Genomic DNA, 72,089 nt, shown 5'->3' on the forward strand with positions numbered 1-72,089 from the left:
GTCTAAGCACAATAGATAGAGAAGTGTCAAAAGAAAAGGTGTAGGGAAAAAAATATTTGTTGAATTATGGGTTGTATAATGTAGGTGCTTCTGTGATGACTTGTTTGATATGGGAAAAAGTGTCCTTTTCCCTTCCGTACCATCTATATACTGCATCCTTCTTTATCATTTCCTACATTGGTTTAACAATCAAGCGTAATCGAGAATGAACTTACAAAGTTACAGAGGAAATTAATTTTCCCCACAAAGGATTGCATAGCTTTTTTATTCATTGGGAAGGGAATCTGCATGATTTCTTTGACCCTCTCCAGGTCCACTTTAATCCCACTCTTAGAAATTATGTGGCCCAAGAGGTTACCCTCGGACACTACAAAGATACTCTTCTTGGGATTAAGATATATCCCGTACTTGCGACATCGCTCAAAAAATTTCTTCAAGTGGCGTATGTGATCGGATCTTTGTTTGGAAAACAATGTAACATCATCAAGATAGACCACTACGCTCTGTCCAATCAATCCCCGTAATGTGATTTCCATGGCATGTTGAAATGTAGCACTAGCGTTAATCAACCCAAATGGCATTCGCTTGAATGTGAACGTGTCCCACTTCATACGGAAGGTTGTTTTAACCCTGTCAGACTCTGAAACCAGAACTTGGTTGTATCCTGAATATTCATCTAAGACAAAAAACATTTATGACCCTAGTATTTTTTTCAATATCTGCTCCAAAGATGGCACGACGTAATTATATTTGTCTGAGGCGTGGTTAAGATTTCATAAATCAATGCACAAGCATATTTCCTCGAACTTCTTTCTTACCAGGACCAAGTTTGATACCCAGGTGGAGTATTGCACTTTGTATATGATCTGAGCATACAAAAATTTCCTTAACTCCTTCTGAATGAGCGGTTCAAGTGTCACATGTACCTTCCGTAGCTTTTGTTGAACTTGCGTGGCCCCTTATTTTATCATAATTGTGGTTTGGATTTCACGTGTCATAAGTTTTCAGCTCATCGTACTTCCACGCGAATACATCCTGGTACTACCTAAATGAGAGGATAAAGGCTTGTTTCTCTTGTGGTGTACAACAAGTACCAATATTGACAAAATTCAAATCCTTTTCTACTCCCAAATTGATCTTCTCGTGTGACATCGTGGAACTATGGGTTTTAGCATTAACAGGTCCCCGAAAGCAGTTTTGCAGGTCATACAACTTTTTTAGTGATACCACTCCTTTCGGCATGAGATTTCCTTTGCTTGAGTTAGTTGAATCCTGTAAGGTCCCTTCATTCTCATCTTCATCAATTGATGCATCCTTGCAAACATCAGCATTTTCCATGAATTGTAGTATCTACTAGTCATCATTGAAAATGTGGAAATTAGTGATATTATCAAGGATAGATGGCTTATTAATAATGTCAATAGAAAACTGACCCTTAATGGTTACAACCTAGAAGCAACATTTTCCAATGCATCCATAGCTACGTTATGCATTCTAGGAACACCAATAATATTTAAATCTTGGAATTACAATATCAAATTCCATACCTCTTGTTGATAGTTTTTAAAATGAGGTGACACACAATGTATGGTATCGTGTACTTGTCGCACAACAATTTATGAGTCACCTACTTCTTTTAGGATCACAATGTTGAGGTCAATGGCACTTTGAAATCCTAAGATGAGTGCCTCGTATTTTGCAGTTTTGTTCATGCACTCAAATTCCAAGCAGTTAGAGATCAAATGTTTTCTCTATAGCAGGTATATTAAAACACAACCAGCTCCAGATCCCTCTTGCATTTTGGAACCATCAAAGTACAAACTCCACATATCATATGTATAAGGACTAGGAACTACACTAGTACTATTATTACTACAACTAACTATACCAATTTCTATAGACATAGTTACCAGAGAATCCACAATAAAACTTATTTTTCGTCAACGTTTCAAATCCCAACTGGGATCCATCATCAGGACTTTCTTGAATGCTGATAGAAGAAGAGCTTAATTGAGGGATTTAAATAGTTGTGAGGAGAGTGGATTTTAGGATGAGATGAATGTCGGCTCTGTTATTTATTTATTTATTTATTTATTTAAGATTTTTAATTGCAGATTTTTAATTTTTTAAATTATTATTATAATTCTTTATCTTAATATTATTAAACCCTAATGATGAACTCAACAACAATTATTAATAATATTAAACCTTAATAATGAACTTTAACAAATAATATTAATAATTATTAAATATTATTAATAATGTGAAATAAATATTTATTTTTATTTTTATTTTTATATATATTAGAATATAATGAATAGTAATATTGTATTAAAATTTTAAAATTTTTCATTAATATTAATGATAGTTAATGTATTAAAATTAATTAGTAAATTGTATTAATATTAAATTTTAATCTATTAATATTAATAATAATTAATATTAGTACATTGTATAAATATTATAATAAATTATTAGTAATAATATTAATAATAATAATTAATATATTAATATTGATAATATTAGAAATCAATATTAATAATTAATAATCACTTAATAATTAATAATAAATAATAAATCGAATAATTTGATAATTAATATTAAGACCTAATAATTAATTGAATAATTTGATTACTAAAGTCAAGACCTAATAATTAATATTCAGACCTAAATTTTATTTTATTTTTATTATTATTATTATTATTATTTTAATAATCTTTATTATGAATATGGACTAGGAAATGACTTAACTAATTAATAGATTTATTAATAGATCTTAATTAATATTTAACAGTGATAGTTAGTGATAATAGTAATAGCTATTATCATAATTATTATTGTAAATGATTATACTTAAACTGTTATAGTACAGCTACTAACTACTAACTATTAGAATAGGTGAGGAAAATCAACCTACTGATTGCTATACCTGAGAAGTATTAGTGACCTTAATCTTCCTGATTAAGGGCATCCAGCTCCCACTAATCTCAATACCATTGTCTCTGTTAAGATTCTGTGGATGTTTGATAATTTCAAGAGCTTCTCTAATCTTTCGCCTATGATGTTGTTCTTCCCTTGCGACAATTGAGGCGCTTTCCAAGCAGACATGGTGCTTAGTTTTTGAGGAGTGTTCTGCCAAGGCCGAAGTACGAGATCTTTCATTCCTAATATCAGCGCCATGTTCCTTGAGTCTTGTCTGCAAGGAGCGACCCGTTTCACCAATGTAGCTTTTCCCACATGAACAATCTATTTTATAGACTCCTTTAAGCTGATGTCTATCAATATTATCTTTGACAGACCTCATACCTTGCCTAATAGTTCCAGGAGCTGAGAATTGTGTGGCTATGTTTTTCTTCCTTAGGATTTTAGCAATCTTATCAGTTACCCCATGAATATACGGGAGAGAAACCTTACGACACTGAGGTTGGTCTTGAGCCTTAGGTTGATGAGATGACACCCTTATTTCAGCTTTCTTTATTGCTCTTTTAATCTCTTTTTCTTTATAGCCTATACTTTTAAAGGTTGAGACTAAATGCTTCATTTCTTCATTCAGATGCTCGGGGTCAGAGATTCGAAGGGCTCTGATAGCAAGAGTGTTTAGAACACCAAACTTCTGAGCAGGGTGATGGTGGGAATCAGCGTGGAGGTAGCTTTCGGTGTGGGTTGACTTCCTGAAAACCTTATGCCCTAAAGAGCCATCTTCTTTTCTGATGATGAGAACGTCTAAAAAAGGGATGCTCATGTTTTCTTCTAGCTCCATAGTAAATTTTATTTCTGGAGAGATAGAATTTAGGTGAATAAAAAACTTGTCAAGCTCTGTTTTACCATGTGTCCATTTTATATTGGTGTCATCGACAAATCGTTTCCACCAGGCAGGCTTCAAAGGGTATGATTCAAGGGCTTTCTTTTCAAAGTATTCCATGTATAAGTTGGCCACGATTGGCGAAAGGGGTGATCCCATTGCCACACCAGATGTCTGCTCATAATATATTCCTTGGAAGGTGAAAACTGTTGATCGCAAGCAGATTTCAGCCAATTTTGCAGTCCCTGGATCAGTAACATCTTTTATAACCTGAATGGCTTCATCAAGAGGAATCTTGGTGAATAATGACACTACGTCAAAGCTAACAAGGATGTCATCACATTCTATCTTCTCATTTTTAATAAGCTTCACAAAATCATGGGAGTCTTTGATGAAAGAATCAGTATTCCCTACAAGAGGCTTAAGGATTTTAGCGACATACTTAGCGAGTTCATAGGTTGGGGAGCCAATGGTATTAACTATTGGTCTGAGAGGAACCCCTTCTTTATGGATCTTGGGTAACCCATAAATTCTTGGGATAGTTTCACATGAAGGGATTAATTTATTTTTTAATTTATCTTCAAGGTTGGACTCTGAAATTGTCTTTTTTACCTCCTTCATAATCTTGGGGATGGGATTATTGCTTAGCCTCTTATAACTGCCACATTTGAGGTGTTCATTCATTTTACATACATAGTCTTCTTTATCCAAGATCACAGCAGCTCCCCCCTTATCTGCCTTAAGAACTACAATCTTATCATTATTTCGCAAGGATTTAAAGGCTCTTTGTTCTTCTTTACTCAAATTACTTTTGGGAGTTTTGGCCTTTCTCATAATGAGGGAGAACTCTTGTCTTAAAGTCTCCTTATCTTCCAAAGGAAGGTTATTAATCCCATCCTCTATGCTACATATCAAATTCTCAATTGGAAGATTTTTAGGAACAACTGCAAATCCCAAACCTTTGCTGAGAACATTAATGACTTCGGGATCTAATTCTTGAGATGACAGATTAACTACTTTTCTTTTTTGTTTTGCCTCAAAGGTTTTCACTGGAGACTGATTTCTTCCATTGCGGGAACCGCTCTTTAAACCCTGATTGCTATTGTTAATTACAGTGCCATCTGTGTTGTGAAAATCTTGATTATGCGTTTTATTGTTGCTTAAACCCTGATTGCTGCTGATATTTACCGAGTCATTTGTGCTATAAGTGTTACCTCCAACCACGTCCTGCATATGCGCATAACCACTGTCTAAACTCGGGTTGCTAACTTCGTTATGCGTACTTAGATCATGGTTGCTATGGACGCTGTCTAAAACTCGAACATCCGAATTATCCTTTACTAAATCGTTTTCAATGCCCTCTGCATTCTGCGTATTCCAAATTTCTGCGTTGTGTGTGTTACCTCTAACCACGTCCTGCATATGCGCATAACCGCTGACTAAACTCGTGTTGTTATTGTTGTCTACATCACGCCTAATGCTGCCAGATTCATGATTCCTAACTTCGATATGTGTACTGCTATCAACGCTATCTAAAAATCGAAAATACGAATTATCCTGATTATTGCAGTCCCTTGCTAAACCGTTTTCAATGCCCTCTGCATTCTGCGTTTTCCGGATTTCTAGATTTATGTCGAAGTCTTCCACTTCGTTATGCACATGACCGTTGTCTCCACTGAACAAACCGATGCCATTGCCCTCTGCGTTGTGCGTATTATCATTGTTTGACATCGTTATGCTTTCATTGTGAGACTGACGTCCTTCGTTTTTCGCTTTTTGGACTTCTGTATTCCCACTGGCAATGTTTAATTTGTCATATTTATGATGCGACCTGTTTAATAAATTGGATAATTTCTTGTGTTGTCTTGCTTGGGCAATGTTTCCTTTATTTTTGGATTTCAGAGCAGCCTTAGCATCAATAATAGACCAGAGATCCTTGTGATGTTGCTGGCTAGTTTCAGGTGAGTTGAGAGTGCTTTACGACATAGATTATCTAGAGAAGCCCTAATCCTCTTAATTTCTGCACGAATTAGAGAAATGCTTAGCTGAAAAAATGCCTTGCTATTATGTTTGTTATGTAATCTATGATTAATTTGAGCAAATGGGGGAATGAGATTATTGTCACGGCAGTTCTTGAGAAATTGAAGGTCTGCAGCTCTTCTTGCTATCTTCACTCTAAATTTTTCGAGTAAAATGATTTCACTCCATTTCATTTTCACCAATTGGACTAGGAAGGAGCTCCAACTATGTATCTAGTGGGATTGGGGATGGTTTTGTAAGATAACACCCCAGTTGGGTCACCAGGAAGCAATTGTTGAAGATAAGTTCTGCGAAAGTCATTGGTTCATTGTGTCAATTCAAGGGAGTAACAATATGTTTCATGTATCTCTATGAATTCACATGGATCTAATTATTTCTTCCCTTATACAAAAGCCATAAATATGACCAGTCCATAGCAAAGTACCCTTGTAGCCTGTTGGACGAATCTATGCTCAACAAGACTCTATATGCTTCTAGAATGTCCACAATCACTATGTTGATACATTGGTGGACTTGTTCATCGGATGATCACATTTATGAGTTCACCAATTGCATGGAAAATAGTTTTGTCCAGCTGAATGGTATGTGCATATGTTTTTTCCCATTTTGCATTGATTTTCTTAGCAATAGATAATGGAATTACGTTCACCGATGCACTGGAATCGACTATGCAATTGTGTACATTGAAATTGAAGGTTTCGAAACTTAACAAAAAGGGAGGCTAGAGTGTATTTGCATCCATTGTTAAAGCATTAAGTACATATTTGAGGGAACCAGAGGACATGGCATATCCCTTGTCAAAATAAGCATCATTACCTATGATGGGCTTCCCAAGTGTGCATAATAGGATGTCTCGTTGGCTCGTGATCTTTGTTAGTTCGAACATTGAGATGTTTTTCTGAACCTTCCTCATATCGTCAACTATGTTGTAATCTATAGTGGGAAGGATTGTCAAAGTGTCTGGGGGCGTGACTTGGTTTGTGACTTCTGGAATGTTGGTCTTACTCTTACTACTTACAGAAGCACTTCTCGTTGTAGCTGCATTACCAAAATGTCTCTAAGTCTTCTATTTTGAACTAATGGGTGGACTAATCTTTCTTAACATGTTTTCTTTGAGTTTCTGCTTCGTCAACTCTAGTCCAATCATCGGCCCTTATCTTTTCAGATTGTACTGATTCGCCTTCTTCTAGGTCGAACCATCACTCAGAGGCTATTTTTCGGCCGTATTCTTTTTGGTTGTGAGTATGAAATTGAACATGCTTACTATGTGCCCCACAATTGGATTCTCTTCGGTTGCAACAGCTTCTAGCTTTTCTTCTGCAAGCTTGGTCTGCTCCTCATCCATTACCACATCTACAAGATGCGTAGCAAGAATGATCATGGCATGATTCCATTGTGGGCATGTTTTCTTAGAATGATATTCTTGATGATACAAACAATATTGGTCTATGCCCATGTTTTCAATATTCAATACAACGTTGGAGCTCTACGCAGACTTAACCGGTTAGTTGTTGCTACTGTCGTAATTTGCAATTCTTCTAAACAAGTTGAACTTAGGATGCTTGTTACCCATGGTGGTCTCGCTTGACCTTTGTTTGAGCTCTACCAACTCTTTCGACAGAGTCTTGATAGAACGGGTCAAGCTCTCAAGATTAATATTTTCTTTCTCTTTGGCCTTACTTACAGAGGCCTAAGACCTTTTGCCCGTGTCTTTGGAGTCTTTAGTTGATTCATCATCTACAATGACTCCAATCACATGCAAGTCCTTTTCAACCATGATTGCCTCTTCATAATTTTCGGTCAAATTTTTTTTCACAATTCTCTTTACAAATTGTGCAATGTTGGTTGACAAGGAAGAAGTGTAATAATTGATGGTGATGGAGTCATGATGTTTATTATTTGTTGAGAACTTATTCAAAATGTGGTTAAATCTCGATTTAAATCTTTCACCTTTTCCTTTTTCTCCATCTTGAGACTTCCCAACTCCTTCAATAACATGGTGGGGATATTTGTAACAACCCTGATTAAAAATCCATGTAAAAATATATAAGACCACGGCCATAGGATATGTATTCCAAGCTGAATGTTGGGAAAAACATCCTAGTAGGTGTTCATTTCGGTTATTATGGCTAAAGGAAATTGGAAATGGAGTCATGAGGTTTAGTGTTTGTTGAGAACTTATTCAAAATGCGATTAAATCTCTGATTGAAATCTTTCACTTTTTCCTTTTGTTCCATCTTGAGACTGCCCAACTCCTTCAATAACATAGCAGGGGTGTTTGTTACAATTCTGGTTAAAAATCCATGTAAAAATATATAAGACCACAGTCATGGGACACGTATTCCAAGCTGAATGATGGGAAAAACATCCTAGTGGGTGTTCATTTCGGTTATTATGGTTAAAGGAAATTGGCAAAGGCAATGCCAAAGGCTTTGGAAAGGAAAAATGGCATTATTTGGCATTTTATTTATGAAAATAATGAAAATTTGGAGAAAAGGAAGGTGAAAGGTGACAGGTTGCATGTGAAGGGGAAATTGAAGGAAAATAATGGAAAATGAAGAAAATAGAGGCCTCATTGATAAAAAGGCTTTTGAGGACTAGTTGGAAAGATTTTTCTCAGGCTTGGTCAGTGTAGCTTTTTGTTAGTTTAGTTTTGGAGCTCTCATTCTATTTTCTCTCTCTCTCATACTCTTGGAAACTTAGAGTTTTCTTGGATCACTCCTGGAGAGTGTGGCATACTTGGATGCTTGGAGAAAGAATGCAAAGGAAGAGCAGGAAAGTGAAAAGAGGACATCAGGATCAATAGCTACAGTGAGTTTTGCTTATGGTTTATTATTCATGATCTATCATTGGCATGGAGGATTTCCTGGATTGACAGTGGATTTTCCTAGCCCTGCCATTTCCAGGATAGCCATGGTGTTGTGGGTTCATTTCCTTGTTTTTGTAGTTGGTTCTCATGTTTGCTTTAACTTGGGTTGAGTTATTAGTTCCTAGAACCTTGGGTGGAAAAATGCTTTGGAAGCCCTGTAACGGCTTGGGTTGAGTTACTAGTCCTGGAGCCTTGTAACAACTTGGATTGATTTATTAGTCCTAGAGCCTTGGTTGGATAGACACTCAGGAGCCCTTGGTGGGTTGAGTTACTAGTCCTAGAGCCTCGGTTGTAGAAACACTCTACAGCCTGGCAGGAGTCATGGGTTGAGTTACTAGTCCTAGAGGTCGGGTTGGAAAAAATGTTATGAATCCTTGGAAGGCTTGGGTAGATACCAATATAGTGATCGTTTGTGATATTCGACCGTGAGGTTGAATCACTATTTGATGGGTTGAGGTGGTTTGGCCCCTGAAAGCCCTAGTTCGGTTTTGATGGATTGTTCCATGAGATCCCACATTCATGCTTGGAATATGGCATGTGGGTGACTAGCTGAAAGAAATATTTGGTTCAGCTGGTCTACGGTCAGGTGGTTTGTGGAAGTCCCAAACCTAGTTGGCCTTTGAATCATTAATATGAGGTTATTTATCCTTTTTAATTCATGAGTATTATATTGGTTTATATGTGGATTATATGGCTATTATTTCCTTGGTATTTCTATTGTTATTATGTTGGTTATGAACATGTATTATGGCAGTGGCTATGTATGGCTCTCATCATTTTTTTACTTGTAAATGAATGAGCAATGTATCTATGGCCTAATCAATGAAAGTGCAACTAATGTGTTAAGGAATGAATGCTTCTTAGTGATTCTCAGATAAGTATGAAACCCCTATTCTCAGTCTTGCAGTTAATACCTATAGCTTTCATGTTTGTGATATCTTTGAAAAAATTCCTGTCATGGCAAGTAGGGGTCCAGTCTAGTCCTTGTTGATGTTTTTGTTGTGAAATTTCATTTCATTGCTAAAGGTGCCATTGAGTTCTAGGTAGTGACATGGTTTATGGGCCTAAAAAAGCGGCACAAATACGCAGTCACAAGCATAGTACTGGCCCTAGAAGCTTCCTTGCCCTTGTCATGGGAGCTTCTAGAGCCTCTCAGATGCACCCTTGTCCATATCAATGGAGTCCAAGGGTTTGATCCACTAAAACTCTAGTTGGTCAAAGGGGTTGGTTACTCGAGTGGTTGAGATGGCTCCTGGGAATTTTGTTGCTGATGTGGAAGGTATATGTGATGTGTTCCGTCGGTTCCACTTCCTTAACTAACACATAGGGAGTCGAATCATATCATAGTAACTTCTCGTCATATGTTTACCCTGGTTGGTCAATTACCTGGGTAGATGTGGGAGGAGGGTGTTATAAAGTGGTATTGTAGCAGGTTGTGCTCTCTTTGGGTCATATCTGATACTACAGAGTGGTATCAAAGCTCGTTCTTTTCTCTTTGGGTGGTTTCTGGTTTTTGTTCTCCTTGTGTGATTTACGATACCACATAGTGGTATCAGAGCATAGTTCACCCCTTCGACTAGATGGGAAGAATGTGTTTGTCATGCATGCATGTCGGTTATATACGTGTTTGTTATGTATGCATGGTAGTGGTCATTGTTACAGTTGTGTTTCCATGTAGGATTTGATGATGTTGTTGTTGGGATGCATTTTTCATGAAGGCATGTCGGTTGTGTATGCATTTGTTATGCATGTAAGTGTCTATCTGTTGTTATGCATGCATTGTCATGGTTATGGTTATGCATGTATGGTAGGTCAGACATGATTTTGTGAGGTCATTGTATGCAATTAGTTCATCATGATGTTATTGGTATGTTATGATACTAATGAGTTGGTTGAGATAAAGCAGGAGATATGGACCATCAAAGTGAAGCTGCAACATTGGACCTCGAGGCAAGAGCATGTCGTCATACAGGTTTGTATGTTAGGCATGCAGGTATGTAGGTTAAGGGATGTTATATGCATTATGGTTATGTGTATGCCTTTCATTCTATTGATGTTATGGTTACATACATGATAGATGCTATTTGATTAGTGTAGTCACATGCACATGTGTCGGATAGTCATGAATGATAGTAACATGTGGTTGTATGCATTGTTATTGTTGTTTTATGTTAGATAACTTGATGATTAGGTTATATGTTGTTGATGAGCATGATATATAACTTGTTGTTATATGCTAGTAACTTGATGATTGGGGTTATTACATTAAGATATTTATATTATTGACACATGAAATACCCTGCGATACCCACAATATGCATATAAAATGTGTAATCTCGTTTATCCCAGGAATTTCAATGACCTGCCTGGTAAAAGCCTCATAAATTAAGGTTTAAGGCCCCTTAATTGGTCTCATGCGGAACGAGTTAATAACTAACCCCAGTCTGACCCTTTGGTAATCCTTTTCCGCAGAACCTTATTTCTCAGCCCTTCATCCTTTATAATAACCTTGGTTAATTCTATAACCACGCATATTAACCAAACCCCACTCTATGTGCCAGCTCATCCTTTATCGCAATCGCAGAGTTTCAAAGGACTCAATAGAACATGCATTCAAAACTCCCGATTTGCGATATGTGATTTCCCTTCCAACCGTTGATTTCGTCCACTAGATCAATGACTGTCGCAATATCGCATCAGACCATCATGTGAATTCATCGCCTCTCACATGCAATATGTGATAACACAACTAGACTTCAAATAAAATAAAACTACACTTATAACCTTCTCGGGTCCGCTCTTCCCAAGCCTTATCGCTCAATCTCCACCGTCAATCTTACCTTTAATCCGATGGTTGATGTCTTCCCTGATCAACAAAGTTGCTCGGTGATCCTATGCCGTAGATCAAAACCCATTTGATCCGACGGTCCATAATGATATCGCATAGACCACTTGCACGGCGTTTAACCGGCCTTACAGAGCCGATATAGTTCATAAACCTTGGTCTATAAAAATTCGGGTCCAGGTTCAGAATTAAACTCCGATCACTTTAAAAACCGATATCCATTGGATAATGGTGGCCATCAAATCCTACGGTCTGTGTCCGTTCAACTAGCATGCGGGTTAATTACAGGTCTAATACCGTAGTTGACTGTGACGTAGGCATTGACTTTTGCGACTGATGGCTAAGATCAATTTCGGGCCTTCAACCACGATCAAGGCATCCCGTACTCTCCACCTCTGCTGCGGTTACTAATCACCGTTGATCTGACGATCCAGATCGATTCCCGCCTTTCACCTTCCATTAGTGCTTGGATTTAATCTTCGTCATTCATTTCTTTTACTTATGTGGTACGACTTAATCTTGGTCGCCCAGTGCCTTCAACCTCGTTCATTGATATTTAGATCCAACGAATCCTGTATGTCGCTACTTCACTTCTTCGTCCTTCTCTTTACTTTGTTTTTTTGTCGTTTCTTCAATGTTCTTCTATGGTTTCGGCTTTCTTCAGGATTCTAGTCTTTCATTGTTCTGCCACATAACTTCCTCCTTAACTTAGCTTCGCTCACGCCTTTATGCTTCCTTCACCTTCACTGTAACATCAAAGGATTCCTCTTGTACTGTCGGTGTGTACAAATCCGTAACACCTCTCTATTACTCTTCTCTGTATTTTTCCTCTGACTCTGCACATGCAACTTCTATTACATATAACTTACTCTAGTTCACACACAGATTATAACTAAATTACTCCATACACACACATAAACTCAGAATTGAGTTGTTTGTATTTATAAATAGGTATTTACACAATTTCTTCTCTCAGGCCTGATTTCCAATATCAATGGCCTCTGTTTCACAATTTTCCCATAGGATTACAATCAAACTCTTCACACTCTAACTCCTAACTAACTAGCTAACCCCTGACTATGCCTTTTAGGCTTACATTTATACAAAAGGATTCTACAACCAATTCCTGGTTTAGATCCATAATCTTCTCAACAAAATCCTAAAATCTCTTCCTTATCTCTAAGGATCCTTTCTAATCCACAAAATCATGAACTAACTCCTAATCTAAGTTTTACAATTAATTCTCAAATCTCTCAATCTCTCAACTATCCTGATTCTCTCATGTTCTCCTACATTCAAGAATATTTACTAATATGCCTCACTATACTTAATTAAATCCCTATTCTAGCTTCTCTCATTAAAATCACTCAAAACCTTAATAATTACATTAATTCAAAACATAGGAAACCAACTTCCTTGAAAACACAAGACCCCCTATGTCTACTAAAATACAATGATATTATTGAGTTGAATGCTCCTGCATCAGACTCTCAAGGTTGAAAATAATCATGATCTCCTGATCATGTGCTTCTGATTTGTGTCCTCCTAGATCCCATACTTTGTTCTATAGTCTGTCCTTGGTTGCTATTGTTGTTTGTTGTTGTTCTCCAGGTCTCCACACTTTATGCTGCATTTCCCCACTAGCTATGCTCTCACAGTCTGCTGCTGTCTTTTTCTTGTTGCTGCTTTGCTTCCTTTCTATTGTCTTCTCCCTTTGAGACTCTTTTCTCATCAAATCCATCATCAATTCAATTTCTATGTCCAACTCACTTCTTTTCTGGACCCTTTCCTCTTCCTCTCTTGCATATCCTTTGCAATCTTCATCAGGTTATTTCTTCCTATTGGTGCTTTCAGCCATTTCTCCAGTAGCTCCAATTTTGTCTCTCATTCACTGATCCTTTGATGAGAGTTTAGTCCTTCCTCTTTATTGACTGCCTCAACGGTTTCCTTGGTTATCTCCACTGTTCCTATCATCATGATGGAATGACGATCATTTACTATGTTTTCAGCTAACATAGTCTCTTCTTTAAATTTGCCTTTAATCTTCTGCTGGTTACTTTCACTTTGTAATTGTTGGTTCCTTACTGCCACCCTTACATCCTTACCCTCATGTTGCTTCTGAACTTCCATTTCATCCCCAAATAACTTATGTTCAATTTCTTTGATCACATCATCATACTCATTCATTCTATGCATTGTTCCAACAAACAAACTATTGGCTTGTGCATCAAAACACTCTTCTGTCTCCGTGTCTTTTAAAGACCCTCTGCTACTGTTAAGTACTACTGTAACCACTTCCTTTCTATTGCCATTTCCTCCTAGCAACCTCTCCAGCAATTCAATTTCCTCCTTACATTTAGAAAGTGTCTTATCACAATGCTCTTCATTTCCAGTTTCATCTTTTACATGGTCACTATTGCTCAATGATTCAATCAGACTACCTTCCATAGACAATTCTGTCTCATGCATCTCCACAGAAATAAGTTCCTGTTCAACACTTATAATCCCTGTATTCACACAACAATTGTCAATTTGAAAAATGTACAACTCAATAGCCTCAACTAACGTTTCACATATTAGCTTTTCAAGCTGATCTTCATCTCCTTCTTCCACAAGGAATTGTTCTTGTTTTGTAACAGTCCCAAATATCAATTCATCAATAATTTCTTTCTACTGCATCAATTCAATATTTTCCTCATTCAAGAGGCATTCTTCATCATACTCTGCTCTAGAATACACATCCTCTAAAAGGTACTCTTCATCCTCTATCAGTACATCAGTATGCTAATCCAAGTTCTCCTCTGAAATTTGGTAATTTTTATCAAGTTTTATGACAACTTCATAAGGCTGCCAATCCTCTACAAAACCTTCACTCACAAAACAATCATTATAATTAAAAACATAAGACCTCGGTGTCTCTTCTTCCTTTGGGAACACTTTAGTATGCTGCTCGAAACTATCCCAATAGTTCACTGATCTCCATTCTTCATCTTCACCCAGAACTTCACCCTATTCTGGTTCACAAATGGAAACTTCCATTTCCAACTCAGCTTCTCTGAGTTTTCCCATCAGCCACTTTACTTTCCTCTGATGCAGCCTTCTTTGTAGCTTATGCCACTTTACTGGCTTCTTCTTTAATACCCAACCTAATCTTTGGTTTTCCTCTAGCAGCATTATTAACACATCGAGTTCTTCTCTTATCTCAGCCATCTCCTTGTCAAGCTCCTCTTGACTCATTCTCTTGCCATTTGCCTTGGCATCCTCCTTCTTCACTTTTATCCTACTGTGGTCTTCCTCAAAACCTCTGCTATGACTATCAGTAGTCATTTTCTCCTCCATCTCTATTAGTTCCTCACTCACTCACTATGAGCTACATTAAAGCCTCTGCAACAGCAAGCCCTCCTTGTTGCCTCTTACCTCACCAAGCTTTCCTCTGTACTTGGTATTTTGGCAAGCCCTTGGTTCTCTATTCCTAGAACCTATTTTGAGCACTTCTATATGCTCCTTCTAGGCTTCAACTCATCTACATCTTCTAAGAACACAATTGTCCTCTTGTATTCCAATCACAATGATATAATTGGTTCTGACCACCTCTTCTTTCACTTAGAAAGTCTTATCAGCTTCCTTCATTACTTAGCAATTATACCCACATCCTCTGTGGAATTTCCCTTATGATCTTCTTGTGAGTTGCAACAATACCTTTGCAGTAACAAGTATCCTTCTTACTACATATGCCGCAATAAGCTTCTCTCCTCTGAGCTCAGTCTTTTATCATCTCTCTGGTTCTCTCCTCTAGAACAAATTGAGCACTCCTTGCTCTAGGCTGCTGCAATATTCTCACCTTCTTTTGTTGTTACATGTGCATCAATATAAAGACCACACACCCTCAAATCTTCAAATCAAATAAAAATAGAAACATACCATCTCACCTTCAAGACTTCTGCACAATCTTGTTCTACCATTCACCTGTACTTTGAATTGATTGTCCTATGTTCCCTTGCATCTGCAATTCTCCCAATATTCTGTTGTACTTTATCTCTATGCGCTTACTCTTTGTCATATTAGAATTTGATCTCCTCTTGCCTACTTTCATCACCATTCACCTGTATACACACCTTCAAAACATAACTCTATTCTAAATTCTTTTCAAAGAAAATTTCATGCAAAATTTCTTCGTGTTGCCTTAATATCAAATGTTTCAGTCACAATTCTACTTTGATACCAAAATGATGCAGGAAATACCCTGTGATACCCACAGTATTCATATGAAATGCATAATCTCGTTTATCCCAGGAATTTCAATGACCTGCCTGGTCAAACCTTCATAAATTAAGGTATAAGGCCCCTTAATTGGTGTCATGCAGAACGAGTTAATAACTAACCCCAGTCTGACCGTTTGGTAATCCTTTTCCACAGAACCTTATTTCTCAGCCCTTCATCCTTTATAATAACCTTGGTTAATTCTATAACCGTGCATATTAACCAAACCCCACTCTACATGCTAGCTCATCCTTTATCGCAATCGTGGAGTTTCAAAGGACTCAATAGAACATGCATTCAAAACTCCCAATTTGCGATATTTGATTGCCCTTCCTACCATTGATTCCATCCACCAGATCAACAGCTTTCACAATATCGCATCATACCATCATGTGACTTCATCGCCTCTCGCATGCAGTATGCGATAACACAACTAGACTTCAAATAAAATAAAACTACACCTATAACCTTCTCGAGTCCACTCTTCCCAAGCCTTATCGCTCAATCTCCACCGTCGATCTTACCTTTAATCCGACGGTTGATGTCTTCCCTGATCAACAGAGTTTCTCGGTGATCCTGCATCGTAGATCAAAATGCATTTGATCTGACAGTCCACAATGATATCGCATAAACCACTTGCACGGCATTTAACCGGCCTTATGGAGCCGATATAGTTCATAAACCTTGGTCTATAAAAATTCGGGTCCGGGTTTAGACTTAAACTCCGATCACTTTAAAAACCGATATCCATTGGATAACGGAGGCCATCAAATCCTACAGTCTGCGGCCCTTCAGCTAGCACATGGGTTAATTACAGGTCCAATACCATAGTTGACTGTGACGTAAGCATTGACTTTTGTGACCGATGGCTAAGATCAATTACGGGCCTTCAACCGCGATCAAGGCATCCCTTACTCTCTACCTCCACTGCGGTTACTAATCACCATCGATCTACCAGATCTGTCGATCTCACGGTCCATATCGATTCTCACCTTTCATCTTCCACAAGTGTTTGGATTTAATCTTTGTTGTTCATTTCTTTTACTTATGTGGTACGACTTAATCTTGGTGGCCCGTCACCTTCAGCCTCGTTTGTTGATACCTAGATCCAATGACTCCTGTATGTCACTACCTCAGTTCTTTGTCCTTCTCTTTACTTTTCTTTTCTGTCGTTTCTTCAATGTTCTTCTGTGGTTTCAGCTTTCTTCAGGGTTCTAGTCTTTCGTTGTTCTGCCACATAACTTCCTCCTTAACTTAGCTCTGCTCACGCCTTTATGCTTCCTTCACCTTCACTGTAACATTAAAGGCTTCCTCCTATACTGTCAGTGTGTACAAAGCTGTAACACCTCTCTATTACTCTTCTCTGTATTTCGCCTCTGACTCTGCACATGCAACTTCTGTTACATAGAACTTACTCTAGTTCACACATAGACTATAACTAAATTACTCCATACACACACATAAACTCATAATCGAGTTGTTTGTATTTATAAACAAGTATTTACACAGTTTCTTCTCCCAGGCATGATTTCCAATATCATTGGCCTCTGTTTCACAATCTTCTCGCAGGCTTACAATCAAACTCTTCACACTCTAACTCCTAACTAACTAGCTAACCCCTAACTATGCCTTTTAGGCTTACATTTATACAAAAGGATTCTACAACCAATTCCTAGTTTAGATCCATAATCTTCTCAACAAAATCCTAAAATCTCTTCCTTATCTCTAAGGATCCTTTCTAATCCACAAAATCATGAACTAACTCCTAATCTAAGTTTTACAATTAATTCTAAAATCTCTCAACTATCCTGATTCTCTCATGTTCTCCTACATTCGAGAATATTTACTTATATGCCTCACTATACTTAATTAAATCCCTATTCTAGCTTCTCTCATTAAAATCACTCAAAACCTTAATAATTACATTAATTCAAAACATAGGAAACCAACTTCCTTGAAAGCACAAGGCCCCCTATGTCTACTAAAATACAATGATATTATTGAGCTGAATGCTCTTGCATCAATTATATGTATCATACTAATTTGGATTGGTTTATGCAAATGGTTAAGGTTATGACATTCAGGTATGAGTTAATATGTTGTGATATTATGTCATACTAATCTAGATTGATTGCGCAGACAAGATAGCCTCCCCTGAGATACATTAAGGTATGAGCTTGCTTATGTCGTCTAGTTAATTTATCTAACATGGTATGTTTATAGTTTGTTTGAATGTTTGATTATGTCGTCTATTTGGTGTTTGAGTGTTAGTTTCTATTTTGTCGTCTATTTGTTGTTGAACATTTGATTAATCACATGATATGAGTATGTGTCTATAAGATTGCATCAAAAAATGATCTAGTTTTAAGATGGTTTTACTCACAAATATGTGTTGAGATAGTTTATATGTACTTGAGTGTAAGTAGGTGACAGTTCTAGCATTATGTCTAATGACTATGAGTTGACTATAGATTATGACATGATTTTTAGACTTGGTAAAGGTTGATTTCAAATTAGTAGATATGTTGTCTTGATATTTGGAACATGTGGCTGACATGTGTGTTCAGTTACAAGGCAGTGTGATTGGAACAACAAGGTATGATAATTGGTATATTGTTACATTTATTTATGCATTGACAGTTATGTGTTATGGCAGTATGATACAAAGAATTGCATGGAAAATAAATTTCCATGGAATCTTGAAGAAGGTTCAGGTTGAGCTTTCCCTTAGAAGCACTGGGAACCCATGGGGATTGAGTCATGGTATTTGTTGCTAGTCTTGTGCTTTCGAGATTTTATGATTTGTTTTTTTTTTTATTTGCAATTTTGTTTGTGTCTTATGCATGGCCATGCCACTTTGTTTGTGGTGTTGTATTGCTATTGGTGTTTCATGTTTTTTCTTCTTGTTTGTTTCTTTTTCTTGCCTTTATGTTTTGAGGGTCTTGGGAATTGGTTGGGAAAGAAAAAAGTTTATGGAACTCTAGAAGAGATGTGTGGAACCCAATAGGTAATGAAAGACTTAGATGAAGTCGGTGAATGTGTAAGGATAGCTAAAGGTAAGAGTATGATAGAAGGTTAAGTTGGTTGGGTCCGTTAGGGTAAATGACAGTGATAGGACAATCATGAGAAAGGTAACAAAAAGGGTAAAGTAAATGGATTTGAGGTTTCAGATGTATTGGCTATGTTGGGAACTGTTATTCTCAATATTGTGCATGAATAAAGGAAGTTCTCTTAACCTTGGCCTTATGATATCTAGTAATTATGTTGTGATCATGATTGCTTTATGGTAATGTTTATTGCATAAATTCATGTATGTACATTATTATCTGACAAGGTCATCAGGGATCATGATTGTTTTATGTTGATGTTTATATGTATACATGTATGTATGTATGTTGTTGTCTAATAGGGTCACCAGGGATAATTCTTTTGGAGGAGTGATTGGTTATGCAGGTGAATATGAAGATGTTCCTGGTTTATGAGGAATCAAGTGGGAAGAGTAGTCATGAAAAATATATGAGTTCAATATCATGTGGTTATGAGTTGATATTATGTGATTATATTATGTCTATGTTATGGACATGCTATACCGAGGGATACATCAGCAAAATGAAAGTAGTGTGGTCTGCGGCATGTTGGGACAAGCATGGATAAGACACTAGAAGCAAGGTTGCTTGGTAGAGACAGTGTGGTTTTGGATGTGTGGTACTAATGTTGTGCATATGTTGTATATGTTTTACATGTTGCATCTGTGATGTTGTGCGCATGTGGTGTTGTGTATATATAGTGTATGTACATGTTGTTTATGCAATGTTATGTACAGAGCGGTACATATAGTGTTGTGTGAATATTGCATATGTAGTGTTGGGTATAGATGGTGCTACGTACGTGTTGGATATGCAGTGTTGTGTACATATTGTAGTGTGCGCATAATGGATATGTGGTGTTGTGTGCATATGGTGTTGTGTGCATGTTGGATATGTGGTGTTGTGTACATAGGGTGCTATGTACATGTTGAATATGCAGTGCTATGTACATATGGTGTTATGTGCATGTTGTGCATGTGGTGCTATGTACATATGGTGTTGTGTGTGTGATTGTACATGTGGTGTTGTGTACACATTGTACATGTGGTGTTGTGTACATGTCGTGCATGTGGCGTCTTGTACATGTGGTGTGGTGTACATGTCGTGCATGTGGTGCTATGTACATATGGTATTATGTACACATTGTACATGTAGTGTTCTGTACACACTGTGCAGGTGGTGCCGTGTACATGTGAGGTTGTCCACACTTTGTGCAGGTGGTATTGTGTACATGTTGTACATATGGTACTGATGTAAATGTGGTATTGTGTGCATTTCGTACATGCTATGTTGCGAGCATGCGGTACTTTGTATGTGCATTGTGTAGTCGTGGTATCGTGACATGTGTATTCATTGTTGTATCTGTGTACGTATATGTGTTGTGTCATACACCGAGTGTAGGTGTATGTGTGTATTGTGTTGTGTTGTACACTGGGTGTAGGTGCATGAGTTGTATGTCAAGTGTAGGTTCATGTATTGCATAGTGTTGTATGTCGTGTCTGGTTGTATGTCTGGGATGTACACTATGTGTATGTGTACATGGTTGAAGAGAAGGAACTGGGTGTTTTTCAGGTGTGGAAACCGATCCAGTGTATGTACGAAATAAGGACAAGGTAGAAGCTAAGGATTGATTAAAGGATAAGTATCAATATTTTATTTCAGTTTTATTATGCATGTGATTTATGATTCTAGTCTATGATGTACATGTGATCTATGATTTTGGTTTATGATTGTTACATGTGATTTATGATTTTGATCTATGATGGTTGTGTTTTGAGCTAATTTGATGTGATGTGTTTATACATGATGATTTGATAAAATATGTTAGTTTTATTTGTTGTGGCAGGAAGCAAACAAAATTGCAAGTATACCTTATTGACAAGCCACCAATGAGGTATGCTTTGAAGTTATTTCAATTTATTTTAAATATAATGGCAGTTATATGCTTGGTACAGGAAAGCATGGGAAATGCCCGGTTTGGGTGGTTGAAACCGATTGCAAGAATTAGCAGCAGTAGTGAAAGAAATTGGAACAGGTAGCATTATGCTAGTAAAACATTTAGGAGCAGGGCCATTGTGGGATATTGGTACCCAATAGTGTCCATTTATTTCCATGAGCATGCGATGACTGGTATGATGGTTTGAGGTAGGGATATGCCTTGGTTTATGGACCTTCTAATGCCAGGAAACCCTTACGAGGGATGGACTGGCCGGGATGAGGGCACCACTGGAACTTGGAAAGTGTGTGACTCCATGGAAGGGGGTGACCAGATTTCCCGAGGGACTGTATAGCAGACAATGGAAGGTCGGGGATGGATTTGTTTTTGTTATTATCATTGTTAGATGGAATTAAATTCACATTGGGAGTGTGCCCTGGAACAATGGGCCGATAATTGTTCACTGAGAGGACAAGTGGCGCAGGACTGTAGCACTCGAGATTGGATGCAACTTTGAATTTGAAAGTGGATTCTGGATTTCCTGGGAAGGAGGTGAATCCTGGTACTACTTTTGAGGGTGAAGGTGTGAGCCTCTAGATTCCCTTGTTGATTGATATGGGCATCGTATCCTTTTATTTGCTAGTTGAGAAAATATGTATATGTGTGTATTATTGTAAATATTGTATCAAGCTAGTTTCTAAAGCTCCATAGACAGTATGGTTATTTTTTGGTTGAAGCAAATGTGTATAAGTATATGTGGTTGTTATTGTAAATACCATAATGAATTGTGTTATAAAGCTCCAGTAAACAGTATGATTACCATATCTTCAGCAGTGATCATTGTAAATACTACAATGAGCTATGTTATAAAGCTCCATACGCAGTATGTTTTGTTTTCAACAGTTTTCTAGTTTGTAGGTGTCATTGAACACCAAGGACAGTGTTCCCCCAAGGGGGAGGGTTCTATAACAACCTTGGTTGAAAATCCATTTAAAAATATATAAGACCACGATCATGGGACATGTATTCCAAGTTAAATGGTGGGAAAAACATCCTAGTGGGTATTCATTTCAATGATTATGGCTAAAGGAAATTGGCAAAGGCAATGCCAAAGGCTTTAAAAAGGCAAAATGACATTATTTGGCATTTTATTTATGAAAATAATGGAAATTAGGAGAAAAGTAAGGTGAAAGGTCACAAATTACATGTGAGGAAATTGAATGAAAATAATGGAAAATGAAGAAAATAGAGACCTCATTAATAAAAAGGCTTATGAGGATCAGTTGGCAAGATTTTGCTCGGGCTTGTTTAGTGTAGCTTTTTGCCAGTTTAGTTTTGGAGTTCTCATTCTATTCTCTTTCTCATACTCTTGGACACTTAGAGTTTTATTGGAGCACTCTTGGAGAGTGTGGCATACTTAGATGCTTGGAGAAAGAAGGAAAAGGAAGAGCAGGAAAGTGCAAAGAGGACATCCGGATCGACAACTACAGTGGCTTTTTCTTGCAGGTGTCGAGTTACATGTATGTTTCCTCACTAGTTTTAGCATGCATGGAATATGCATGTGGTTTATTGGTCATGATTCGTCATTGTCATGGAGGATTTCCTGGATTGATAGTGGATTTTCCTAGCCTTGCCGTTTCCAGGATAACACTCTTGGAGAGGATAACACTCTTGGAGAGTGTGGCATACTTGGATGCTTGGAGAAAGAAAGCAAAGGAAGAGCAGGAAAGTGTAGAGAGGACATCAAGATCAACAACTATAATGGGCTTTGCTTGGAGGTATCAAGTTGCATGTATGTTTTCCTCACTAGTTTTAGCATGCATGGCCTATTCATGTGGTTTATTGGTCATGATTTGTCATTTTTATGGAGGATTTCTAGGATTGACAATGTATTTTCCTAACCTTGCCATTTCCAAGATAGTCATGGTGTTGTGGGTTCATTTCTTTGTTTTTATGGTTGGTTCTCATGTTTCCTTTAGCTTGGGTTGAGTTATTAGTTCATGGAACCTTGGTTGGACAAACGCTCTGGAAGCCTTGTAATGACTTGGGTTGAGTTACTGGTCCTGGAGCCTTGGTTGGACAAATGTTCTAGAGCATTGTAACAACTTGAGTTCAGTCATTAGTCCTGGAGCCTTGGTTGGACAAACGCTTAAGAGCCCTTGGTGGGTTGAGTTACTATTCATGGAACCTTGGTTGGACAAATTCTCTAGAGACTGGTAGTAGTTGTGGGTTGAGTTACTAGTTCTGGAGCCTTGGTTGGACAAACTCTCTGGAGTTGGGCAGCAGTCGTTGGTTGAGTTAATAGTCCTGGAAGTTGGGTTGGAAAAAACCCTTCGAAGCCCTGGAAGGCTTAGGTAGAGACCAATCTAGTGATGGTGTTTGATGTCTGACCATGAGGTGGAATCACTGTTTGATGGGTTGAGGTGGTTTGGCCCTTGGAAGCCCTCGTTCGGTTTTGATGGATTGTTCCATGAGATCCCACATTCATGCTTGGAATATGGCATGGGGGTGACTGTTTGAAAGAAAGATTTGGTTCAGCCTAATCTACAGTCGAGTGGTTCGTGGAAGTCCCAAACTTGGTTGCCCTTTGCATCATTAATATGAGGTTATTTCTCCTTGTGGATTATATGGTTGTTGTTTCCTTGGTATTTTTGTTGTTATTATGTTGGTTATGAACATGTATTATGGTAGTGGCTATGTATGGCTCTCATCATGTTTTTACTTGTAAATGAATGAACAATGTATCTATGGTCTAATTGATAAAATTGCAGCTAATGTGTTTGGGCACCAATGCTTCTTAACGATTCTCAGATAAGTATGAGACCCATATTCTTAGTTATGTTGTTATGACTTGTAGCTTTCACGTTTGTCACATGTTTGACGAAATGTTTGTCATGGCTAGTAGGGGTCCAGCCTAGTTCTTGTTCATGTTTTTGCAAATATATCTTTGTTCCGCTATGAAATTTCATTTCTGAAGGTGTCATTGAGTTTTGGGCATTGACCTGATCTATGGGCCTAAAAACGTGGCATAAATCTTGGAGTCGTAGGCACAACACTAGGGAAAAAATCCCTGGAAGCTCACTTTCCCTTGATATGGGAGCTTCTAAAGCCTCCCAGACGTACCCTTTTCCATATCAAGGGAGTCCAGGGGTTTGATGCACTAAAATTTCAGTTGGTCTCAGGGATGGTTACTTGAGAGGTTGGTATGGATCTTGGGAATTATGTTGCTAATGTGGAAGGTCTGTGTGATGTGTTCCGTTGGTTCCACTTCCTTAAATGACACATAGGGAGTCAAATCATATCATAGTAACTTATCGTCACATGTTTACCCCGGTTAGTTGGTTACTTGGGTATATGTGGGAGGAGGGTGTTACAGTCTTGTCATTAGCAAATTTCTCAAGAAATTTTTTCTTAAACCCCCTCTAGTTCTGGATAGAATTCAGGCGAAGACTATGATATCATGCAACTGCTCTATCATCTAAGGTACATATAAATAATCTACATGCAACATCATCATAGTCTACCTAAAGTATTTACAAATGTAGGTATAATTGTCCAGATGATCCTCCACCTTTACTACTCTGTTAGGGTCATACTTCGTTAAGAGCTTTTCCGGATGTCTTTGCATCTTGCGTAACACACCCAATATTGCAAGTGGGCCCTGAGACATCCAATCCAAATCTTGTTATGTCATGTCTTCTTCATTGTCTTCCCCTTCTTCTCCATAATCTTATTGGTCTTCTTCCTCTTCTTCTTATTCTCCGCCCAACCCATAGAAAGTGTCATCTGAGAGAACTACATTATCACCGTCACCACTATTGAAGGTTAGAGGTTGTTCTGGTTTTTCTGTGTTTTTTCAAAGTCTGCTAACTCTTCAAGGGTGGCAAGAACCAACTCTTCAACTGTTGAAACCACTATCTCAGTAGGGATGGTTTGGTTCTTCTTCAGAAAACACGGAAGAGTTTCTATTCCAAGTATCAATCCAATAACTCTCGTAAACTTTAGGATGATGTGGAGGATGGCCTGGAGTTATTCCTATGTGAGTTCATAAGGCTATTCAATCTTAGGCTTAGAAGAATTACCAAGTTCAGGAATGCACATAGGGGAGTTTCTGGGAATGTTACTTCTTTGACCAAATGAAGTAAGGTTGGGGTTGCTGGGGTTACCAACCATAAAAGTCTAGTTGCCCTCCTTCTAGTGCCAGAAATATTGACAGTGTTGGACCTTCCAACATTTAGGAAATCTCCCCGATATGAAGTCCCAATTATACTTCACACCATTTGGTGTAAGAGTCCCATCCAGTATAAAGGCCCAGTTTGCGAATCCTTAAAGATTTTCCTTGCTCTAACTGTCAACAAGAGAGAGGGATGCAATGGTGACTTCAAAAAGCAAGAAGGCATGCCTGGTGAGTGTTCAGTTGTAAATGTGTTGAGGTTCTTCTACTGCGTAGATGGGAGAAAAGTGAGCCTGTAAGTGAGAGGTAGTATTACCACAGAAGAAGAGACACACATGAACCAGAAGGATCCATCTAACATCCAGCGGAATAGTCCACAGAGGATGCAGCAGTCGTTACAACCAAAAAATGAAGAAAGATTTGTCTAATATCCTATGAAACTTTTCACAAGGATGGGACAACAATAATAACCATTACAACACATTCTCAATAATATAAGTACTAAAACAACCGAAATAGTTCAACTATCTTAGCACATGTGAAAGAAAACATGAAGTACAAACATCTGCAGAATAGTCTTACAAACATTCATAATCCATGCATGAAGAACGTTTTGGCTGTGAAGTCTTATATTATTAATTAAAAGTTCCAAGACACATGTTTACAATGGACATCACTAGCTCCAGTAGTGGAGCACTGGATCCACTCCTTTCTCCTCAAAGAACTAGCTTATCTCTCTAATGCTTTGCGGGAGGAGTCAAGGTGAAAATTCCTTTGCTCATACAATGAGGGAGTATATATAACCAAGGGTGATGCTTTCCCTTCCTTGTGACTCTTTGACTACCCTCATGTTGTTTTACTTCCTATGAATTTTCAACTTTACATGACTCTTCGTATTCCACGCGTCCTTTGGACTTTCACTTTACAATACATTTCTGAAACATATGTTGCATCATTGGCCATAAGGTGTGGCATGTGACTACTCATGACAAGACGTGACATGACACTGTTGACATGGACTTCATGATGATGTGGAAATTTCAAGACATTGTTTTTTCTAAGTGGTGAGTGTCTACTTCTTCTTTTCACCTTCATATGACTTGGTGATAAGGAATCTTCAATGATCTTAAGTCTTGAGTTGCAACCACAAATTGATGTCCCTTCAACTTCTCTTGATTGATTAACTTGTGTATTCAGCTACAAGTGTGTCTTTCAACAAGATTCCCTCCTTGATCTCCTTCTTCATCATCTTTCCATGGTGTGATAAAGTACCTACATCTACAATTCACTCATGACGAGACAACATTAGTCTGAAAACCCCATAGTCTAAGATAGTTCATTTTGATCCATTAACTGAGCCAAAACCAGGTGACAAGTCAGGAAAGAGGGCTCAGTGACTGCACAATGTGTAGTTCCAGTAGCCAGGGGAAAAGCTTGAGCTCTGAGACTATGCAGTGTGCATTTCAAGTAGGACTGAAGGACAAGACTACGCATTTTTGGAATCCAATGGGACAGGTTGACGGAATAAGCACTGAGAGGACATACTGCATAGTTTTGGGAGATAAGGGAGGTAGGGCTACTGTGAAATTGCGTAGTTCAAATGCTTAGAGTATGAGCTTGAGGCTTTTTATTATGTAGTTCATAGGGAAGGTTGGGCTGGGAGGAATGAATGTGCAATTATGGAGGCCAAGACCGGAGCTTGAGCATAGGAACTGCACAGTGTAGTAGTCCTAGGAGACAGGAACTACACATTGCGGAGTGTCAAGGGGTAAGGTCTCAGCTAGAGGAATGGAACCGCACCATGCATAGTTTAGGGAGGGCAGGTGGAGCCAAGTTTCTTAGTCAGGAAGCCTTCTCATAAATGGATAAGTTTAAGACCGGTTAGACTGATGTGAACAATGATAAGACTTCGACTGTGATCTCACATTTAGAATACTTGACACACAACAATATAGATCACACAGGACACATGAACAATGCATTTTCCTCAGTGGGACCACTTTACAACCATTTACAACACGTGCGACACTTAAGATAGACATTGGGACAACTGTGGCGACACTTGTGCAACAATGCTTGGAACTTTGTGAATGAGTGTGATAGATGTTTACATAGTTAGAAAAAATCATATACACAAAGATAGACCCTTGAAACCATCAGAATAGGCTTGTACACATTGTGTGACAGCCAATCATGCCAAAAGATGACAATTTACCCAACTTGCAAAAGGGAACAAAATACTTCAAGAAAGCTCATGAAATAAGCTTCGGTGTTTGCGACAATAATGTGCAAGACCAAGGAAGGCTCTGAAATTGAGTGTAAGCCAAAATTTTGGAGGGTGTTGTAGCAGCTATAGCATGACCCTTATTCATTATGGGTATGCATTGTTGATATACATCAGTACAAGAAAAACTTTATAACTAAACTTAAATGCTTCTACTACAAACTCAACCCAACTAGTTTGTAATTAAGATTTGAGTAAACCATGATTTGTATATTTAAATGTTCAATTGTATTCTTATTTTAAAATTTCAATTATATTTTTATATTAAAATGAATTGATAAATTTATTTTTTCTTATAGCTATAATAGAGCTAGAAATGCAGTTATTTGAAAATTATTTTAAATGATAGTAGACCTATATAATTTGACTAGTCAAATATATCTTATAAATTATATTCGATGTGTGTGAATTTTTTTGTGTTATTCATGGTTTTGAGTTATTTCACTAAATTAAAAACCAAACCACAATGTGTAAAAAACTAAACTTCGTCACTCTCCTATCCAAACTACAACATGAAAATAACTTAACTTCATCACTCTCCATTTTCCATTCATCTACATTGGTGTTTGAAAATGAAAATTGAATAGAAATTTGATTTTTACAATGTTCGGAAATCAAAATCCTTGAAAAACCATAATCTTTTAGAAGTCAAAATCTAGATTTTTTTTTTTCAAAGGAAAAAAAAATGCTAACTTTTGATTAATATAAAAAGAGAGTACAATATTTTTTCTTATGTTTCATAGGTTCCTTCGCCTTTGAAGGAGACTAACACATAATGTCGATGATTTTATACCATTCTTTACATATTTTTAGAAATATGTGAAATTAAAAGCTCAAACATGTGATTTCTTCATCCTTCAGAGTTATGTGTATCCAAAAAATTAGATCTTCATTGTATTTGGTTTCCATCAATTGAATGTGTTGTGAATTCTTCAATAGGAACAGAAACAAAATTTCATCGTATTGCATGCTAAGGGATATCTTGATATGCCTTTTAAGAAAAGTTTATACTTCCAGCATTAATGAGGACATCTCGAACTAAGATTACAAAAAACAAATACCTGGAACCTTTGAGATGCCCCTTTTAGAGAGGATATCAGCAACCTGGTCTTATTCCCTATAGATATGTTGGAAAGGAATGTCTTTAAAATTGCTTACTAGTGTCCTAAAGCACCTCATCTAGTTAGATGAAATAGGAGGGTTGAAGCCTAAATAGTCCTCAACCCGGGCAATGATGCTCTTTGCATCTCTAAACACCAGAAGGTCATCCAAACCCATACACTTGACAAATAAAATAATGCCTCAAAGTGTAATATTATATGCCCTGCTATTAATTCCAATTCCACCCACCCACTGAAAATAATAATAAATGCCTAGTTCGAGAACAATGAAGACACTGCAATCACACTTTCTCTATTGGCAAGCCCATCAAATAATTTGATAAGGAAAACCTCCCATATGTTCTTATCCTTTGGCTTCCTCTTCTTTATGTGTTTTTTACTTATCCCAATCTCTTCATAATATGCTACCATTTTGAGCATGACCTCCTTAACCACTGGCTTTTTCTGATTAAATATCAGTGAATTTCTACATCGCTAAATAGACCAGATGATAAAGAAAGGAAGAGAGTGATGTGTTGTCTGGAACTTGAACCATAACCCAAAACATATTGTCAGGGATTGATATTCCTTTATATTACCAATATTGAGATCATCCAATACCTCTTCCCACACCACCCTAAAAAAGGGACATCTCATCAGCAGGTGGTTTACATCCTCATAATCATTTCTACACATAAGGTATATGTTGGGACCATTGAAACCCCTACCCTACAGGTTTTCCCATGTGAGCACTCAACCATGAATAGAAAACCAACAGAAACATCTGAGTCTCTATGGTATCTCCCACTTCTAAGTTGTTTGTAACCATTTAAAGGTTGATGTATCCATTTCTTCTCTTGGGATTCTTTGATAGATTTGTTTAACCATTGGTTATTGTTTTTTTGTATAAACCATCCCAGATCATTCTATCTTCTTTCTATGAAATGGTAATTCCTGCAGCTTATGACTTAGTGATGTATGCTTCCCATTCCAAATGCCTTGGACCATTTCTATAGATAGGAAAAATTGTTGTGGTCCTAGTGGATCTGAGCAAAAAAATTGATGTCCCTGACACTGAGGAAGTGAATGAGATCTTTTGACAAAGAGTGATTTCCAAATAAACCCTCTATGGCATCCAAACCAATATCTACCTTCAACCTTTTCCCTACGTCCTACCTTAGAAAGCTCAAAATCCATTGGCTATTATTTAACATGCCACACTAGATGTATGATGTGTCAGTTCACCCCTTGGAACCTCCCTTGATCCATATTGAAAAATGTTGTCCACCCATATATCTCTCTCTGATGATCAAGGACCACATATATTCACTAGACATCACCCTCCACATATTTTTAATGAGTAAGGCCCTATTGAAAATATGTGTTTCTAGAATGCCCCATCCCCCCTGCTCCACTAGTCTTGCAATGGCTTTCCATCTCAACAAATGAATCTTCCCCTCTTGATAGAGACCCAACCATAAAAATTTGACCATAATATAATCTACCTTCCGCACAACTATCATCGGCAACGTGAATAGATGCATCTAGTAAATAGATATGTTTTGTAAAACGTACTTTATGAGATTCAATCGTCCTCCCACTATCATCCATTTGAGTGTCCATCCCGCAAATTTATTTTCAATCCTATCAATTAACAAGTCCCATTCCTTGTTTCTATACTTGTTAAATTTAAGTCAGAAACCTAAGTGATCCCTTTATCAAGATGTGCAATAGAAACCTCCAAAATAGCACATATCTCCATATAGGCCCTATCCTCAAGGTCACATAAATACCGATTTTAATTACCGAAAAGATGATATATTTTAACATTGAAAATCTGACTACCACATTTATTTACATCAAAAAACTAAACTTCAAAATGGTGTTACATTCCAAGCTTTACACTCTTTTCTATTTCATTGTAATTTAATCCAGAGAGATTGATTATCATTGAACATCATCACATAATGAAAATAAAGAAAAAAAAAACCTTTGTAGATCAACTTGTGGATACAAAATTCCTACTTAATATTCACCTTAATCACATTCTTGATTTCCTCTTTTGTAAACTTAGGAACAATGATCTTAAGTATGCCATTCTTCATCTAGGCTTTGATCTAGTCCAACTTCTACACTTCCGGAGGAATATTGATGCAGGTGTTATAATTCCATCTATCGTCATTCAAGTTTGTATTTGAGAGTGATTCCCCCTTTACCACCAATATGTTTTCCTCTACATAAACTTTAATGCATTCCTTCCCCAATCTAGGCAAGTCCATATGCAAATGGAAAGATTCCTTCTCTTCCACTACATCTCACGGTTGTCACATCACCTAAATATTTGTATGTATAAAATGTACTTTCTAATGATTAGGTGAGTAAGATTTTTATTTTTTTTTAAGAACTACTACAACTAGCTCTTGAACATTTCTTTCTACCTTCATTTTCTTTTCTTTTTTTAAGAAAGAGGTCACCATCTATTCACTACGAAAAGAAAACATAACTCTCGAACATTTCTTTCTACCTTCATTTTCTTTTCTTTTTTTAAGAAAGAGGTCACCATCTATTCACTAGGAAAAGAAAACATAGTTTTACTTAATAAAAAAACTTCCTACTAAAAAGTTATTGCTAGGTATTCAAGCGATTTCATTTGATGCACTACTTGCCTTGGCTTAATTACTCATGATTGATTTGTCTTCCTCGGCTTAAGTACTCATGATTGATTTGTCTTCCTCGGCTTAAGTACTCATGATTGATTTGTCTTCCTCATAAAAAATTATTCATGTTATAACTAACTTGGAATAATGTCTTTAGAATATTTGTGAATTTGGTTTATTCAAAACATAGTTTTACTTAATAGAAAAACTTCCTACTAAAAAGCTACTTCTAGGTATTCAAGCAATTTCATTTGATGTACTACTTGCCTTGGCTTAAGTACTCATGATTGATTTGTCTTCCTCATAAAAAATTACTCATGTTATAACTAACTTGGAATAATGTCTTTAGAATATTTGTGAATTTGGTTTATTCAATATAAATTACATTGGATTAAACTAACTTGGAACAATGTCTTTTGAATATTTGTGAATTTGGTTTATTAAATATAAATTGTCTTGGATTAAGTACTCATGATTTATTTGTCTTCCTTGGCTTAAGTACTCATGATTGATTTGTCTTCCTCATCAGATTTGTCTTTCACATAAAAAAATACTTGGAATAATGTCTTCAGAATATTTGTGAATTTGGTTTATTCAATATAAATTGCCTTGGATTAAGTACTCATGATTGATTTGTCTTCCTCGGCTTAATTACTTGGAATAATGGATTAAACTAACTTGGAATAATGTCTTTTGAATATTTGTGAATTTGGTTTATTAAATATAAATTGCGTTGGATTAAGTACTCATGATTGATTTGTCTTCCTCGGCTTAACTACTCATGATTGATTTGTCTTCCTTATAAGATTTGACTTCCTCAAAAAAAATTACTTGGAATAATGTCTTTAGAATATTTGTGAATTTGGTTTATTCAATATAAATTGCCTTGGATTAAGTACTCATGATTGATTTGTCTTCCTCGGCTTAATTACTTGGAATAATGTCTTTAGAATATTTGTGAATTTGGTTTATTGTCTTTAGAATATTTGTGAATTTGGTTTATTGTCTTTAGAATATTTGTGAATTTGGTTTATTGTTATAACTTGGAATAATGTCTTTAGAATATTTGTGAATTTGGTTTATTCAAATTGTGACAGTGCACAACTATGTGAATTTTTTTTATTCAAATTGTGATAGTGCACCAACTACGCCATTGTGGGGTGTACTTGTTGTCTTATGATTTAGATATATATTTTTTAACTATGCCATTGTGGGGTATACTTGTGGTGTACTTATTGTCTTATGAATTTGGTTTATTTAAAACTATGCCATTGTGGGGTGTACTTCTTGTCTTATGATTTAGATATATATTTTTTAACTATGCCATTGTGGGGTGTACTTGTGGTGTACTTGTTGTCTTATGAATTTGGTTTGCCATTGTGGGGTGTACTTGTTGTCTTATGATTTAGATATATATATTTTTAACTATGCCATTGTGGGGTGTACTTGTGATGTACTTGTTGTCTTATGAATTTGGTTTATTCAAAAATATGCCATTGTGGGGTGTACTTGTTGTCTTATGAATTTGAATTTCAAAACTATGCCATTGTGGGGTGTACTTGTGGTGTACTAGTTGTCTTATGAATTTGGTTTATTCAAATTGTGACAGTGCACCAACTATGCCATTGTGGGGTGTACTTGTTGTCTTATGATTTAGATATATATTGTCTTATGAATTTGGTTTATTCAAATTGTGACAGTGCACCAACTATGTCATTGTGTGGTGTACTTGTTGTCTTATGATTTAGATATATATTTTTGAAGTATGCCATTGTGGGATGTACTTGTTGTCATTTATATTTTTTATAATTCAATAATATTAATAGTCTATTATTTAGATATGTGGGGTGTACTTGTTGTCATATATATTTTTTATAATTGAATAATATGCATTATTCAAATTGTGACAGTGCACCAACGATGTCATTGTGTGGTGTACTTGTTGTCTTATGATTTAGATATATATATTTTTAAGTATGCAATTGTGGGGTGTACTTGTTGTCATATATATTTTTTATAATTGAATAATATGCATAGTCTATGATTTAGATATTTTTATAATTCAATAATATGCATAGTCTATGATTTAGATATATATTTTTTATAATTCAATAATATGATTTAGATATATATTTTTTATAATTCAATAATATTAATATATATTTTTTATAATTCAATAATATGATTTAGATATATATTTTAGATATTAAAATATGATTTAGATATTAAAATATGATTTAGATATATATTTTAGATATTAAAATATGATTTAGATATATATATTTTTATAATTCAATAATATGATTTAGATATAAAAAATATATTTTTTATAGTTCAATAATATTAATATGCATACTCTATGATTTAGATATATATTTTTTATAATTCAATCATATTAATATGCATATTGTTGAGATTTTCGGTTTTATTAAATTAGGCAAAAATCTCATGTATGTGACAACAATAGGATTAGTTGCTATATTAGCTCCAGTATTTTTTGAGGAGGAGTTAATGCATCCTATATTTGTTGTGAGGGAATTTATGATTCAGTTTTATGCTCCAGCTTTATAGAAATGTAATCCCGTAGAGGATTGCAAGGGTGTGTGTAGAGAAAGTAGAGAAAATAGGGAGAGCTGAGAGAATGTGTGAAGAATTAGAGTTGTTGTAATCTCCTTTGAATAATAAGATTGCCGATGCCTCTGTTCTGGTGGATGTAGCCCAGATTGGTTGGGTGAACCACGCTAAATCTCTGTGTTATGGTTTTGTGAGATTTTTGTATGTGTTGTGTATGTTTATATTTATTTCAGCTGCGCTTTGTTTAGTCTAACAAGTGGTATCAAAGCGGCGCAGCGGAGCGTGAAGGGCCCATAACCTACAAGTCTCTGGTTGTGGAGCTGGTGCGCGTGACAGATCAGCTAAAGGTGGAGTTTTGGTGATTGGTGCGGTTTTAGCAGAGACAGTCGCGCCAATTTCTGGCAGTGAACGAATTGGCGCGTTTTATTTTTGAACAGAAGCGCCAATTGGCGCGGATCCGAGTCTGATACTCGCGCCAGAGCTCCAATATCCCGATTGGCGCGGAATCGATGGGATTAAGAGCACCAATTTTTCGTCACTTATACGGATTTTGCTCTGGCGCAGTTGAACTTCTGTCAAAGGAGCGCCAGGCAGTGGATTGTGTTTTAGGCGCGGGTTTTCCGCTGTCAAGGAGTGCCCAGCAGATTTTCCCTCTGGTAAACCTACAATTTTTTATTTTTTCTTTTAAAATTGTGTTTACACGGTACGATAGAAGCATTTTTATTTGGAATTGGAGGTTTTTTTATTCAACATGGCAAAAACTCAAAGTGCTCATTTTGAGATCGAGAAGTTCAATGGAAAAAATAACTTCGAGATCTGGAAAGTGAAGATGCATGATCTGCTTGTGCAACAAGGCGTGGCGAAGGCGCTGTTGGGAAAATCCAAACAGTCTTACCCCATGATAGATGATGAATGGAAAGAATTGGATGGAAGAGCTCTGAGCGGTATTCGACTATGTTTGGCAGATGATGTTTTGTTTAACATCGTGTCAGAGAAAACGGCTGCTGGTTTGTGGTCAAAGCTTGAGAAGTTGTACATGACAAATCCTTGACCAATAGGATTCTTCTGAAGCGACAATTGTACAGTCTGCGCATGAAGGAAGGTACAACTATTACTGATCATTTGAATGTCTTTAATACTCTCATGGTGCAATTAGAAAGTATAGAAGTAAAATTTGAATCAGAAGATAAAGCTATAACTTTATTGTGCTCGTTGCCCGAGTCATGGGATCATTTTGTTACTTCTATAAGTCTAAGTATATCAGAAACCCTTGAATTTGATGATATTGTTGGAGCTTTGTTGTCTGAAGAGACAAGGAAGAGGTCAAATTCTGAAACCTCTACATCAGAAGCAATGATGGCTAGAGGTCGTTCTAGAGAAAGACGCTCTGGTAAGCACAGCGACTCACAATCAAAATCGAAAGGGAAGAAGAGTAAGGTAAAGTGCTGGTTTTGTGGAAAATCGAGACATTTGAAGAAGGACTGTTGGAAGAGACAGCAAGCATCCAAAGAAGACTCTTCACCAGCAAAGCAAGAAGCAAACACGACAAATACAGGTTCGGCATCCAAGACAGGTATGAGTGATGAAGTGTTATCAGTTGATTTGTCTAGTCATGATCAACATTGGTTGTTAGATTCTGGTGCATCAAATCACATGTGTATTCATAGGGAATGGTTTAAAACTTATAAACCAATCAATGCTGGAGTAGTTTACATGGGAAATGATGTTACATGCAACATTGTGGGAATTGGAACTGTTCAGCTTAAAATGTTTGATGGGATAAATAAAATTTTAGCTGATGTAAGACATGTACCTGAACTAAGAAAAAATCTCATTTCATTAGGAGTACTGGACACAAATGGATATAAAACCTTTATTCAAGGTGGAGTAATGAAAATTTATAAAGGAATTTTACTAGTAATGAAAGCAAAGAAGGTTGGAAATCTTTTTCAGTTAGAAGGAAGAACAGAGTCAGATTATGTTTCTATAGTGTCTGAAAATGACAATAATTCTATTTGTTTATGGCATCAAAGGTTGGGCCATATGAGCAAAAGAGGATTAAAGATTATATCAGATCGCAAGTTACTTCCTAGTCTAAAGTCTGTTAAGTTAGATTTCTACAAACATTGTCTGTTTGGGAAACAAAGCAAGCAGAAGTTTCAAACTGGAAAACATACTAGTAAGGGAATCCTTGATTATATCCATTCTAATGTTTGGGGTCCCTCTCCTACAACCTCATATGGAGGTTCGTCATATTTTGTATCTTTATTGATGATTTCTCTAGGAAAGTGTGGGTCTACATGTTAAAGAAGAATTATGATGTGTTTACAGTTTTCAAACAGTTTAAAGCATTAGTTGAAAAAATCACTGGGAGAACTATTAAATGTTTAAGAACTGACAATGGTGGTGAGTTTACTTCAAAGGAATTTGACAATTATTGCAAGGAAGCTGGGATCGAAAGACATAAAACCATTGTATATACTCCTCAGCAAAATGGAGTTGCTGAACGCATGAACAGGACTCTTCTAGAGAGAGCGAGAAGTATGCTGAGTAACGCCAATTTGCAAAAGGAATTGTGGACAGCTTGCTATCTGGTAAATCAATCACCATCAACTGCAATAGGATGCAAAATTCCTCAAGAGGTATGGAAAGGTCATCCTTGTGATTATTCTAAACTGAAAGTTTTTTGTTGTGATGCATATGCTCTAGTTCCAAAACATCAGCATTCTAAATTAGATCCTAAATCAAAACAATATATCTTTGTTGGATATGGTGATGGGACTAAGGGATACAGATTGTGGGATCCTACTACTCACAAGATCATCATTAACAGAGATGTTAAATTTAATGAATCCTCACTTGAAAGTTCAGATGTAGATGATAAAGTGAAACAGGATAATGTATCTAAGCTTCAACACATTCAATTTGAAACCAGTCCAAATATTGATGATGATCAAGATGAACATGGTTCAGATGTAAGTCATGAACAAGTTTCAGATGCAGGTCATGAACAAGTTTCAGATGTAGATCATGAACATGATTCAGATGCTGATCATGAAGAAGTTCCTACAGATACTAATCAGCCAATTGTGGAAGTACCAGAAACATCTTTAAGGAGGTCCACGAGAATTAAATGTCCTCCTAGAAGGTATGATGATTATGTTACTTCAGTTTCTTTAACCGCTAATGATGATGAACCTTTGTGTTATCAGGAAGCTGTAGAAGGTTCAAAAAGTGAGAAGTGGAAAGAAGCTATGAAGGACGAGATGATGGCATTACACAAGAATGACACATGGGATCTGGTAGAACTTCCTAAAGACAGAAAAACTGTGGGATGTAAATGGGTGTACAAATTGAAAAGGGGTGTTGATGGTTCAAAGGACAGGTACAAAGAAAGGGTGGTCATGAAAGGATTTTCTCAGAAAGCAGGCATTGATTTTCATGAGATTTTTTCACCAGTTGTAAAAATTGTTTCAATTCGAATTGTATTAGCATTAGTTTCTTTGCTTGATTTAGAATTACAGCAACTAGATGTTAAAACTGCATTTTTACATGGAGATTTAGATGAGGAAATTTACATGGAACAACCGAAAGGGTTTGTTCAAGATTGCAACAAGAAATTTGTCTGCAAGCTCAAGAAATCATTGTATGGTCTGAAGCAGTCGCCTCGACAATGGTACAAGAAGTTTGATTCTTTCATGTTGAGTCAAATTATATAAGAAGTGAATATGATCATTGTGTTTACTTTAAGAAATTAAGTAATGGCATGTTCATTATCTTAGTGTTGTATGTTGACGATATGCTTTTAGCAAGCAAAAGCATAACAGAGATCAACAGGTTAAAGGCTCAAATGGCTAGGACATTTGATATGAAAGATCTAGGAGCAGCGAGACAAATTTTGGGCATGGAGATTTTCAGAGACAAGAGAAATGGTAAGTTGTGGCTATCACAACAGAAGTATATTGAGAAAATACTCTTGAGGTTTGGTATGAACAATGTGAAGCCTGTTTCAATCCCTTTAGCTTCCCATTTGAAGCTTTCTTCAAGTTTATGTCCTAGTACAAATGAAGAAAAGGAATATATGTCTCGAATTCCATATGCCAATGTAGAGGTTGTTTAATGTATGCGATGGTTTGTACTCAACCAGATATTTCACATGCAGTTGGGGTTGTCAGCAGGTATATGGCAAATCCAGGAAAAGAACACTAGTCAGCAGTGAAATGGGTGCTTCGATATTTGAGAAGCACAAGTGATTATTGTATCACTTATAACAGAAGTAGTGAATTTGTTTGCAGTTATGTTGATTCCGATTTTGCAGGTGATGTGGATAAGAGAAGGTCAACTTCAGGATATGTCTTTACTCTTGCAGGTGGAGCTATTAGCTGGATTTCAAAGCTACAGAATATTGTTGCTTTATCCACTACTGAAGTAGAATACATAGTTGCTTCGCATGCTTGCAAAGAAGCGGTTTGGTTGAAAGGTTTGATTGGTGAGTTTGGCAGGTTACAGGACAACATCAAGCTATTTTGTGATAGTCAAAGTGCAATTCATTTGGCTAAGAATCCAGCCTATCATAGTAAATCAAAGCATATACCTATCAAGTACCATTTTGTAAGACAGGTTATCACTGAAAGGGTGGTTTCTCTTGAAAAGGTGCATACGAAGGAAAAACTGTGCAGACATGTTCACGAAACCAGTTTTGTTAGAGAAGCTACGTTGGTGTCTGGCTTCTCTTGGCTTGTAGAAAAGATAAAAATAATAAATGAACAGGGCATCAGGCTAATTGTTTTCAAGGTGGAGATTGCTGAGATTTTCAGTTTTATTAAATTAGGCAAAAATCTCATGTATGTGACAACAATAGGATTAGTTGCTATATTAGCTCCAGTATTTTTTGAGGAGGAGTTAATGCATCCTATATTTGTTGTGAGGGAATTTATGATTCAGTTTTATGCTCCAGCTATATAGAAATGTAATCCCGTAGAGGATTGCAAGGGTGTGTGTAGAGAAAGTAGAGAAAATAGGGAAAGCTGAGAGCGTGTGTGAAGAATTAGAGTTGTTGTAATCTCCTTTGAATAATAAGATTGTCGATGCCTCTGTTCTGGTGGACGTAGCCCAGATTGGTTGGGTGAACCACGTTAAATCTCTGTGTTATGGTTTTGTGAGATTTTTGTATGTGTTGTGTATGTTTATATTTATTTCAGCTACGCTTTGTTTAGTCTAACACATATCAATAACAATATTGTGCATCTGCATCTATTATTTATTACAATTCCTAACCCTTCGCTTAAGGGTGCGCTTCACCATCAAGTATTATGATCTGTTGAGGCAAGGACATATTTCCTTTTTTTTTTCATTATACAATGCATATGGGATTAATCTAACATTGACATAGTTATATTTTTTTATTATTTTATTTGCACACCATGGTTGGTTTGTTCGCCTAAACGTAAGGTTTTACGTGGCTAGAAGTTGAACATTATCGACCTCCAGCTACTCAACTCATTGTTAACTTCGAGGATATACAAACCATAGCATTAATTTTGTTTATTATGATGGGTTGATCTCCATGGTGCACCTCTCATGGTTAAGATCCTATGGTCAAGGTTATTGGGTAACCACCTTCGGGGTTCACCCTCGGTGTTGCTCATTTTCCATATCCATTGATAAAAGAAAAACTTTGCACCTAGAATGTTTCTAGGGTTTGAATATTTGCCACAATTTGTCTAGCCCTTGGTAAATCTTTTAATGCAATTAAAAAAATTCTCATTTAATGTTTTAATAGACGTTTCTATCAACTGCTCTTCGCCAGAAAAGTAATATGTTTATGTTAGAAGGTTAATATAATTACTCTTAGTATTCTCATCCCATTTCCTTTCGTAACTCATTTTTTTTCTCTGTGTTTAAGGGTTTCTTAACAGTGCTGCAAGGAATTGCAAGGGAGTGACACTTTTGAATGGAGCTCGACCCTAACCCTTCCTCGCATGGCCATTACTCAATTTCCAGGGTTTGTCTAGTAATTTGATGGTAGCAAATTCTGTAAATATAGTTATCATTTTTTACTCTTCCAAAATTTGACATACATGATGAACACGTATGGTAGGGTCACCTTCGCACGACGTTGAGAGACTAAGCACAAACTCAGATTTCACAAGTATCCCTAGCTTTCACTCTTTACAAGTAATTGTTGAATTTCTTTAAAAGAGTAATTTTAGGTTTCATGGTGTGAGGGTCTTCCCTCACCAAAGCCTCTTTCGCAAATGCTAACAAAACTTTTATTTCTTGTCTCTTGTATTGTCTGCAGAACTTTCATTGGCTTGGGTATGAAGTCTCCCTCTGAATGATCTCGCTCCATCACTAATGCAGTTTCTCGAGCCACCTAGGTTCTAAAATTTTGTTTTGTAACTTTCTTTGTTTCCAGGACCATTTCAACAGTTGAATTTTGCCTAGGTTTTCAAGAATACTCGTAGTTTTTGTTTCTATTTATTTTGAAAGTGTGTGGGATACCCTATACAGGTTTCTCCCTAAAGTTTCTCGAATTATCTTGTTTCTCCCTAAAATTTGCATGTAAATATATTGTTAAACATAATTTATTTGTTTTTCTTGGTTTGTCAGCCTTCCCTCTCATTATGAGGACTCTCGGTCGGAATTACAGTTGTTATTTTTTTTTAATTTCACTATCTCCTTCTTGCAAGAGTATATAGATTTGTATTTCTTTCCAATTTGTCGATCCCACAGTTAGATATTACAAATATTATCACTCTTTTTCTTTAATGAAATTAATTGATATTGTTTTCTTCAATGGCCACGACAAATAGTGTTTATATTGTTTGAATAAAACCCTGTAATTTTTTTCTTAATTATACTGGTAATTATTTTCCTATCGATATATTATACTTCCATTTATCTAAATCCAAGTATTGTATAGAAAAAGAGTTTAAACTTTTTTCATGGCTATTTTTTCACTCAACTGTTACTGTCGACTGGTTATGCACAAGATTGCAATTATACCTTTCCTAATAAATATAAATATTTAGTTACACTTGTCCCAAAAACCCTCTTGGGACTTGTAATGGGACTTATTAAGGTTCTTTTCATTTTGGGTTCTATATATATATATATATTTGAACTGGGGACTGGACCAAACACATAGTTAAGTACCAATATGACAGTTTGGTGGCTAAACCTAGTTCCTAATAAACATATGTATTGCAGGGTAATATATTTTTATTTTTTCCTACATACTTCTTATTTTATTTTTATGATGGTAGGATTAATTATTGTTTTCCCAAATTCATTCTTACACAAGCTTATAAGTGGTTGTTACATAATTCATTCTTCAACCTTATTTGCCTAACTTACCAACTCTATATTACCTTCCACCTGGTACAATAATATTCCAACAAATTTTCATGTTGCTTCTTGTATTACTCTTTCATGTTTAGCCTACATTATATATTGTTCTGAACATAGACATATATACATAACTTTTACTTCAACATTGGTCACTCACTGAAACTATAACTCATTTACATTCATCATATTTCTTACAAATATAAAAAGATTATGCGAGAGAAATTATATATTATTGCTTTCAAGGTCCTCCCAACTCTAAGCTCGTTGCTCGCCTAGCTACCCCCAAGCTTCTTCCCTCACAATCAGAGAGTCAATATTTTTTTTAGCAAATCAAAGAATATTTCTTTGTAACCCCAAGCAACATCCGGCTTTCATTTAAGGGTTTCATTATTCTTTATCTTCTACTAGTGTTATTGGGAAATTATTGTCCTTCTCTCCCACAATAACCCCACTTAGAGAGTACCAGACTCATGACATCTATCTCTAGCCATTTTTTATTTTATGGTATCTTAGTTAGTTTTCCATATTAATGGAATTTCTCTCCAACCACATCTCTATTCTGGATTACCCTTTTATTTCTCTTTTTCCCCAGAGAGCGAATGTGAAAGAATGGGAATTTTTCCTCTTTTGTTGTTTCCCCTTCTAGGGATATAACAAATTTTTCAACTGCTCTCTGAGTATTAGGGATCTCGATAGATAACCCTTTTCATATTATCAATAATATTATCGTCTTACGATTTTTTTGTCTTTTTATTTTAAACATTCAACACATATATTTATATAAAACATTTCTTAGTAATAATCAAAATATACAAATTATACAATTTAATTATAGCTCAAACTTTAACCATAGATTTTTTGAGTCACATTACCAGAGATATTACATCTCTCACCCACTAAAAGGGGACACCATCCTCGGTGTTTCCACATTCCTTTCTTCTTTGGAATAGCATTGGGAAAGTCTCTTTCATTTCTTCTTCCAATTCCCAAGTGGCCTCTTTTTGCCCAAAGTGCTCCCATTGCACTTTGACTTGGGAAATGGTCTTTTTTCAAAGTGTAATTTCCCTCTGATCTAGGATTTGTACAAGTTCAACATGGAATCCTCCTTCTAGTTCTTCCTATACCACATTCCAATTTATTACATGATTAGGATTAGATACATATTTTTTCAACAAAGAAACATTAAATACATTATGTGTTTTAACGTGAACTGGTAGAGCTAATTGATAAGCCACTAGCCCAAATCTGGCCATATTTCAAACGGTCTGCAATATCGAGGAGCAAGTTTATCACAATCCCTAGTTTCGTAGAACTTTTATTGGGTTGTACTTTTAGATAGACATGATCTACCACTTAGAACTCCCTGGAATTTCTTTTCAGACCAACATCGCTCTTTTATCGATCATGAGCTTCTTTTAAATTTTGTTTAATTTGTTTTACCATCTGCTTCATTTCTTGAATTATATCAGGAACCAGTAATACCCTATACTTGGGGTGACTCCCATTCGGGGGTATATGACATTTTCTTCCATATAGAACCTCAGAAGGACTCATCTTTAATGAGGCTTGATAACCATTACTACATGCAAATTCCACAAGGTGAATATATTCTTCCAACTTAGTGGGTTGGCTCATACAATACATACACAACATATCTTCTAAGGCTTGGTTTACTCTTTCAGTCTACCCATTTGATTATGCGTGGTATGCAGTACTGAAGTTGAGTTGAGTGTCCATACTAGTAAACAATGCTTTCAAAAATTTTGATGTAAATCTCAAATCCATGTCAGAAATGACAATCTTGGGTATGACATGCAACTTAAAATTTATTTCATCAAAACATCAGCCACTTGTCAACTTTATAGGTAAATTGTACAGGAATAAAGTGGGCTTCCTTAGTAAATTTTTCAACCACCACCATTATAAAATCATGTTTCCTTTTAGTGCGAGGCAATCCTGCGATAGAATCTAGGGAGATTACCTCCCACTTCCATTCTGGTATCAGTAAGGGATTCAATCGTCCTACTGGGTGTTGGTGCTCAGCTTTTACTTGTTGGCACTCTTGACACCGTGTCAAATATTCAACCAGTTGTTTCTTCATTCCTAGCCAAAATAACTCCCTTTTAAGAGTTCTAATTAGTTTTTGGTACCCAGGATGCCTTGAAAAGGGTTTTTAATGAAATTCATCTAAAATTAGCTACTTCATTTGTTCTTGGTCTAATACATATACTATGTTTTTATATGTCAACAACCCTCTTTTCTGATTTGATAGTCAGTCCACTTTGCAGGTTCCACATTATTCGACAAATTTGCATGAATATGATTATAAACCAGACCTGTGGAGGTTTCCCTTTTAATTTATTCACACATATTTGTTTCATTTCAACTGATAACAACTTCAAATATTTTCTTTATGCTTTGACCCTTGATATGCTTAATGTCAAAATCATACTCGCTTGGAAAATTCATCCACCTGGCTTGTCTAGTGTTCATTTCGGGATGACCGAAAAAATATTTTAATCTATTGTGGTCTATAATTAAAGTAAATTTTCTCCCAATCAAATATTGCCTCCACATTTTAAGGGTGTGTATCGCTGTCGCTAGCTCTAAATCAAACACGACATAATTCTTTACATGTTCTTTTATTTTTCATGATTCGTAGGCTATTGAATGTCATTCTTGCATGACCACCCCTCCCAGCCCTTCATGACATGCGTATATGTATACCTCAAAGCCCTTTGTTGGATCAATTATTTTTAATACTAGTGCCACTGTCAACAAATATTTTAGTTTTTAAAAACTCCCTTGACATTGTGGGGACCATAGGAACTTTACTCCTTTCCTCTACAACGAAGTTATAGGGTGTGCTAGCTTGGAGAAATCCTTTATAAACTTGTGATAATAACCAATTATACCCATAAATGATTTGATGTCTGCTACATACTTTGGTACCAACCATTCAAGGATTCCCCTTACTTTGTGAGGGTCCATAGCAATCGCCTCCTTCGAAATCACATGCCCCAAATGACGCAGGTGGAAACAGTGGCTTAAGAAACCCCAACAATCACCCCACGATTCACCCTTTTATTATAACCCAACCTTTTCCTTTTAAACCGGAATGCCTTTGGAAAAAGGCAAAAACAATGAATTTTACCTTTTAAATTTGGAGCGCTCGTCATACGCCGTAGATCACGATCTAAACGGACCAACGGTCCAGATTAAATCGCATATCGGCAATCGCTATTCCCACGAAGTCTGATCACTGATCAAATCCTCTCGATCTCCACCATTGATCTCTTTCCATCAAATCAACAACTGATTCCTTTTCCCGATAAGTCAACTAGCACAACCCTTTATGATTGTCGATCTGGATCCGTTTGATCTGACGACTATCAGAGATTTCGGGTGAGACACATGCACGGAGAATAACCGCCCGATAAAGCAGTTTTCTCTCTCCACTCTTGTGCTACGTGTCGAATGGTGAATGGGATCAGGCGACTACCCTTCAATACAGCTTACGGCTTTTGATCCACCCGAAATACCACTTACTATTGTGAGACCACTTTCGCTATCCAACAGCCACGATTGTTCGTGATCCAACGGTCACAATTGAATCGCACGATCGCAAGTCACAAGTCCACTTGACCAGGCTCCTTCCGCTTCAGAGTTGCGATGCGATTGAGGTCCACAGACCCGATAAAGTTAAAAGCCTCCGTTTATAATATTTCAAGTCCGGATCTCGGATCCGATCTATGTTTTGCGTCGATTCTTAGTGTAAATTGGATTTTCGCTTGCGGGACCGAAACCATGTAAACACACTTCGCCGATCCGATATCGGTGATCCAACGGTTGGGATTAAAGCGAGCATCAAACAATGAGATTCATATAAAAGCCTTCAGCTTCTATCAATCCTATGATGTAGGCATGAAACGTAGAAAAACAAAGGAATAATCACTCTACCCCGAATACAAGGAATCTGAAAGCATAACAAGGGTTTCCGCAGGCTTGATAATTAATCATACACACAACATCATTTATTCATAATAAAACAGTTATAGAGTCTCAGCCTTGGCTCGATTACACAATAAAAGACCTCTGTTTCAAAACACGATCCACAAACTATTCTTGACTCTCGCTCCACTCAATCCCCTCTCAATCCTCTCATTCATTACATTTTTTCTTCTTTTTATCAATCGAAGATTACTCTAACTGTGCCTAACAACTCAATCCCTATTTTTTAATCAATCTAACAGCAAATCTCTAATTCCTAGCTCTACCACACACCTATGCTAACAACTTATCTTTGAACCTAAAATAAGACAATTTTTAACTATTACAATAATGAAATACAACTCATTTCTTGAGAGATCCAGCCCTCTTAGTAAAACTGACTTTTGACGTATCAGGTCAATGAAATTCAACTTGTTTAGCCACAACATGTGAACAAACTTTCACATTGTTGGCTAAGTCCAGATGCTCCTGCATCAGACTCCCAAGGAAGAAAAGAATCACCCTTCCAACTTTCAGGACTTATTCCATATTTATGCAATTTTGTTGTTGTCAACCAGCTAGCATCCTCCACTAGTTGTCCTTTCCATTTGACTAGATATTGGAAATAAGTCTATCCTCTGGTTCTTTTGGATACTCTTTTCTCCAAAACAACTTCCACTTCTTTAGTTGTCTTTGGCATTTGTTCTTCCTAGTTCATAGTTTGAACTTCATGTCCTTTAGTTTCCTCCTGTAGCTCTGCCTCTGCCTCTTTGTATGGATACAAATTTGCAAAATTGAAGATAGGTGATATTCCAATCCCTTCTGGCAACTCAATTTCATATGCATTAGCTGAAAACGTTCTATCTTTTTCATTTTCAATTTATTGTAAGTCTTAGCAGGAAATATTTCTTTTCTCAAATATACCATCACTAAATCTCCCACTTGGAATTATTTCTCTCTTCTTTTCATATCTACCCTCTGTTTGTATTTGCTGCCACTTTCCTGCAATTTGCCTTTGACATCTTCTTGTAGTCTCTGCATTTGTTCTGCAAACTCTTCAGCTTTTTCACTTCTTGTCTCCTGTTTACCCAAATTTCTGAGCTCATACACACCTCTTGGATTCATTCCAAAAACAATCTGAAATGGACTCATTCTAGTACTTTGGTTTGGAGTATCATTATAAGCAAATTCAGCCTGAGCTAGTGCTAAATCCCACTGCTTAGGATTTTGATACACTAAACTTCTCAATATGTTTCCCAAGCTCCTGTTTACTACCTTGGTTTGTCCATTTGTTTGAGGATGGTATGCTGAACTGAAACTAAGGTTAGCTCCCAATTTCTTCCAAAGAGTTCTCCAAAAATGCCCTACAAACTTTGTATCTCGATCAGACACAATACTTATAGGCAATCCATGTAATCTTACAATTTCTGAAAAAAAAATAGATTAGCTATGTGTGTTGCATCACTAGTCCTCTTACAAGAAATGAAATGTGCCATCTTGGAAATTCTATCTACTACAACATAAATGGAATCATTCCCTCTCTCAGTTTTTGGTAATCCCAAAACAAAATCCATGCTAACTGCATCCCACGATCGGTCTGGTATTGGCAATGGCTGATACAATCCTGTATTCTGGCTCCTTCCTTTAGCATGCTGACATATCCTGCACTTCTCAACAAATTTCTTAACATCAGTCTGCATTTTTGGCCAATAATAAAAATCATTCACCTGAGCAAAGGTTTTATCTTGTCCAAAGTGACTAGATAATCCTCCACTATGTTTCTCCTTTATTATGTTTTCCCTCATAGAACATTTGGGAATACACAACTTGTTACTTTTAAACAATAAGCCTCCTTGAATGAGACAGTCCAACCACTGACTTCTGTTATGAACTATTTGATTTTGAATTGTCATATAGATATCTTTGAAACCTGCATCATCTTTGTACATTTCAATCATTTCCTCAAATCCTACAACACCCACTTTGAATTATTGCACAATAAAACTTACCCTGCTCAATGCATCAGCAACTTTATTTGACTTACCACTCTTTTGTTTTATCACAAAAGTAAAACTTTGCAAAAATTCTACCCACTTCGCATGTTTCTGGTTCAGTTTCGGCTGGTTATTGATGAACTGTAAGGCATGATTGTCTAAATGCAATATGAATTCCTTTGGTAGCAAATAATATCTCCATTTTTTCAGGGTTTATACAATAGCGTAAAACTCTTTATCATAAGAAGAATACTTCTTCTTCGCTTCATTCAATTTCTGACTGAAGTACGTTATCAGTCTTTGCTCTTGACTCAGAACTGCGCCAACTGCATCTGTTTCAACTTGAAATACTTTTTCAAAATCAGGAAAAGATAAAATTGGTTCCTCTGTGATTTTCTTCTTCAGCAATTTAAAATTTATGTCTGTTGCTTCTATCCACTTGAACGGCTAATTGATCTCCTTAATTGTTTCAAGAATTGGTGCACAAATCTGACTAAATCCTTTGATAAACATTCTGTAAAAACTTGCAATACCATGGAAGCTCCTTACCTCAAATACATTTCTAGGAATAGGCCAATTCCAAATCGCTTGGACTTTCTCTGGACCCATTTTCAATCCTTCTTTCGAAACTACAAATCCCAAGTAAATTAACTCTTCCTTCATGAAACTACATTTCTTTAGATTTATCAGTAGTTTCTCTTTCTGCAGAGTTCTTAGAACCAACTTAAGATGCTCTAGATGTTCTTCCTTACTTTTACTAAAAACTAAAATATCATCAAGATAAACAATAACAAACTTTCCTGCATATTCCTTCAAGATTTCATTCATTAATCTCATGAATGTTCTAGGTGCATTAGTGAGTCCAAAAGGCATCACTAACCACTCATACAACCCACTGTTTGTTTTAAATGCAGTCTTCAATTCATCGCCTTCCCGAATTCTTATTTGATGATATCCACTCTTCAAATCTACTTTAGTATAATATTTTTATCCACTCAAATAGTCCATTAAATCATCCATGCGTGGCAAAGGAAATATATACCTGCTAGTGATCTTGTTTATGGCTCTGGAATCTGTACACATTCGCCATTCTCCTCCTTTCTTTGGACTGAGTTCTGTTGGTACAACACATGGACTAAGACTTTCTCTGATGAGCCCCTTATCCATCAACTCCTACACTTGTCTTCCAACTTCTGCATTCCCTTGAGGAGTTAATCTGTATGCTGCTTTATTTGGCAAACTTTCTCTTAGTATTAGATTAATATGATGACTAATACTCTTGATCGGTGGCAACGCATTTGGTAACTCATCCACAACAATATCAACAAAATCATTCAACAAAGTTTTCGTTTCCTTAGGTAAATCATCTAAGTTTGTGGAAGTCAAAATTACCTTAGGTCTCCCTATGACAGCAAAATGCATTTCTTCACCTTTTTCAACCTCTTGTAACAACTCCTTCCCACTCATCAGCATAACACTACTTCCAGGTGTTCCTTTGTCAGCGTCGTCCTTCAATGGCAACAATGTATGTTTAGTTCCATCCTTCTCTAGAGTATAAGTGTTTCTCCTTCCATCATGAATAGCTTTTCGATCAAATTGCCACGATCTTCCCAGTAATACATGGCATACATCCATGGGAATTACATCACATAATATCACATCTTTATACGTACCAATTTGTATCTCAACCTTGCATTGTTCTGTCACAATAATCTGATGTCCCTTCTGCAACCATGACACTCTGTAAGGAGTAGGGTGTATTGTCTCTGCTAACCCGAGCTTGTCCACCATCTCTGTAGAAACAAGGTTGTCAGTGCTTCCACTGACAATTATTACTTTACAGCACTTACCTTTAGATTTTCATGTAGTTCTGAACAAACTCTTCCTCTGAGCTGGTTCTTCAATCTCCTTCTCTGTCTTAAGCAAAGTTCTTCTCAATAACACGGATTCTCCTACTTTAGGGGATTCTTCCTTTTCCATAAGTCGAGGTGGTTTTGGCTTTGCCTCAGCCACATTCACATTCCTCTTGTTAGGTTCCTATACCAATAGGTGTCATTTTTCATGATTGACTGGGAAGTGCCAAATATGTTCATCCTTTCCATGCTGCAAAGGTTCCATATTTCAAAAGAGACAGAGAAAATTAAAAAATGTAAAGAGGGTATGCCCTAAAAGAAAAATCAAAGGGCAAAAAGAGTAAATTGGTCAGAAAGAAAAATAAAAATGAACCCCAAAGAAAGTCCAGGAAAGTGGCTAGCCAAAATGCCACTGCTAGCTTGATGGGTGGCCCAACAGTGCAATCTGGACCATGCCATGTTTAAATTGTTGTTGTAGAATAGAGAAAAAGTTCCTGTCCAAACAGCTTAATCTTGGCAGATGAGTAGCTAGGTAGGGAAATGAAGGAGCCCAACTGCTTAATCTGGGCCCTTGGAAGAGATAAGGGTACATTTAGATAGGAGGGCAATCAAAAGAAAAGAAGATAATCAGGGTCTGCAATTCTAAGTGCACCCATTCAGAAGGATGAAAAAATGTTAGGTGTATTAGGCTGGGTAGGTAGTTTGAGGTTGCAGAAAGAAAGGTTTTTATTACCTGATGTATTGTCAATTACAGCTTGTCTCATCAATGAAAGAAATGCCAAAGCAGTTGTTTGATGGAAGAATTATGGAAGCATGTCTAACTCCCTTTCACCCCCCCTCAAAGTTTCTTACTAACACCCCTGAAGGACCTTAGGATCTGCCCAACCAGTCCTGTTATCACTTCATTTTTGTAAAATACTAAGTCAAGCTTTGACTTTCTTCAGTGAAAAGAAGCTACATTTCTTATGTAAAAATCATTTCTCCACATTCCATTCACTTCTTATGTCCAAGTTTCAGTCCATAAACTTAACCTCTGCCCTACTCTTTCACCTCGCAAACTCATATTAACTTCTAATTCTATTTATATAGCTCCCTAACCTATGTTCCTATCCCTATTGCTACAAAAAACTATATAAAATTCCAAAAAATAATACATATTCCCACCCCTTGGCACTATAGCCATATAATATAAGTTTGGGGAAATGTTAAGTTCATTTGGGGCTTGGAATTAGCCTTTCCGCGTTCAAACCTGGGATTGATTTAGCATTTGGTTAAATTAATAACCATTCCCTCCCCCTTTCTTACCCATAAACCTTATAGCAATATCCTCCGCGCATACATGTTATTTGGGATTAATTTGATATTCGGTCAAATTAATAACCACCGGCGCATAAACCATATAAAACCCATATAACCCACAAACCCAAAGTTTTTGAACCCCCGCCGCATAAATAAATCAATATAATATAGCGGGCCCCCGTACATTATCGTACCCGCAGCTCACAGTTCCGTCCACCGTCGGATCGGGCCCTCCCCATCCGACAGCTCTCACCGATTTCGGAGCCACCCCGACTTCCGAAAATTAGCTTCCGATAGCCTAGCGGTTTCTCCGCCGTACAAAAGACGTGTGTCCGCCTTTTATTGCATTGGGAGGGCTCTGACACATACCGCCCCCGTACAAGAGGCGGTCCAATAAAACTGCAAACCGCCTTCTATCCTGTGCCACGTCATCTCACTCACGTCACCCTGCTGTATTGCCATGTCATCCGCCACCTGTCCTCCGCTGACGTCACTGCCACGTCACCCTGTCGTACCCAGGACCTGCCGATGACGTCATCACAGAAAAGGTGCAAAGGGCGAGAATCGCGTCAAAGAATGCCTGAATCGAGAAACAGAGGCAGTTTTCGATGCACGATTAGCGCTTAGCGCTAATCACGCATCGCTAAAAAAATTTACTCAAAAAGGAGAGCTTCCTATTGCTCAGCTACCTGTAAAACCCAAAAATTCGCAATAGGCAACGCTAGAAACAGAGAACTAAAGAAAAGACAGCAGGCAAAGGGAGTCAAGATATGACAACGGCAATTTTATAAAAAGGCCAAGTATGCATACTGAAAGCAGGATAACAAAGTCGTGACTCAGAAAAGCACTAGGGCAGCAGGCCCAAAAAACACAAATTTAAAGCACAACCTCAATCGACTCAGTTGATCCCAAAAGTCTAAATTCTCTGACAGAACGGATAGCTAATACCCTAAATATCTACTGCATCATTTACTCTTTCATCTACTATTCCTCAAGAGTTGGTAAAGAAGTTATGAGTTATTAACTCATCAGCTAGATATTTTGTAATTCATTTTTTGTATATATACCTCCCCACAGAACATATTTGGGGTTGGTCGTTGGTGATTTTCTCTATAAGACACTGCACTGTAAATTCTCAGACTTTATAATAAAATGGTCGGTGAAGTTCATGGTCTCTGCACTGTCTGGATGTGAAAGTAATCAACTGTGTTATGCTACAGAATTCTTGTGTCGTTTAACGGAACAATAAGTTTTCCTAAACCATGTTTTGTCTTTTCTTTGTTTACAAAATTCACATATATGTTTCATAATCTTAGAAACAGAGAAGAAGAATAGCTCAGGACTTGTTTAAATACACCCTCTGCTCAATCCCTGTTTCTAATCATGTTTTCTTTGGAATTGATCCTAAATATGAATTCTTAATTGCTCATGTTTGCACTAATTCTCTCATTATGAATGCTGTTTAGGAATTATTAATTGCTCCTAGATAATATTCTCACACTTTCCCTCTATCAGCATAGTGAAAGACCCTTGACTGCCTTTCATTCCATGATTTCATGCCATCATATCTCAGATTTCAAGGATTGTTCCATAGATGCCTGTCTGGCTCTGTAGCATTACATTTTTCCATGAAACACTTTCAGCAGTACACCACCATTGACTCCATTGCCCAATAGTTTAGACTGTTCTGAGACTGCATCCCAGATCTGCCTGAAATCATCATCCAACCAAATTTAGAACAAAACCCTGCACTTCATATCTAGCCTAACATAACAAAAACAAAGTTAAATCATAAAGAGAGAGCCCTCTCTGGTTGCAGGTAGGCTAGGACCTGTAGCTGAAAGATTGGTTAGTGGTTACCTCGGCCGTATTCCCTTTGAGGAGCTTAGGGAACAACCTGAGTGATAACATCATTGGCGACTCCACTGGGGAACTTTGAATAAATGTTTGTTACTACTGTCTATTTTCTAAAACTACAGATGGAGCCTGAAGTTAGCCAGATAGCCTTTGAAACTGTTTTTGCTTTGCATTTACAAGAGTAAATAAAAGCTGCTTCAGTCAATCTCTAGCCTAGTTTTAGTCTTTAAACAGTTGTCCCAAAGGCTTAATCAGTTTCCCCGTTTCAAACTCATCTGAAGGAAGTTCAAGCTCCTATTTTTTATTAACTTCCTCTTTCTTCAAATTGTTCTACAAGTTTAGATCTGATCTCTGATGGTGGCCAGGGATCAGACATACCAAGGTTAAAATCATCCACCTGGCGACTCCACATCATTTTCACAATCAAGACTCCACTGGAGAAATGGACCTAAAAGAACTCTATAGAAAGATCAGTCTTTTGGTTTGGATTGTTATCCAAGACATTGTGTTCTTTCTCATAGAAAAAAATTTTCAATGTATATTGTATTATAAAAATGATTTTAGATTAAATTTTTATTATATTCTTTCCAAAAATGTAGACAAAAACTCTCCTTATACATTCGAACAACAGTCTTCTAATCCTGAAGATCATTTTTCAATTAAGGAGAACCCAAAAATTCAGATAAATCATCCAATCCCTGAACATATTCCACTGCCTCATAAAGTTCCTGATAGATACAAACCCCTCATTTTGCCTCCTGCACTCAATAATCTACCTAACAATCATCCCAAGTATCTCCCTAGATTTGATGGAGAGAGTGATGTCACTGCCCAAAAGCATGTCCAAGTTTTTGAAGATTATCTTAACTTATTTGAAGTGGATGTTGAGGATGTTAGTATTAGGCTTTTCGCTCTTTCTTTGCAAGCCAAAGTCAGGAGTTGGTTCAAAACTCTGCCTCACGAAAGCATCTCAAATCTTGAGCAATTTCTCAAACTCTTCCTTGATAGATGGATAATCAAAGTCAATCTCCTCATGATCATAGAAGAATATAATCAGTTAAAAAGGCATCCAGATGAGACAGTACAACAATTTTCTAACAGATTCAATCAAATCTATCATTCATTACCATTGAATATAAAACCTCCCCCTGATTTGGCTCTACTATATTATCCAAGAGCATTTGATTCAGAGATAGAATTTCATCTGAGAGAGAGAAACCCCTCCACTATGCAACAGATGCAGAACATGGCAGTAGATGTAGAGGTTAATCTGAAGGTTAGGGAGAGGAAGCTGAAAGTAGAAAAAGAGGAAGAACTTGATATCTTGATAAAGAAAGCAGAGGAATTAAAGCAGAAGGTCACAATGAAAGTTGAATGTTTAGATCACCATGACACTTTTGCTCCACAAGAAGAAAGGGTTGACATTTCTGAACAGATTTTTACCAATTCAACCAACCATAGATCAGAAAACAGATTCACAGAACAATGTGTGGAGGAGCAATCCCCTAGTTTACTATGTGCATTCGATAATATGGCTTCTTATGTGCCCAAATATGATCAATATGATGATGATTATTTTTTACAAATCCAAATTAACCTTGCAGACGAATCAGAAGATATGGGCAAAAACAAAGAGATTCAAGTTCAACAGCTTCAAAGTAATAATCAGCCTGTTCACTTCAGCAATAAGAATGAGGAGGAAAGTGAAGAAAATTTTGAAATAAGTGAAGGAACTTTACCATTTTGTTTTGAGTCTTTTCAGTTTATCAGAGATAACTATCATGCTACTAAAAATCAAATATCAACAAGCCTTGGTATTGACCATCTGGAAAGCAATCAAATCTTTGTTCAAAATTTGTCATATCTAAATTTGCAGTCCCAGAATCCCATTGAACATCAGATTGCAGAAAAAGGCTTGGAAGCAGCAACATATGATCAAAAAATCCAAGTTGGTTCCTTGCCCTTTTGTTTTGAATCATCTGAATTATTCAAAGAAAAAGAAGAACAGCTGGTAGGAATCTGTCAAGTTCCATTTGAACCTGTATGTAATAAATTACAGCAGTCCCTCCAAACTCTCTATGATCCAACAGCTGACAGGTTGAATGAGGAAAGAAATCAGAATTCTTCTCCATTAATAGACCATGAAGGTCCAAATCAAGATGATAATGGTTGCAGTAGACAGGCCCTACAGTCAGTTAAAATATCATCGCAAACAGCAGTTGAAAGCATGAAGGGTGGTGAAGACAAGGATGATATTTCAGTTTCATGGCATGAAAGCTATCCAGAACATTCGCACAGTTGTTTGATTCAGCTCAGGAGTAGTGTATATATTTTGCAAGATCCTTTTGTATAGTTTCTAGATTTAGCACAGGAGATCAGGAGGTTCCTTATCTTCTCAAAGTTTAACAAAGCCAGATTTGATTGTAAGATCTCAGTTTTAAACACCATCAAATACAGGCAGCAAAGGTCACTAATGTATATAATGCTTAAGTGGTTGCACTGGCTGTTTCATTTTACCTAACCAGCAGTCAGAAAGCTGATTAGGATAAGTAGGTAGGATTTCAGTTTAGTTTGGATAGTAACTTGCTGCAGTTGAAGCCCGAAGAGAAGGCCCTAAGCTCCACAAGTGTGCTGTCATATATGCAAATAAAGCAACCCGCAACAGGAAAGTTTTAGAGAAGAGCGAAAGTTATGCAGAAGGCCATCTGACCTGTTGTTCTTGACTTTCCACAAGGGAAAGCCATCCCCAAGTGGAGCCACTGTTAGGTTCCTATACCAATAGGTGTCATTTTTCATGATTGACTGGGAAGTGCCAAATATGTTCATCCTTTCCATGCTGCAAAGGTTCCATATTTCAAAAGAGATAGAGAAAATTAAAAATGTAAAGAGGGTATGCCCTAAAAGAAAAATCAAAGGGCAAAAAGAGTAAACTGGTCAGAAAGAAAAATAAAAATGAACCCCAAAGAAAGACCAGGAAAGTGGCTAGTCAAAATGCCACTGCTAGTTTGATGGGTGACCCAACAGTGCAATCTGGACCATGCCATGTTTAAATTGTTGTTGTAGAATAGAGAAAAAGTGCCTGTCCAAACAGCTTAATCTTGGCAGATCAGTAGCTAGGTAGAGAAATGAAGGAGCTCAACTGCTTATCTAGGCCCTTGGAAGAGATAAGGGTACATTTAGATAGGAGGGCAATCAAAAGAAAAGAAGATAATCAGGGTCTGCAAGTCTAAGTGCACCCATTCAGAAGGATGAAAAAATGTTAGGTGTATTAGGTTGAGTAGGTAGTTTGAGGTTGCAGAAAGCAAGGTTTTGATTACCTGATGTATTGTCAATTACAGCTTGTCACATCAATGAAAGAAATGCCAAAGCAGTTGTCTAATGGCAGAATCATGGAAGCATGTCTAACTCCCTTTCACCCCCCCCCCAAAACATTTTCTTACGAACACCCCTGAAGGACCTTAGGATCTGCCCAACCAGTCCTGTTATCACTTCATTTTTGTAAAATACTAAGTCAAGCTTTGACTTTCTTCAATGAAAAGAAGCCACATTTCTTATGTAAAAATCATTTCTCCACATTTCATTCACTTCTTATGTCTAAGTTTCAGTCCATAAACTTAACCTCTGCCCTACTCTTTCACCTCGCAAACTCATATTAACTTCTAATTCTATTTATATAGCTCCCTAACCTATGTTCCTATCCCTATTGCTACAAAAAACTATATAAAATTCCAAAAAATAATACATATTCCCACCCCTTGGCACTATAGCCATATAATATAAGTTTGGGGAAATGCTAAGTTCATTTGGGGCTTGGCATTAGCCTTTCCGTGTTCAAACCTGGGATTGATTTAGCATTTGGTTAAATTAATAACCATTCCCTCCCCCTTTCTTACCCATAAACCTTATAGCAATATCCTCCACGCATACATGTTATTTAGGATTAATTTGATATTCGGTCAAATTAATAACCACCGGCACATAAACCATATAAAACCCATATAACCCACAAACCCAAAGTTTTTGAACCCCCGCCGCATAAATAAATCAATATAATATAGCGGGCCCTATACATTATCGTACCCGCAGCTCACAGTTCCATCCATCGTCGGATCGGGCCCTCCCCATCCGACGACTCTCACCGATTTCGGAGCCGCCCCGACTTCCGACAGTTAGCTTCCGATAGCCTAGCAGTTTCTCCACCGTACAAAAGACGCGTGTCCGCCTTTTATTGCATCGGGAGGGCTCTGACACATACCGCCCCCGTACAGGAGGCGGTCCGATAAAACTGCAAACTGCCTTCTATCCTGTGCCACGTCGTCTCACTCACGTCACCCTACTGTACTGCCATGGCATCCGCCACCTGTCCTCCGTTGACATCACTGCCACATCACCCTGCCATACTCAGGACCCGTCCATGACATCATGCTGACATCATCACAGAAAAGGCGCAAAGGGCGAGAATCGCGTCAAAGAATGCCTGAATCGAGAAACAGAGGCAGTTTTCGATGTGCGATTAGCGCTTAACGCTAATCGCGCATCGCTAAAAAAATTTACTCAAAAAGGAGAGCTTCATATTGCTCAGCTACCTGCAAAACCCAAAAATTCGCAATAGGCAACACTGGAAACAGAGAACTAAAGAAAAGACAGCAGGCAGAGGGAGTCAAGATATGACAATGGCAATTTTATAAAAAGGCCAAGTATGCATACCGAAAGCAGGATAACAAAGCCGTGACTCAGCAAAGCACCAGGGCAGCAGGCCCAAAAAATGCAAATTAAAAGCACAGCCTCAGCCGACTCAGTTGATCCCAAAAGTCTAAATTCTCTGACAGAACGGATAGCTAATACCCTAAAATATCCACTGCATCATTTACTCTTTCATCTACTATTCCTCAAGAGTTGGTAAAGAAGTTATGAGTTATTAACTCATCAACTAGATATTTTGTAATTCATTTTTTGTATATATACCTCCCCACAGAACATATTTGGGGTTGGTCATTGGTGATTTTCTCTATAAGGCACTGCACTGTAAATTCTCAGACTTTATAATAAAATGGCCGATGAAGTTCATGGTCTCTACACTGTCTGGATGTGAAAGTAATCAACTATGTTATGCTACAGAATTCCTGTGTCGTTTAACGGAACAATAAGTTTTCCTAAACCATGTTTTGTCTTTTCTTTGTTTACAAAATTCACATATATGTTTCATAATCTTAGAAACAGAGAAGAAGAATAGCTCAGGACTTGTTTAAATACACCCTTTGCTCAATCCCTGTTTCTAATTATGTTTTCTTCGGAATTGATCATAAATATGAATTCTTAATTGCTCATGTTTGCACTAATTCTCTCATTATGAATGTTGTTTAGGAATTCTTAATTGCTCCTAGATAATATTCTCACACTTTCCCTCTATCAGCATAGTGAAAGACCCTTGACTACCTTTCATTCCCTGATTTCATGCCATCATATCTCAGATTTCAAAGATTGCTCCATATATGCCTGTCTGGCTCTGTAGCATTACATTTTTCCATGAAACACTTTCAGCAGTACACCACCATTGACTGCATTGCCCAATAGTTTAGACTGTTCTGAGACTGCATCCCAGATCTGCCTGAAATCATCATCCAACCAAATTTAGAACAAAACCCTGCACTTCATATCTAGCCTAACATAACAAAAACAAAGTTAAATCATAAAGAGAGAGCCCTCTCTGGTTGTAGGTAGGCTAGGACCTGTAGCTGAAAGATTGGTTAGTGGTTACCTCGGTCGTATTCCCTTTGATGAGCTTAGGGAACAACCTGAGTGATAACACCTTTGACTTGCTGGTTTATTATGAGGACAGTCCCATGACACATGTCCCCATTCTCCACATGTGTAACACCTGATATCTCTTCCTCAGCCTCTTCCTCTGGGCACAAATCTTCCTCTATTAAATCCTCCTCTTTGTGGTGGTCTGCTACTTGAGTTGCTTGCTTCATGTTGATGTTGTTGTCCCCTTGGTCTGGTAGTTCCTCTACCTCTTACTGAGTTTCTTCCTCTATTCCTCTGAGTCTGTTTTCTCAACATCTTCTCTTCTACCTTCAAACCTGCTTGATAGGCATCTTCAATAGTCTTCAGACTCAACAAGCTAATCTCATCCTGGATGTCATACCTTAGCCATTGATATATCTAGATACCTTCTCCATGTCATCTTCTACATGTCCTGCTCTAATACTCAATCAATAAAACTCTTCTATGTATTCCTTAACAGACATTCCTTTTTGCCTTAAATTTTGCAATTGTTTAAAAAGATTTAACTAATAGTCTTTAGGCATAAAGTTGGCTTTCATTTTACTTACCATTTTGTCCCATTGCTTGATCTTAGACTTTATTTTCCTCATTCTGGATGTTTGTAGCTCATCCCACCAGATAGCTGCATGACCCTTCAATCTGGTAACTGCAAATCTCACCTTCTTTTTGTCGTCAGCTTCCTCTTCATAGTCAAAATATTTGTCCAATGAATTGATCCAATCCATTAGCTCTTCTACATTGAGACTTCCTTCATACGTAGGAATTTCCATCTTTGGTTTTCCTCCTACTTTCACCAACATCTTGATAACTCGGGTAGTTTCATTTTCCTCCTCTTCTTCTTCCTCGGAAGATTCTTATTTGGTACTGTCATCTCCTTCATCAGGTATTCTTCTCTAAGCAGTCTCAATTGTTTCCATTCTCGTACGCAGACTTCAGATCTCCTCTAACAGAACTGCATTTGCTTTAGGTCTTCCTCGACCAATGCCAGCTCCTCTCCTTGGCGGCATTTTTTCTGCAATCAACCTTAACTTCTACTCTGATACCACAAATGACGCAGGTGGAAACAATGGCTTAAGAAACCCCAAAAATCACCCCGCGCTTCACCCTTTTATTATAACCTGACCTTTTCCTTTTAAACTGGAATGCCTTTGGAAAAAGGCCAAAACAATGAATTTTACCTTTTAAATTTGGAACGCTCATCGTATGCCATAGATCTCAATCTAAACGAACCAACAGTCTAGATTAAATCACATATCGGCAATCGCTATTCCCTCGAAGTCTGATCACTGATCAAATCCTCTCGATCTCCACCGTTGATCTCTTTCCATCAAATCAACGGTTGATTCCTTTTCCCGATAAGTCAACTTGCACAACCCTTTATGACCGTCGATCTGGATCCGTTTGATCTGACGGTTGTCAGAGATTTCGGGTGAGACACATGCACGGAGAATAACTACCCAATAAAGTGATTTTCTCTCTCCACTCTTGTGCTACATGTCGAATGGTGAATGGGATCGGGCGACTACCCTTCAATATAGCTTACGGCTTTTGATCCACCCGAAATACCACTTACTGTTGCAAGACCGCTTCCGCTATCCAACGGCCACGATTGTTCGCGATCCAACAGTCATGATTGAATCGCACGATCGCAAGTTGCAAGTCCACTTGACCAAGCTCCTTCTGTTTCAGAGTTGTGATGCAATTAAGGTCCACAAACCCAATAAAGTTAAAAGCCTTCGTTTATAATATTTCAAGTCCGGATCTCAGATCTGATCTATGTTTTGCACCAATTCTTAGTGTAAATTGGATTTTCGCTTGCGGGACCGAAACCATGTAAACACACTTCGTCGATCCGATATCGGTGATCCAACGGCTGGGATTAAAGCAGGCATCAAACAATGAGATTTATATAAAAGCCTCCGGCTTCTATCAATCCTATGATTTAGGCATGAAACATAGAAAAACAAAGGAATAATCACTCTGCCCCGAATACAAAGAATCTGAAAGCATAACAAGGGTTTCTGCAGGCTTGATAATTAATCATATGCACAGCATCATTTATTCACAATAAAACAGTTACAGAGTCTCGGCCTTGGCCCGATTACACAAATAAAAGACCTCTGTTTCAAAACACAATCCACACACTATTCTTGACTCTCGCTCCACTCAATCCCCTCTCAATCCTCTCATTCATTACATTTTTTCTTCTTTTTATCAATCAAAGATTACTTTAACTGTGCCTAACAACTCAATTCCTATTTTTTAATCAATCTAACACCAAATCTATAATTCCTAGCTCTACAACACACCTATGCTAACAACTTATCTTTGAACCTAAAATAAGACAAAATCTAACTATTAAAATAATGAAATACAACTCATTTCTTGAGAGATCCAACCCTCTCAGTAAAACTAACTTTTGACCTATCAGGTTAATGAATTTCAACTTGTTTAGCCACAACATGTGAACAAACTTTCACATTGCTGGCTAAGTCCGAATGCTTCTGAATCACCAAATAATGTATCTTACTCTGAAATAATTCACATTTTTAAAGTTTTGCATAGAGTTGGTTTTCCTATAGTGTTCGTAACAATATTTATAAGTTTTTCTTATGTTCTTCCAGGGTTTTAGAGTATACCAGTATATCATCAATAAATATTAACATAAACTTGTCTAAGAATCGGTGAAATATTTTGTTCATTAGGAACATGAAGTTGGCTGGAGTGTTTTTGAGCTCGAAAGGAAACATTGTAAACTCATAGTACCCATATCGAGTTCTAAACATTTTTTTTGGTATATCCTATTCTATGATACATAATTGATGATATCTAGACCGAAGGTTTATTTTGGATAATACTATTTCCCCTTTTACTTGGTCAAAAAGATTTTCAATACGTGATAAAGGGTATTATTTTTTACTGTCAATTTATTCAATTTTCGATAATCTATACACATTATGAGTGTCCCATATTTCTTTATGACAAAGAGAACTAGTGCACCCCAAGGGGATACGTTAGGTTTGATAAATCCTTTATTTAATAGCTCTTGCAACTGAATTTTTAGTTCCATAACTTTAGGTACAGTGATGCAATATGGGGACTTGGACACTGGTACTGCTCTTGGCACTAAATCATAAAATCAAGTTCTCTTTTAGTGGGTAACCCAGGAATTTCCTCTAGAAAAATATCTGGGGAGTCCCTGACCACTTCTAGTTGTTTTATGGTTTCAACTATCGTTTTTATTTGTTTGATTTTCTAACTTTATTGAAAACAGTAAAAATCCTCTTCTTGTTTCTTTTCTTAGTTGTAAAGATAATATTTGGCATATTGATATTGATATATGGATCCCTTTAATAACTTGATTTTCACCTTAGAAGCCACACAAATAACAGTCTTCTTTAGGCAGTTAACCAAGGCCTTATGACCTTTCATCCAATCCTTCCCTATCGACACATGATAACAGCCCAATGGAAACACGTTTAGATTGACTATATTTTTTTCCCATCCATCGTAATTGGGTAGGCCTTAATCCAACTAGTAACTCATCTCTTTGCTCCTGTAGCCAATTAAACAAGCCAAGGATTTTTAAATTTTTATGTTACCACTCTACAATTTTCTACGATCTTGGGACTAATGTAACTTAAACTCGCACCAAGGTCAATTAACACAGAAACAAATTGGTCAAGAATTCCACCTTCTATTTCTGCCATATTGGATCAGTGTTCTACCTATCACTCCTCTAATGTTGCGCTGATGTGTGGTATATTTCGGACCACATCATTAACATTTGAAGCCTCTCGAACATTCTAAAGGTATTGTATAGCCTTCGTGTTATAAGTGAAATTCCTTAAAAGGTGGGGTTCACCACATCCTCTTCATTTTAGTAGTTCCTTTGATTTTCCATTATAAGACTTGTTTGCTTCAATTTTATTGGACCCAACTTGGGGTTTTCCTTAAGTTTTCTGAGCCTGTGTATTATTTCTATTAATATTTCGACCTGGCCCTCATTTACTTCCTTGCTTGAACAGTCCACTCTTCTCTCCTTTATTATGTGACAACACCTTTCCTTTATCCTTACTGTGCCATGCCTTGGAACTTTCATTTCTCTGTTTAGCTTGCTGGTAACAAATCCTTTCCTTATGAATGACCTCAACCATAGACTTTAGATTATCATATTCTATATGTTCCTTGAAGGAAGGGAGAAGGAAACTTACAAATCATTGAATCTTTTCTTTTCCTCCTTTATATAAGGTACATAACGCAACAAGTGTGTAAATTTTGTAATCATCTTGTCCATGGACATTTGTCCTAGTTTTAATTTGTGAAACTCCTTGGCCTTGTTATCAAAATATCGCTTTGTAAGTTATTTTTCCTTGAACAACTATTGGAATTTCTCCTAGGTAACTTCCTTTCCTTCAAGATTATGAACAATGTGAACTTCATCCCCTCACAAGGATGGTTTCCCCTACAATTGATAACTGGCTAGCTTTGCTTTTAATTCAGATGTGTAATCATAAACTTTAAAATAACAATTTATATTCAACAACCAAGCCTCCACTTCCTTCTTTGATTCCCTGTCATACACCAGGGGTAGAATTTTTTTAAATTCTCCATGCAGTTCCACCATATATTTTTTATTTGGAAGGGAACAAACCTTGGAGGAACTGTGCTCTTATTCCTCTATTTTATCCCTATGGTAATTAGTTCCCTCTTCTGATATTTTCTGCTAGGAATTTTTTTCTCTTTCCTCACCTTCTTTCGTGGCTTCCGCTATTTTTGAAGTATTCCTTTATGTTAAAGTAATAATATGTTGCTCTTGTTCTTCATTGTTTTTCAACAAGCGTTCATGGCTGGCACGAAGGTTTAACATCTCAGCATGCATTTCTCTCATCATGTTTAAACACTCTATGTTAAGGTCTTGAGTTTGTTGTCCCAAATGTACGTAGATCTCATCTTCTCCAATATGAGTTTCATGAATATTTTCAGTCGTTAAATCTTATGTTTAGCCCCTTCTTTATTTCAGTTGTGCAAAATTCACAATTTTCCTTTTCTTAGCTATTTTCCAAATTTTACAACTAATCCAAGGTCTCAGTTTTGAACCTAGCTCTGATACCTCTTATCACATCACCTAAACGTTTGTCTACAAAAAAATGTACTTTCTAATGATTATGTGATTAAGATTTTTTTTTAAGAACTACTACAACTATCTCTTGAACAATACTTTATGCCTTCTTCTTTTTTTAAGAAAGAGGTCATGAGTGATTCATTAGGAAAAGAAAACATAGTTTTACTTAATAGAAAAACTTCCCCATTAGAACCTACTTCTAGGTATTCAAGAAATTTCATTTGGGGCACTACTTTCCTTGGCCTAAGTACTCATCATTGACTTGTCTTCCTCATAAGTAGATATTCAAGAAATTTCATTTGGGGCACTACTTTCCTTAGCCTAAGTACTCATCATTGACTTGTCTTCCTCATAAGTAGATATTCAAGAAATTTCATTTGGGGCACTACTTTCCTTAGCCTAAGTACTCATCATTGACTTGTCTTCCTCATAAAAAATTGCTCATGTTATAACTAACTTCCAAACTTGGAAGAATGTCTAACTTCCAAACTTTTCAAGAAATTTCATTTGAGACACTACTTTCCTTGGCCTTAGTACTCATGATTGACTTGTCTTCCTCATAAGAAAATTGCTCATGTTAGTACTCATGATTGACTTGTCGTGTTATAACTAACTTAAAATTAGAAAATTGCTCATGTTAGTACTCATGATTGACTTGCCATGTTATAACTAAGTTAAAATTGCTCATGTTATAACTAACTTCCAAACTTGGAAGAATGTCTAACTTCCAAACTTTTCAAGAAATTTCATTTGGGACACTACTTTCCTTGGCCTTAGTACTCATGATTGACTTGTCTTCCTCATAAGAAAATTGCTCATGTTAGTACTCATGATTGACTTGTCATGTTATAACTAACTTAAAATTAGAAAATTGCTCATGTTAGTACTCATGATTGACTTGTCATGTTATAACTAACTTAAAATTGCTCATGTTATAACTAACTTCCAAACTTGGAAGAATGTCTTTAGAATATTTGTGAATTTGGTTTAATCAAGTCTTTAGAGAATATTTGTGAATTTGGTTTGCTCATGTTAGTACTCATGATTGACTTGTCATGTTATAACTAACTTAAAATTAAAATTGCTCATGTTATAACTAACTTCCAAACTTGGAAGAATGTCTTTAGAATATTTGTGAATTAACTAACTTCCAAAAATTAAAATTGCTCATGTTATAACTAACTTCCAAACTTGGAAGAATGTCTTTAGAATATTTGTGAATTTGGTTTAATCAATTCTTTAGAGAATATTTGTGAATTTGGTTTGCTCATGTTAGTACTCATGATTGACTTGTCATGTTATAACTAACTTAAAATTAAAATTGCTCATGTTATAACTAACTTCCAAACTTGGAAGAACGTCTTTAGAATATTTGTGAATTAACTAACTTCCAAAAATTAAAATTGCTCATGTTATAACTAACTTAGTAACTTCCAAACTTGGAAGAATGTCTTTAGAATATTTGTGAATTAACTAACTTCCAAAGTGCTTTGGAAGAATGTCTTTAGAATATTTGTGAATTAACTAACTTCCCAACTTGGAAGAATATTTGTGAATTTGGAAGAATATTTGTGAATTTGGTTTTAGAATATTTGTGAATTAACTAACTTCCAAACTTAGGAAGAATATTTGTGAATTTGGAAGAATATTTATGTGAATTAACTAACTTCCAAACTTGGAAGAACATTTGTGAATTTGGTTTTAGAATATTTGTGAATTAACTAACTTGAAGAATATTTTTGAATTTGGAAGAATATTTATGTGAATTAACTAACTTCCAAACTTGGAAGAATATTTGTGAATTTGGAAGAATATTTGTGAATTTAGTTTTAGAATATTTGTGAATTAACTAACTTCCAAACTTAAGAAGAATATTTGTCAATTTGGAATTAAGAAGAATATTTGTGAATTTGGAAGAATATTTGTGAATTTGGTTTTAGAATATTTGTGAATTAACTAACTTCCAAACTTGGTTGAATATTTGTGAATTTGGTTGAATATTTGTGAATTTGGAATTAAGAAGAATATTTGTGAATTTGGAAGAATATTTATGAATTTGGTTTTAGAATATTTGTGAATTAACTAACTTCCAAACTTGGTTGAATATTTGTGAATTTGGAATTAAGAAGAATATTTGTGAATTTGGAAGAATATTTATGAATTTGGTTTTAAAATATTTGTGAATTAACTTCCAAACTTGGTTGAATATTTGTGAATTTGGTTGAATATTTGTGAATTAACTTGGTTGAATATTTGTGAATTTGGAATTAGGAAGAATATTTATGAATTTGGTTTTAGAATTGAATATTTGTGAATTAACTTGGTTGAATATTTGTGAATTTGGTTGAATATTTGTGAATTTGGAATTAAGAAGAATATTTGTGAATTTGGAAGAATATTTATGAATTTGGTTTTAGAATATTTGTGAATTAACTAACTTCCAAACTTGGTTGAATATTTGTGAATTTGGTTGAATATTTGTGAATTAACTTCCAAACTTGGTTGAATATTTGTGAATTTGGTTGAATATTTGTGAATTAACTTGGTTGAATATTTGTGAATTAACTTGGTTGAATATTTGTGAATTTGGAATTAAGAAGAATATTTGTGAATTTGGAAGAATATTTATGAATTTGGTTTTAGAATATTTGTGAATTAACTAACTTCCAAACTTGGTTGAATAGTTGTGAATTAACTTGGTTGAATATTTGTGAATTTGGAATTAAGAAGAATATTTGTGAATTTGGAAGAATATTTATGAATTTGGTTTTAGAATATTTGTGAATTAACTAACTTCCAAACTTGGTTGAATATTTGTGAATTAACTTCCAAACTTGGTTGAATATTTGTGAATTTGGAATTAAGAAGAATATTTGTGAATTTGGAAGAATATTTATGAATTTGGTTTTAAAATATTTGTGAATTAACTTCCAAACTTGGTTGAATATTTGTGAATTTGGTTGAATATTTGTGAATTAACTTGGTTGAATATTTGTGAATTTGGAATTAGGAAGAATATTTATGAATTTGGTTTTAGAATTGAATATTTGTGAATTAACTTGGTTGAATATTTGTGAATTTGGAATTAAGAAGAATATTTGTGAATTTGGAAGAATATTTATGAATTTGGTTTTAGAATATTTGTGAATTAACTAACTTCCAAACTTGGTTGAATATTTGTGAATTAACTTCCAAACTTGGTTGAATATTTGTGAATTTGGTTGAATATTTGTGAATTAACTGGTTGAATATTTGTGAATTAACTTGGTTGAATATTTGTGAATTTGGAATTAAGAAGAATATTTGTGAATTTGGAAGAATATTTATGAATTTGGTTTTAGAATATTTGTGAATTAACCAACTTCCAAACTTGGTTGAATATTTGTGAATTAACTTCCAAACTTGGTTGAATATTTGTGAATTTGGAATTAAGAAGAATATTTGTGAATTTGGAAGAATATTTGTGAATTTGGTTTTAAAATATTTGTGAATTAACTTCCAAACTTGGTTGAATATTTGTGAATTTGGAATAACTTCCAAACTTGGTTGAATATTTGTGAATTTGGAAACTTGGTTGAATATTTGTGAATTAACTTCCAAACTTGGTTGAATATTTGTGAATTTGGAATTAAGAAGAATATTTGTGAATTTGGAAGAATATTTGTGAATTTGGTTTTAAAATATTTGTGAATTAACTTCCAAACTTGGTTGAATATTTGTGAATTTGGAATTAGGAAAAATATTTATGAATTTAGTTTTAGAATATTTGTGAATTAACTAACTTCGAAAGTTAGAAGAATATTTGTGAATTTGGTTTAATCAATATAAATTGTGTACACATCAATTCAAATTCCTAACCCTTCGGGTAACAGTGCACTTCACCTTCATCTATTATGTTTTGTTGACGCAAGGTTATATTTTCTTTTTGTTTTCATTATACAACGCATATGGGATTAACCTAGCACTTGCACGGTTATATTTTTATTATTTCTTTTATTTACACACCATGATTGGTTGGTTCACTTATACATTAGGTTTTATGTGGCTAGAAGTCGAACATTCTCCATCTCCAACTATTCACCTCATCGTTAACTTCTAGGATATACAAAACCTAACATTAATTTTGTTTATTGTGATGGGTTGATCTCCATGGTACACCTATCATGGTTAAGATCATATGGTCGAGGTTATTTGGATCATTTCTTGGGTAACCATCTTGTGGATTCGCCCTCGGCGTTGCTCATTTTCCATCGCCAACGATGAAAGAAAAACTCTGCAACTTTAATGTTTCTAGGTTTTGAATCTTCGCCACACTTTAGCTAGCCCTTGGTAAATCTTTTAATGCAATTTAGAAATTTCTCGTTCGGTGTTTTAATGGAGGTTTCCATTAGCTTCTCTTCGTCAGAAAGGTCACTTTTTTATGCTATAAGGTTAATATGGTTACTCTTAACATTCTCATTTCTCATCCCTTTTCCTTCCGTAACTCATTCTTTTCTCTTTTTCTTCAATGGCCATGATAGATAGTGTTTATATTGTTCGAATAAAACCTTGTGTTTGTCTTTTCATAATTATTACGTCATATATTGGTAATTATTTTTTTGTTGATATATTATACTTCAATGTATCTAAATCCAAGTATTGTGCAGAAAGAGAGTTTAAACTTTTTTCATGGATATTTTGTCACTCAACTGTTATTGTTGACTAGTTATGCACAAGATTGCACATATACCTTTCCTAATAAATATAACTATCTAGTTACACTTGTCCCAAAAACCCTCTTTGGACCTATAATGGGACTCATTAGTGTTCTTTTCATTCTGGGTTCTATATATATTTTTGAACTGGGGACTCTACCAGACAGTTAGTTAATTACCAATCTAACATTCTAGTGGCTAACCCTAGTTCCTAATAAACATATGTATTACGGGGTATTATATTTTTATTTTTTCCTACATACTTCATATTTTATTTCTATGTTGGTAGGATTAACTATTATTTTCCCAAAATGTACCTTGCATATGCTTTTAAGGGGCTATTACATAATTCATTCTGCAACCTTAATTTCATAACTTACCAACCCTGTATTACCTTCCACCTGGTACAATAATATTCCAACAAATTTTCATGATGGTTCTTGTATTACTCTTCCATGTTCAGTCACTTATACATGCATACCTGCATTATATATTATTATGAACACAAACATATAAACATAACTTTTTCTTCAACATTTTTCATTCGCAGAAACTATAACTCATTCACAGTCATCGTATTTTATTACAAATATAAAAATATTAGGTTAGATAACTTATATATTATTTTGGTGAATATGAAAAGGGATTTCACGATCCTCCAAACTGTAAGCTAGTTGCTCGCCTAGCTACCCCTAAGCTTCTTCCGCCCAGTTAGATAGTCAATATTTTTTTTTTGGAAATCAAAGAAGATTTCTCTATAACCCCAAGTAGTATCTTGCTTTTATTCAAGGTTTCACCATTCTTTATCTCCCACTGGTGTTAATGGGAAATTACTTTCTTTCATTCCCATAGTAACCCCACTTAGAGAGTACCAGCCTCATGGCATCTATCTTTAAACATTTTATATTTTCTAGTCCCTTAGTTAGTTTTCCATATTAATGACATTTCTCTCCAACCAATTCTCTATTTTGTATTACCCTTTTTTTCTCTTTTTCCTCAGAGAGTGAATGGGAAAGAATGAGGAATTTTTCCTCTTTTGTTGTTTCCCCTTCTTGGGATATAATTGTTAGGAAAAACACTATGGGGGGGAGTGGTGAATTAGTTTTTTTAATTCAGTTAATCTTCAATTTTAAATTCAGAATTTTGTAGGCTATTGTTATTCAGAAAACTCGTGTGTGTACACACCTTCACTACATGAAAGTCGTGTTTATGTAGATGATTAATTTTTCACAATTTCCATTAGTTGTTAATTTAATCATTGCATCATTATTTCATTAGTCATTCATTATGAAAAGCAGTAAAGATCAGATAAATCAACACATATGGACATTGAGATTTTAGGTGGAAATCCAATGTGGGAGAAAACCATCGTTGTTGTCATCTTTGTCTTGTTCTTTTATTATAATGAAAAATACTTCATTACATCATGGTCTTGTACTAGCGCAAACTCTTGTCAACGCGCAGGCTCCTACCTGCAGGAGACTACAACCTCCCCTTATTATCCAACACTCATTGGAAGGGAGCTACAACCTCCTAATCAATTTTATTGGCTCCTACCAGAAGGAAGCTTCGACTCCCTTACTGAAGGCTCCAACCCTCAGCACCTTGTGGATCATGTTTTATAATAATTCAAACTAGATCCACTTATCTCAATCAACCATCAAAACATGCAGGCCACCTTTCATCAAATTTTCAAGGACCCACACCCAACATTATGCTCAATACCAATTAACCATTCTAAAACCAAACAGTGAACACTAAATCACTAAATATTGAATATCAACTTAATCACAGAAGCAGATCAATCATTGAATTCCCATTAAAACACTGCAACCAGATCAAACTAGTATACAAAGCCAACGAAATCAATCTCAAAGTTAATAACTAATCATCAATCAACATTGTTACATACGTAACAACCTCGGGTTAAGTTTCCATGTAAATAAAATAAAATGAAGGTCATGGGACATGTAATCCAAGCTGAATGGAGGGGAAAATATTACATTGGGAATCACATATGGTTTATTATTGGATATTTAATTTGGCATTGGCATTGGAAAAGGAAAAAAGGAAATAATTAGTAATTTAATACAAGACATAAAGGAAAACAGGAGAAAGGGAAGATGAACAGACAAGAATATGCATGCAAAGGAAAATGAAGGAAAAGTAAAGGAAAAAGGAAAAGAAAAAGAGGGATAACATTCACACACACTCTAGGACATTCTAGCATTTAGTTAAAGAAGAGAATAGCAAGAGAGAGAACAAGCACTTGGACACAACGAGGACTCAAACAAGAAAGTAAGCAAGGAAAGAAAGGGAGGACAAGTGGAAGTTTGGACAACAGCAAGCAAGGGTAGAAAATAGTTGTGGATTTGCAAGTAATAGTGTGCATATGTGATTTAGCATGTTGGGATTTTATGCATGGTCTATGCATTGGTTTATTGGTCATGTTTGTTGTCATTGGCATGGGTTTTTCCTGGATTGTCAGTGATGTACATCCTTTCCTTTTCCATTTCTTGGATATCCATGATGTAGTGGGTTCTCTATTTTGGTTAAGCTTTGGACTACATGTGGATTTTGGATCTTGGTTGAGGTGGTATCAGGAAAATTCCTAAGGGTTGAGGGTGGAGATGGTTTTCTCCTGGAACTCTTGACAAATGGGTGGAGACAGGAAAATTCCTCTGGGTATGGTGAAGAAAGTCTAAGACATCCAAACTTGTTTTGGTTTTGGTGATTTATGGAATGGTTTAGGTGAAATCATTGTGGTTGAGGGTAGAGGTGGTTTAGCCTCTAGATTCCCTGGTTGGTTTTGTTTTGGTTTATCCCATGTGATCTCACATTCATGCTTGGAATATGGCACGAGGGTGATTGGCTGAAAGAAATATTTGGTTTAGCCCAATATATGGTCAAGTGGTACGTGGAAGTCCCTGACTTGGCTGGTTTTATGCATATGTTATTATGTGTTATTTCTTATTGAGATCAATGAGCACATGTATTGGTTATTATGTTGATTTTATGACTAGTTTGTCATGGATTATTTCTGATTAAATGTTGGTTATGGGCATGGTACATTCTTATTGTATGATGTTATCTTGTTATGGATCTTATGATGGTTTGGTAATTTATTGAATGGTTATATGAATGCATGAGCTAACTAGTGTTTGATGCAACTATCTTGAGAGGGAAGTAACCCTTCTTTATGATTCTCTAGTGAAACTAAGGAGACAATGAACATATATGCATTCATGACTTATAATTACTATGTTTACCATGTGTTTGTCTAATTGTTTATCACGTGCTTGGAAAGTTTGGGAAATATTTGAGCCTAAGTATAGATTATTCATACTTGTGATCATCATAAACTAGATTTTGGAAAGTTCTGGGCAGTTCTGGGTAGTGACCTGTAGGTTAGCCTTGAAATTTTGGCACTAAATCCATGGCTACAGTCACAAAACTGGGAATTTTAAGTTGTAGCCACATGGAGGACAGCTTGTGCATGTGGTTGGAGCCTTTTTTCTGCATGGACTAGACTGCATGCATGCAGTTGGGCTGTAAACTCAAGTTTGAAAGATAGTTCCAGCTCAGGGAAGGATCATCGATATATGTTGTTTAACATTTGGGTAATCAGGTGTCCCTGGGAGGTTGCAGCAAATTTTAGAATGGTATACCCCACTTCCATAACTGGAACTTGGATGTTGGGTCATGCATAGTAACTCTCGTCTCATATTTACCCTGGTGAGCTTGTAAAAGCAGGTAAATTTGGAGTGGGGTGTTACAGAGTGGTATCAGAGGGAGGTTGCAACACTGGAGGTCGAGGTAAATGCAGATTGTTATACATGCATGTCAATTTTCTATATATTTTCCATGTATGCAAGTTAGTTACTTATTGAAATTGTTATTATAATGCACATGATGTAAATATGGATTGGCCTATGTAGATGCAATAGCCTCACCATCTATAATTCGAGGTATGTTTTTTATTATTATTTTATTTAGCTAACAATGGTGTATTCCAAGAAATAGAAGGCAAAGATATGAAGAGAAGAATAGTTGAGTACAATTCATATGAATCCCCGTACAAGAAAAAAGAGACATTAGTGGGATGGTAGAAGTCAGTTGAGCAGTGGGGAGAGGGAGACTCTCCTATACATTAAGAAGTTTGCAGAAAGATCGTAAGCTGCAAGGAAAATAATGAGAGGTTGATTGAAGCACGAGAAAGGCTTGTGAAATCTCAAGAAAATCAAGTTGAGGTTAATGTAGTCATCCAATAGAGCCTTTCATATTTGTAGAAGTAGGGGCAATTGGGAATCATTCATGGAGATAGAAAGGAAGAAAGCAATAATGGTGCAGATGGAAGCAAGTCTCAGAGAAGGTACAGGTTGGATAGGGATGATACAGTGAAGAGTGGCAGACCCTTGGATACACCTGAGAGGAGGGCTAGTACTCATGGATTTTATTCTAGCTCTACTTCTAGGAGACATCATCACCATCACCGCCAACATTCTTATAA

The sequence above is a fragment of the Pinus tabuliformis genome, chromosome 9, assembly GCF_031772625.1.
Source record: "Pinus tabuliformis cultivar Carrire ecotype Pingquan chromosome 9, CPIR1, whole genome shotgun sequence".
In the NCBI taxonomy this organism is placed as follows: Eukaryota; Viridiplantae; Streptophyta; class Pinopsida; order Pinales; family Pinaceae; genus Pinus; species Pinus tabuliformis.